Here is a 72,089-nt window from a genome sequence, read left to right as displayed (position 1 = left end):
TTGACATTAATTGTAAATAAAAGCCAAATGGCATTCTTTTTCACTTCTTACTTCAGTTCACATATTAATGAGAAATAGTATTAATTTCTTTATGTAAAACAATCTTGGTTGGTGTGACATATTCTTTCCTGGTTTGCTTCACATTTTGTAATGCACCAGTTTGGACATCTGAGTATTTGATTTGATGTATGGAAATGTAGATAGTACAACACAAAATTTGCTCCAGTCATACCTTGTAAATTTTATCAAACTACTTTGTTCAAAAGCCCTCAACAATGTGAATAAGTATTTGAGCAACAGAATATATTAAGATATATCAGCTGAAAATCTGCCCCCTTCATTTCTTCTGACAAAGACAACTGTGTTGCTCTTCCTGCCCCCATCTCCTTTGAGCTGGACTGCAGCCATGCAGAGTGAATAATGACACATAAGCACATTGTTTATTTAAATAGATTTGTGTAGTTAAGTACATGACCTGTGATCTAGACCTGAGAAAAAAAGAATTAAACATTGATTTCTAAGTGCTCTGTGAGATAAATCAGCCATCACTCCAGGACTCAGCCAACACAGATACTTTTATTTGTACTTATCACTTCAGTTTGTTTGAGTATTGTGTTAATAGTTTAGATTAGTTTTTGATGTCTGTGCACTGTTAGCATTTTCACAAAATGAGAAATGATGAAGTTATGCACTCTCTGTTATGTAGCTGCAGTTTTCACTTAAAGCAATGAAGTGCTACTTACCATAACAGATACACGCTATAGATCTAATTCTCTTGTCACTGGCAACTGAGTTTCACACCAAGGTGAATTCCCTCCCTTCATAAGTTTTCTCAATAGTTTATGTTACTGTTACGACTCAGTCCTCCTGGTGCTTCTGAACACAAGTATGTTTACACAAAACATTCTCACAGATCTCATCAGGTCTCCCTACCTTCACATGCAGAGATACTCAGAAGCAAAAATCTTTTGCCGAATCAGTCTTTGAAAAGCAAACAGCATTCTCTTTTTGTTACATTAAATGTGTTTATGGCAGTGTGGTCACAAGCTGGCAAGGTCTTATACACTTAAACGTAACTCATGGATTTTACTTTTATCCTGTAGACAGGATAATCAAAGCTGTTAGCCCCACATGATTTTCAAGCTCTTAATGTTAACTTTAGAATAATTTAACCATTTGTCTTTTAGAGTATTTTAATATGGAAATGCAGATGTAAAAGGTAAGCTAAAGAGGCTTTTATTATTTATGTTCCATATAGCACACATTTTCTTCCATAATTTCAAAAAGTGAATTGTTGTGATACAATAATTTAAGAAGACAAATGTCAACATGCTGACACACTGACTATAAATTTAATAAATTTTAATGAATTTTAAATAATTTTATTTAGAAAAATATTTTAGAAATAACAGGGAAGCTTTCTTTTTGTTGAAAAGCTTGCAGATTAAAATATGGAAGTAGACTCCATCTTTCAAAATAGAGTGGTTTTTAGCACTTTGCACTTTTTAAAAAATTCAAAAACAGGGTGCAACTTTATTATTATTGCTAAATCAAGATTTCTGTGGATTTTTTAAAATTTGTTTTGGAGTTTTATTTTTGTCTTTTTCCTGTTCTTTTTGCTGTCTCTGATTAGAAAAAGATTGATTAGAAAATTCATTTTATATCCATCCTGGGAATTTCCATTGGAAGTACAAAAGTGCCTTTTTATGATGATTTGTACAATGGTGAGATAATCCTCATTTTTAATATGTTGCATCAAGAAATAAGGTAAAACTAAACATGTAACCTTGTTGATGTTAACAACCTCTTGATCTAATTTTAAAATCTGTATTTGTGCATTTCACACATCAGTGCCTACGTGATAGGATGTCTAAGAGTAATGCATGTATATTGATGACTAACAGTTTGGCTGTAAATACACACTGACTCAAAGCTTGGAGCTGGTAACCACCAATGACGCCTTAAGTTTTAGCTTTCATATTTTCAGATTTTGTGCTGCCCAGGGGTGTAGTTCTGAGCCTCATATTAAGTGCCAGTAAGCTCTCTTCACAGAGCAAGTAGACAAAGCAAATCCTTTACCTGCTGAGAACCAAGGACAACTTTCAGCCCAACAGCATAAACAATGGTGGACTAAAGAGAGAATACAAGAAGGATGAGACCTCACACCCTGAAGTGTAACTGAACAAATAAACTCCAATATGCAAATGCACCAAAACATATAAAAATCTTAGATCTCATGACTGGTCATTCATTTTATGACCATTCTTGGTCCATCCTGGGTGTAGCCCTGGTTAGGCTCCTGTCCTGCCCAAGGTGGATTCTGGAGGCCTTTTAATAAATATCTACTTAATTTTTTAGCTCTGTCCGGTCTCTGTTTCAGGTCAGCCTTCCCAAGGCATCACCAAGATTTTGGTCTATGTATTTGTAACCTAGGTAATGCTGAATCTGCAGTGGACTCTCCAGCTCTTTCACCTAAAAACTAGGTTAACAGGGCACATGGTTTCACTCCCTCCTGTCTTTCTTAAAATGTGTCTGATGTACACAGCCTGACAGGTCTTTGATTCCTCCTACAGCCTATACTGTGCCTGAGCTTTATGTGGAAGACAGTTACCTTACAGTGGCCAAAACCTTGCTTAACCTATTGAGTGCCAATATACACTCAATATGGTATTTTCGGTATAGGTGTAACCTCTGCTCCCAACAACGTATGACTGTAGAGAGAAAAGTATGATAAATGGGGGAGAAGTCTGCATACCCAGCAAAGTGTAACAGACATCTGAAATATAAAATGCATATGTGAAGAAGAGGCAAATACAATGCCATTGTAAAGCTGATGAAGATATTAGCGGACCTAAAATAATCTAAAAAGGATTACAGGCAGGTTGGTGAGAGCAAGTGGAATCCATCACTGGATACATAGTAGACTATAAACTATTAAGATCCTAGATCAGAGAAATCAGTGGCACAGTTACCTAGTCTATTTTGACCAAGAAAAATGGAACAGCTGTTCAGTCCTGCCTGGAATTTAAAAAAGCCCCTCAAAACCAAGAACCCGCCCCACAAAGAAACTAACAAAAAATATATATATAAAGATTTTTTATATTTGACTGAAATTCCAAGTCAAGTTTAATACCATTAAAAATAGCCATCTAACCCTAAATAAGAACCAGTAATATTTAAAGCAAATGGGCAAGTACAAACTCTTGCATACTGAACTGCTTTCTTAAAAAAAAAAAAATTCCATTTAATTTTTAAATCTAAAAATAAAACATGTCTCTCATACATGTGTGTTCAAGACCAGAAATACAAAACATTAAAACTTAAAAATAAAATAGCAAAGCCAATCTTAAAATGAGAAAAGTATCTTTTTCTTCTTATATTAAAACATAATACCCTTGGTAGCTTGTTTCCAGCAATCTGACAAGGGCTTCTATCATCAAATACTTTCAGAGTTTTAGTTTAGAACATTAAATTAATTTAATTTCTTGTTTCCTACTTGCCTGTCCACTGCAAAATAAAGATAAATGTTCCTGAAAGAGAATGTGGCAGAAAGAAATGGAGAGGACCTGATTATTTGGAGTTTTCTTTACCCAGTTAATTTTCATTGGGTTCCTGTGAGTGCTTGAATTAAATCTAAGAGATTAGGAAGGTGTTTTCCGTAATTTATAATTTTTTATATTTAGCTTATTGTATTGGTGCACAGGTCATTCAAGGAAGAAAACAGGAAAACCTTGGACACACCATTTCCTTTTACAGCTACATACATAGATTTGTTTCATTTCCATTCCTTGTCAGTAAAGGTGAAAGACATTCAGCAGTACTGCAACGACTGGAGAGAAAAACAGGTCTGACCTTTAAAGAGCAATGCATGACTCCTTTGTAATTACTATTAAACACAGGCAAACTCATGTTAATATTAACAGTCCAGCTGGGGAGTGGCACCAGCTGTGGCCTGCAGAACCCCCAGTGTCACCCTGAGGAGGGCTGGCTGCAGCCGCGCGGTCTCGGACAGCTTCTGTACCACACCACTAAATCGTATCAGCACAATCCACGGATCAGTTCGGGACTTGCCAAATGTCTGGCCTCCATGCAGGCAGCTCCTCTGGCTGCTGTGGAGGTGTTACGGGCTTATAACGAAAATGGAGCAGGGTCTATCACTGCTCAAAGCAGGGAATAAGTAATTATTTCTGCCAACGACTCCATAAAGATTCAGCACATATTAAGATTAAGCTTTTTAACCTCACCCACAGTAGAATGTATGTACACAAAATATCAGAATAGTGACAGAACTGATAAAAGAAAGGTATTGATTTCTAAACTGGGTGTCAGATTTTGTGGGTGATTATAAAATCATTGGCACTTTGACAAGTATGTGTGCATAAAACATGTATCTATAACAAGTAGGTAACATTTTCTTTGATTATTTTTTAGGTTACATCATTTTTTACTGTATTATATTTGATTATAAATGAAAATTACATTCAAATACTACTCTCTTCTTAAGGGAGGCACTGGAGCTTCTACAGATTGGGATTTTACAAAAGACATCTATATTAAAAATAAAATCTAAACTTGTAAAGATACAGTTGTAAACTTGTCTCAACTCTCTTGCATCTGGCCACAATATAGTTGTAATTCATGTTAGAATCAGTATCACAGTATTTTCATAGATTGCACTGAAAATTTTGGTCTGGGTTGATTTTCTGTCTTAACTGACTGCATAGAACAAATAACATGAAAGCAGATAACCTTGGCTACTACATTTGTTGTCTAGTGGTATTAGCATATTTCCATTTAATTTTCTCCTGTAGTATCTCAAAAAATAAGAATTAGGTACTTGTAAGTTCTATGTGGGATTTTTTACAATTCTATTTCCCTACTAATATGAATTCTATTGAAATAGTCTGACATTTAGCACAATCAGGAAATGGGAAGGTAAATTTGAGATGTCAAGATCTTTCTAAACTGTACTTTTTTTTCTGAAAAACAACTCTATAGTAATTTCAATCCTTTTTTAAGGAAAGAAACAAAACAAAACAACTTGGCAGCAATTGCAAAGGGTATTTTGGTTTGCTAGATTTTTATTCCAATAGAAGGTGAAAGGATATTTCAAAGATAGAATTTTCTATGGAAAGGAAATTTCAGAATAATTTTTACAGAGCTGAAATACAAATGAACTCGTTTTCAAGTTACTTTACTCTCTAAATGTATAAAGCCTACTCATGTCATTAATGTATTTTTCTAATTTAGTTTTTAATGCATTTACTGATTTACTTCTTCCATTGTTACTCATCTATTTCAGATATGAGAAGCATGTCTCTACATTCTGTCACTATTCTGTCACTAATCAAGTTCTGCAAGTTCTTGCAGTGAAATAATTAATAATGCTGAGTCTTTTTAAATTTATGTCGATGAATAAGTGAGATGAAGGCAAATGTTATTGCTTGTGAACACTTTTCCAGGTCAGAAGTTTGCACCTTCTATGGAAATGCTGCTCCAATAGCATTTACTTGTTTAAATAAACAAAGGATTATCTGCACTCAAAAGTAAGAGGTTGTTTACATGGTAAGATAGGTGGAAAATTTGGACATCTAAGCTAGGCAGCACCACCTGATGTTGCACCTCTTGAAGAATGTGGTAATAAAGTCTGACATGGATCTTTTCTTTGTGATGTTCAAAGGCTGGTGCAGCAAGGTGATTAACAGCCACAGCAGATGTGTGTGAGTAGGTGCACACATAAAGATCTCTGTGTGAAAATGGATACAGAAGACTTGATCCCAATGAACACTGAAGAGACTGGTCTGAATTTCCAGATGTGGCTTATTTATTGTCCTCACTGTGAAATAGCCTAGGATTCCATGCTATGGTAAGGATGTTGGTCTCAAAAATAGACTTGCAAAGTTTCTGGCCAATGTGATTTAAAATGGCTTTTAAGCCAGATACCGTGCAGAAAATTGGATTCATAATGGAACCATACAGATATTTGCTGGTTTTTGGAAATGTAATGAAGTGCAGGTGATGTTAAAATAATGGATTATTTAAGGTGAAAGGCAGTAGATATTTCTCAAAGCATAGACAAATGCTGACAGGACTTTGGGCTTCTCCTTAGTTACTTCATATTATTGGATCCATTCTCAATAAAAGATATCATTCATATAACCTGAGGTCTATGATTTCACAGTGGAGGCCAAACGGATATCACTTTCATAGTCTCCAACCATACCTCATGGTGAATTAGTGGCAGTAATTCTATTATTTCATTAGCATACGTTTCGACTGAAATTCCTTAGATATTTTTCTGCATTCATGAAAACATCATCACTTTGCTACCATAAACATAACAAGTTACACAATTTCTTCTTCTATTCATGCAGTCTTTTACACAGAACTCCTTTCCACATATAATTAAAATATCACTTATCTAAAGGCTCCTTATTCCTTGTCCTTCACCATGTTCCAAATATAATGGACCATGGTTGGGTTGCATGAAATGGGAAATAGGGGTTTCCTTCTTTTTCTGTTTCTGTTTTGCCTAAGAATCTTTTTTAATTAATTCCACATGGATAATATCAATGTTCATCTCTCCTTTAACTTCAGATTTCATAAACAATTTAATTCATGATGACTTTTTCTTTAAGAAGTCCTCCCAAAGAAATTTAAGAAGAACCAATTTTAGACTCCTAGATGAAATTTTGATGCAAATTTATTTATTTAAATTTTATTTAAATATATATAATAATTATATATTGTATATATAATATATTAAAATTTTATTTAAATTTATTTAAATATTATAATATTTATTATTAAGCAATTCTATGTTTTATTATATTTCTTGAAGAAGATATCAAAAGAAAATGAAATAAAATACTGATCAAAAACTTCTTCATATAACTTCTGCCTGAAACATTTCCTTCTTGTGTCTTTTTTTTACATGCAGTTTATCTGCATCTGAATTTCTGATTTTAAAAGGCAGACATCATTTCTCAGACTTAGAACATGAGATTTAATGGACATTCTTTAGACATACCATGTGCTGGTCTTCCAAAATGTTACATGGCTATTTTACTTGTAGTCAAAAGTAACTTTTTCTTTGTACTTTTAATTCAAAGGTAAATTAATTTAAAAAACAATGTTTATAGGAAATCATCTGCATGAAATGTACCAGAAAGACAGTGGTGCTTTCTCAAAGGTTATTTCATAGAACATAGATGTGTGGTTTTGGTTTATCAAAGATCATATGGAAAAAAAAATCCTCACATATTAGGACTTATGAGAGGGAATAATTCGTTTCAGTGCCTGTGTCTGATACGTCCCTGGAAACATTTAAAGAACTCAAGCAGAAGGCAAGTAGACATGGAAAATTCCTAAGCAGACTTTTGCCACTTCCAGAAATGCACAATAAAGGTTTCCTGAGAGCGAGTATTGCATTCACAATGAACCACTTATCCATTTATACTTCTTTGTTGTCATCCAGAGTCTGTAAGTTCCACACTCATGAGAAAGGCTATTATTATGCGTTTAGTAAACAGTGTTTGAATATTTCATTTGGTTTCCTTTTTGGTTCTTTGTTGACAGAAGTTTTGGGCAAATATTTCTTATTCAACCTTTTGAATATTTAATGATTTTATGTTCATCTTTTACATACCATCTTTGATCATCCTTGTCACAATGCTCTCTACCGTTTTTTAATATGTCCTGTTAGAGAGGAGGTGATCAGAACTACAGCTGGTATTCAAGACAGAAGCAAAGTGACATAGATAACAGCAGTTTGCTGATACCATTTTTTATTACGAGGGTTTTTTCCCCAAACCATTTCTATAATCTCTTTTGCCTTTAATCTGTTTTAAGCATTGAGTTGGCATATTTAGAGACTTCACAGTAGCTCTGGTGTCTTTTTTCCTGGGCATTTCTAAGTAATTTAGAGATCCCCAAGATTTTTTGTGATTTAGTTCTCATTACAAATTCTAAATTTAGAATTTTCTTCCCTTCCTACTTTTTCTCCAGAATTAAATTAATGCAATGACACTTAAATTTATGCAGAATCACAGAGGATTGTATCTCTTTGTTGGCTCAATCTATTTGGAAAATGTCTTCTATTTCTTTAAATAACCTTCTAATTGAATTTGTTTAACTATTTATATGTCTTAAATCAGAGTATGGGGTTTTTTTTTTGAATAACAGACTGTAATGTTATATACATTTCTATATTTTTCCTTCATGTTTGCCAAAATAATCTTCACACTGAACTAAATCTTAAAGGTAGAGCAGCTGTGGGATATATTAAATGGTTACTAATGCCAGTGTAAAACACTGTATTAGAATTTTAAAGTGAAAAATAAGTATATATTTGTATGCACACCAATATGTATGTATATACATACACATATATATATGTCATAAATAGATAAATGAATTGTGGTTATATTTGCACAGTTTGCAGTTAAGTCTAGACTAATTTCTGAATATAAAATTATCTATAAGCAAGAGTAAGATGTATAGGAAAAATGCCAGGCTGACAAACAGCTAGGATTTTCTTCCGTTTGAATCATTTGTTCAAATTCTAAAATGTTATTCATAAAAGTATATAATGAAATTTATTGTTTTTTAGCAAAAGAACAGGGCCTGGTGGTCAGAATAGGAGCTTTCAGGAAAAGGAAAACCCATATTTGTTGTGTCTGATACCCACGATTGTGTTCACAGATGCCTTGAAATGATTGCTGTCAGAGTTTTGATTTAACACTTCATGCACAGATACATCACATGCATCATACATTTGATACTGACCAGTTCTATTTATTTTCTCAGTATAACTTATAATACACTAAATTCTAAATGAACGTGAACAGTAGAAAGCAATACATAAGAACAGGATATGAGGTGTGCACAGAGGATATGAGGCACGCACAGTCTTTTATTTGTGTTTCAGGTCAATAAAATGTTGCATTAACATTTTTAATCAAAGCAATAGGTAAAGGCAAGATGTTTTCCAAATGCATGTGTGACTACATCAATATACCTTTAAAATTCAGAGATACTCCACACAGTTTTAGTCAGTTCCATGATTAGGTATTTGTCCTGGATACTAAGTCAGAGTCACAAGTCAGAAGACTGTGTTATTTTTGGTATTTTTAAATTATGGGGAAAGCGAGACATTTTTATATCCTTTGAGAGATTTTCTACCCTTTGAGAGATTTGTAATGATAAATGACTGGATAAACTTTTATAAAGAAAACTAGTGTTAAGATTCTGGGATGTTTAGCAAAATCAGATTGAAATTATGGTAGGAAAATGACATAAAAGAAGGAAAATTTTGACTAAATCTGAGACAAAATAATAATTAATTTTAATTTTTAGTTTTTATAACATTTTTACCAAGGTAAAAATTATTATAAAAATATTTTAACCATTATTATATGGAAAAAAATTATACCAATATAAAAATATATTATATTATTTAAATATAAAAATTGTACCAATTATATGGTAAAAAACTATACCAATATTATTTTTTACCATTAAAGGCCAAAAGAAAATGCCATATTTGAAGATATTACAATATAAAGCTCAGTAGATCTCTAATAAAATTCCCATAAGGATTCTCTTTATTGAAATTAAAATTTATTCTTAAACTGTTTCTGGGAAAGCTATAGCTTTAAGAAACTAAATTCTTCACAAATCGTAAAAATCATACATCATAGCCTGCATTTAAATAAATGGTCCTCTATGGAAAATATGTGATATATACAGAGAATAATAAAATGGATCATGATCATGTTCTACCTATCCCAGATGGTAAATGGCATAACATAATCTGAATTCATCTGATCAAGATGGCTTCAGCAAAGCCTGCCCTGAGTTATGACTGGAAATTTTCTAAGACTACTAGTGTGTTGTAGTCTAAAATTCTGGGAGCAATCATGTTGACATTATAAATGGTATTGATGCTACCCTATTGATTATTTCAATTCACTGGTGTGCACATAGCTGCAATAGTCTCAAGAGATGTCAGTATATTAGAGTTACAGTTGAAAATACCTATCTGATAAGTGAGAAAATAATGTCTTATCAAAAAATCCTGGAATTTTTCTGTGGGCTTCATTTAGGTCAGAATTTGCCATAATCAGAGATTAAGATCCACCTCTTTTGAATATACATTATGCTATATACAGCTATATATAATGTATTACTATATAGATACCATATATTTTCCCCTAAAGATTTCATCTGGGGGCAACAGTAGAGGGAGGGGATTCGTAACCTCTTACCAAAGACATGCACATCCTCAACTTCCCTTTTGTGGGGAGCATGAGGTCTGATCAGTTCACAAAATGTAAGAGTTTTGCAAACATCAGATCACAAGATAAAAGAAATTACAAGGGTCACATAACAAGAGAGACAGCTAGAACCACATCTTGAACTTTTCTTCCACCAAATACCTCTCAAAATACACAAATAAATATGACTATGAGAGTATTAAACATCTAGGTATTTTCTTTAAAGAGATTAACTAGTCCTTATTTTGATTCAGTAAAGAAGGAAATAATAGCATTTACTCATACTTAGCTTAAGATGTTTAGCTTAAGCACACACCAAATATTTATTAACATTGAGTTATCCATTATTTGGGTTGCTGTCATGTTTCTGGGCAAAGGAAATAATTTTGAAATATTTTTCAGCGCCTTTCAATTTTAAAATATTTGATAAAATGGAAGTAGAGTAACTTGATTACTCTAGCACATTGATACTATTCTGAGTTTGAATTGCAGGGAAATAAGTAATGTATTAGTTGAAAATTCCCTCTACCTGTCACCCTTGATAGTAGGTATGAGGGGCCTGGTTTAAACCGAGATCACCTTGCAAATCTTACATAGGATGCATTGTGTAGCTTCACAGCCAGACGACGCCAAAGCCACACACCCTGACATGCTGATAACAGTCTTTCAAATAGACACACACACACACAAAGAGAGTTTAAAAGCATCTCCCCCACCACGCTCTGACACAGAAACATTTTTCTAAAAACAGACTTTGACTAGCAGCAACTTTGGTCAAAAACTGTGAGATGTAAAAATATAAAAAACAATGTTGACAGGCTTATGACTTCCTCCTATGCAACAGCACAGAATTATATAGATATTGCACCTTCAACCAAGGTGTCTATTTCAGTTGGTCTTCCTCCTACAAGAGCACATATTTTAATCAGCTTAGATTTTTTTCCCTCTTTCCATTCACAATTCCTGATACTAAAGTGGAAGCTGGGTCATGTTAAAATTACTTGGATTGCTTAAGCGTTCCCATTATTTTAATGTCGTGAGTCCAGATTTTCTGATTGCTTTCACAAACTGAAAACAATTGATTAGTGCCTGAAGGGCTTGATGTATTTTGGTTGTAACACAATGGCAGGTATAATGTTTCGAGAAGCTCTGTGACACATCTCTCAAAAAGAATTCAGGCCGAAAGGAAGAAGATTAAGATAAAAGACAAGGAGAAATTCTGATGACCTGCTCCACTTTCACCTTCCATTTTTTTCCATGTTACCTATGGTGACAAAATACAGAGCCAAAGTGGAAATCAGACAACCAGCTTCTGCAAGTGATTCTACGGTCAGTCTAATAGTCTAAACAGCCACAGAATTATTCAAAGGCCTTTCCTCAGTAAACCAGGGGGCATCATTCAGATGATGCCAGGACAGTATGAGCCATTAACCCTGCGCACAAGTGGGAGGTAATGCAGGAATGGAAGGGTTGTGTCAATCTGCTTCTTCCACTTCTATTTGCTTTATGCTAGGGGAGCCTTTTACCCACCCAAGAATCATTTTTTGATGGTCCAAGATCTGACTAAATCCCAAATGTGGGACTGGATTGCTTGCCTGTGGTAATTTGCAGCTGTTGGTACCTGTCTTCTCCACAGGAGTCTTTAAAAGCCAAAAGTCTTTTCAAGTTTCCTTGACAGCTGTTTTAAAAATCTTTTGAGACTAATTAGGCATAGTCATCTTATGCATTGGATTCAGACAGCACATTGCCAGTCATACTTGCTGAAATCCTGCTTGCTTACAGCAAAGGACAAATTAAATGAGTTACTGCTCCAAGTTTGAATATTTTCCATGTGCCATTGGAATCAACATAGAATACTAGGAAAAAATTCACTACTCGGTTTGGGCTGAGAGGAATAAAACTTCATTTTTCAAGTTTAGGATTAACATCCTGATGTGTGCTTGGAACTTAAGGGACTCTGTTCAGGAAACGTCTAGACTACATAGTCCAGTTGAAACATTAGTAGTATTGCAAACATTTATCAGGGATAGTATTGCTAGAAAAATATTTAGCTGTTGTGTAGACATAAAATAGGTTGAGATAAAACATCTAATATAAACATAGGTGATAATTTATTTTTTTGGTTACAAAAAGTTGTCATGGTTCTGTATAATTTTCTCTCATTGCTTATTCTAAAATGAAGCCAAGTTCCAAAAAGTATGTGAATGACATGTAAGAAAATGGAATTTTTCATTGTGTTACAGAGGAAAAAATAATTGTTAACTAGAAGCAATATTTAAGATTTTGAGGACTCTTTTGTCTCAATCACCTGGAATATTGTTCACCCACATGGTAGCTGCAGGATTTACTATATTACCTGAAATTTTTATTTTTGGTCTAAATTATTATATTGAACTGTATGACAGAACAAGAATCTAAAATGATAAGCATTACTTTGGTGCATTCTTTTTCACATTTCATTTCTCAGGTTAGTGTCCTCATCATTTCCTTCCCCTCCCTACGCAGCTGCAATCTGCTAGCATGACTTTCCTTTCTGCTAAAAATGCTCCTTTAATTAGTGACATTATTTGATTTCAGAATTGGCATTATCTAAGCAGTGGAGTATGGGAAGTGAGAATTTGATTCCTGTTGTGTATGTCTGCATTGAACTGTGCAGTTCTGTGGAGATACCTGAGCTACTCTGACAGAACCCAAGCAATGTAGCAATGTCAGTGTGTTGCTGTGCCAAGGCTAATTAGCTTCACTGCTTGTAAGGATTAGGTACAACAGCTGTGTAGTGTATGCAATTCCTTTTAATACATGGAAATGGATACCACCCTCTTTGAAGGCTAGAACCTCATTCAAAATATCGTATTTTATGGTGATGTTTAAAGAATGAACATTTACAGAGTGATAGAATAGTTTGAGTTGTAAGGGATCTTAAGGAGTATCTAGTTCCAAGCCCCCTGTCATGGACAGGGACACCTTCCACTAGGCCAACTGACTAAAAGCCCCATATTACTGGTCTTGAACACATCCAGTCCAGCAGCATCCGCAGCTTCTCTGGGCAATCTGTTTCAGTGCCTCATCAACCTCACTGTGAAGAATGTCCTCTTTGGATCTGATCTAAAAGTACCCCCTTTCATTTTAAAGCTATTCCTCCTTGTCCTATCACTACGTGTCCATGTGAAAAGTCCCTCCCCTAATCTCTTGTAAGACCCATTTGGGTGCTGGAAGGCTGCAATTAGGCCTCTCTGGAGCCTTTTCTCCAAACTGAACAGCCTCAACTCTTTCAGCCCATCTTCATAGGAGATACCTCAAGGCACTCCTCTGGACTTCCTCCAACAAGTACATATTCCTTATACTGAGGGCCTCAGAGCAGGATTCAATGCTTCAGATGAGACCTCAAGAGAGTTGAATACAGGAGCAGAATCAAATCCCTCAACATTCTTGTAATTCTGTTTCTGATACATCTCAGGGTATAGCTGTCTTTGTGAGCTGTCAGCACACAGTACTGGGTCCCATGACTCTTCCCAACAACTCATATTCCTAAGTCCTTCTCCTCAGAGCTGCTCTCAATTCATTCTGTGCCCAGCCTGTGTCTGTGGTTGGAATTAGCCTGAACAACATGCAAGACCTTGCACTTGGTCTTGATAAATTTCATGAAGTTCATATGAACCCACTTGTAGAGCCTGTCAAGGTCCCTCTGGATGGCATCTTTCCCTTCTTTATGTTGATCACGCCACACAGCTTGGAGTCATGGGCAAACTCGCTGAGAATGCATCAAATCTCACTGTATATGCTGCTAACAAAGATGCCAACAATGCTAGAAACAACTCCATCCCCTGAGGGACACCACTGATTATTGGTCTCTTCTTGAACATCGAGCTCTTGACTTCAATGCTTTGAGTGTCAATTCTTTATCCACTGAGTGGTCCATCCAATCCACGCCTTAGAGACAGAGATGTTGTCCAGGAAAGTGCCAAATGCTTTCCGCAAATCCAGGTAGATGACATCTGTTACTCTTCCCTCATCCAACAAGTCTGTAAGCTTGTCATAGAAAGCCACCGAATTTGTTGGACACAAACTGCCGTTAGAGAGGCCATGTCAGCTGTCATGAATCACCTCCTTATTTTCCAGGTGACTTAGTTTAAATTCCAGGAGGTTCTGCTCTATGATCTTGCCTGCACCAAGGTGAGACTGACTGATCTGTTGTTCCTGACTGCTTTGTTTTTTCTCTTATTAAAAAATGAGGTAATGTTTCCCTTTTTCCCCTCTGTGTGAACTTCACCTGACCTCCACAACATCTCACTATAATGGACAGTGGCTTAGCATCTTCAGCCACCAGTTTTCTCAAGACCCAAGGATGAGTCTCATCAGGTCTCAAGGACTTGTGTACCTCTGGGGTCCTGAGATATTCTAGAACTTTATCTTCTCCTACAGTTGGCCATTCTTCATTCTCCCAGTTACTACCTTTTCTTTATGCAACTTGAATGGTGTGGCTGCTGCACTTCCTAGTAAAGACCTAAAGAAAAAAAATCACTGAGTATCTCATCCTTTCCATGTCTCAGGTAACTAGGTATTTTGTTGTGTTCTGGAGAGGGCTCTGCCTCAGTAAATATAGTGTTATCTATATATGTGATGGATCTATAAACTAGTATCGTAACGTGACCCTGAATAATTCACTACACCTATAACCAACAACCTAGGACTTACATGGGCATCACTAACACAGAATGAGTCTTCACAATATAAACAGCCCTTGAAAGACTCTCTGTTATAACTGAAAAGAAGATGGATGTGTCTTCTCAGAGTGGGGTGGCAAGTTCACGTTGGATCTGAGAGAGCATAACACCTGTAAAGTGTCTCCAATTCTGTGTCTTAGATGAAATGTGCTACCCATTTTCAAAACATTTAGAATCAAAGTAAACAGCTGTGGAAAATTACTGATTTTACTGAATTACTGATACTCTTTTTAACCAGATGGCTAAAGCACCTCCCTCTCTCATTTTCTGTAAGTGATACTTAGATTAACAAGATATTTATTATGAAACAAATTTTCCTTCCTGAAAAATCATTACAGAAGATGTATAATAGCATTTTGAATTAATTCTCTATCACCAAGGGTGTTATCATTTTCCACATATTAAAAGATACAGTGTTAATGTTACTCTTTTTCCTTTAAGTATATTTATTTACTTACCATTTTTTCTCTTTTGTTTTTTTCTTCATGTCTCTTTGCTTTTGAAAATAGAAGACTGATCTTATTTTCCTCAATACTGGAATTTAGAATTCAAAATAATTTATAGTGTTTTACAACTAAATTTACAGGACTGTTGGAAACAATCATCATCAAGTGTTGTGTAAAGCTACTTAGGAATGGCAACTTGATTTTAGAAGCATAAAGTATTCATATTGACTTCTCAATATGAAGTTGGGTGGACTTTGGATTGATATGACCATTAAGTACCCCAAGAAAGGGTATTTAGCCCTATTTTGCCCATTTCAGAAGCTGTTGAAATTAGTCTAGGGACTCTCCTCACTCTCTCCATGCACTTGCTCCTGCTCATGCATGCGTGTATGAGCAGGAACAGCAGCCTTTTAATGATTATTTTTCCTTCGTTGCCTATATTAGCTACACAGAAAAATAAAGTGTTTTCACTCTCTGTTCTTGCTAGACAGCAGGAAAAATGCATATGAATCCAGATAGAAGCAGTGAGTCCTAAGATTATATTAGTTTCCTATTTCTTCACCAAATGCCATGGTTTCTTTACTATTAGACAACCAACTGGTTTATGTTGGCTCCCCATTGCACTCAGAAATTATTTTTGCCATTTACATTATATAAAAAGACTATATTATGAACTTGTGCAGAAGTCTATACAACTGTGATACAAAAAATATACCCTAACAAGTGTCTGTAGGAATTTTTGTGTGACTATGAGTAATACTTCTTCTTCCCACTACATTCTTTAAAGGAAATGCCACAACAATTTTTCATTATATGTGTTATAACTAATGATAATTTATTATCAGCAACTACTTAAATATGGAGAAATTTATAACAAAGATTGGGTCATTCATCCATGTCTATGTGTGCACACAGAAATTACCTACACAATTATAAATCCAAATATATGGTATAAAGTTAGAAAATACAAAATCAGCTCAGTTGGTATCATCCATAGATGCATCACATGGATTCATATAGATATGTTATCCATACAAGCTATATTTTACTGGTTCACACCTGCTGTTATAGTAGGTTTTCCCAAGATTTAATTTAGGTTGTTCTTTTATAATGGGAAAGTCAATTTTATCTTATGCTAAGTATTTCCTATAAAAGGCTATTCAAATTATTCTTTGCTGTCCTTACTCAGTGCTTGTAGGCATATTGACTTTACTGTTAGTAGGATAAGTGGAACTTCATCTAGCATATTTTGGATTTCTAACATAATGGGTTTTCCCCCTAATACTTGTTCTTTGGTTTTCCTACCTAACCTACTTATTCAGTTCTGAAAGGAGAGAATCTGTTTAGTTTACTGTATATGATGCAGAAGAACTTATTCTTAAATCAGGAAATAATCAGCTATTATTATAGATGAGTCACTTCATTAATTTAAAATAAAGAAGGTAAGGTACATATTTACTATTTTTAAGATCTTAAAATATTTTGATGTGGGACTTCTTTTTTTATTATTTTTATGGAAACAACTTTGAAGAGAAGAGAGATGAAAGCATCTCAAATTATTCAGGAAAATTAAATGGCTTAGGAGTTACAAAGTGTTATGCCAACACCTTCACTACATGTTCTCAAATTGAGAGCCAAGCAGAGAGAGCATCAAATATGAAAAAGAACTGAGCAAAAGGTAACAGTGTCACATTTGAAAGCATTCTAGTGTAGAACTGTGACTGCTCAAAGATAATTCAGGTGATCCATCTTTTTGTCCTCTTTATGAGCAAACAGCTTATTAACTTATGAATAAGGCACTGGTCTCACTTCTCTCTCTCTCTCTGTTATCTTCCCTGATCCCAGCAGTGTTTAAAGGTAGCCTATGAAGACACATACGTAGGATTAACTGGTCCCCAGTTAAGATATTTTCAAGGCCCTGAGAAAAGATAATAAGGATATTTATCTAAACTATCCTTAGTATTCCAGAAAGGGAAACAAAAAGAATAGTAGCCTAGACTCCTCCACATCTCACTGTGAAGCTATGTCAAATACTAATGTGTGGTTCAGAGCAAATGTTAAATGTAAAGTTCATAAAGAAGCTGTCATAAAATTACTTTGTTATACTGGTGCTTTATGCCAGCACTTAGATCAAAGGTGTTGAAAAGTCAGAAATAACCAGGATAGGACTTCAGAGAAACTACAGATTCTACACAAAGTATTTGGTGTCAAAAGACAAGAAAAACCAGAAACTGATGTGTCTTCAGAAAGAAACAATCATTTCTTTTGAAAGGAGAGTCCAAGCTCATGCAAAAATGCAGATGCGAAAATGTAAAGCAAAGTAAACATAAAACAAAACAATCAGAGAAACAAACAATAATTGGAAAAAGAATTATATGGATTTTCCATGCAAACACTGCAGGCAGCCTATCAAAATATTTTAAATGCAAAAAATGTCTGCATCAACACAAAGAGAAAGCACATACTCTCTGTCTATGAAGATGGGTGCCATAACAGATCCCCTATCCATATGGTTTATACTCTTTTTCATTCCAGAAAATGAAGTAATTATTCATATGGTGTTAATAACAGCCTTGACCTATGTCGCCCCTCTACACCTGAGTTTGCTTGAGAGGATGCTTCTTGCTCTAGTAGGGAGTATGTATTAAGAGGCATTTGAGCAACAAAGCAGTCTGATATTTTGTGCGAACCAGTCTTCAGACCTGTTCAGTTTATTAGTATAAATATAGTTAAAAGGACCACTGCCATCTTTCAAGTAACCATAAAAAATTATATTTTAACCCTTCAGCATTTTCCCCCAGAGATATACAATTTCTTTTTTGAGTCTTCAGAACTTCTTGAGTCTTCAGCAGAAAAGTAATATAGATGTTGTATCAGGAATGAAGTAGAAGCAGAATGTATCAGAGTTTTGCTGCTATAGAAGATGCATATGGGTCCTCATGAGTCAATTGCTACTCAAACATTTTTTAATTGTGTTAGAATGAAATAGATCTAATTAGTGTGAGCTGGAAAAAGCTTTCTGAAGCCAGACTTTTTCTTCTGGTGAAAGACAAAAAAAAAAAAAAGAGAGAGATAAAAGAACAGAAAATGGATTGTGATCACAAATGTAAATTAAAAGCTTATGCCAGTAGCATTACTAAACAAGATTTTATTATTTTTTCCACAAAGAAGATAATTTTCTACATGATGATACCAGGTAAAAATTCTTAAAAGTTATAGATGTATCAACACTATAAGATAACAACTTAAAATTTATAGATGTATCTTAAGGACTGTTCTGACTTCCTTAATATTTAGGAAGAGAAGTGACAGTTGAACAAGACAATGTAAAATAAAATATGTAACAGACATATTCACCTCTTTAAAGTATTATATCAAACATTGGACTCTAATCATACATTTTCTAGGGAATATGGCAATTTAAAAGAGATTTATGCTATTCTACAGGATAATGAAACAAAGCAGAGCAAAAAACAAACAAAAAAAAAAACCCAAAACAAACAATCCCTCCAAAAAACCTGAAAAACCCCACAAAAACCCCACAAAACCAACCAACCAACTAACTAACTAAAAAACAAACCCAACAAAAAAACCCCCACCAAAATCCCACACCATAGTTTCCTTCAAAGCTTTATGTGAAAAAAGGAAGTTACTGTGAGTGTATGTAAAAAAATTAAAATTTCCAGAGTAGTCTTATTTTTTGAGCATTTGACATCATCTTGATAATATTTTTCATATTTCCATGTTTATTTAATTTATCTTTATTTTTTGTGATAACTCAGTAGAATAATACTGAAATTCAGCTATACTGAAATTCAACAGAAATAAAAATCTAAGAGAACAGAAAACTTCTTTTGTAGAACAAAATAGTATAAATATCATCTATCATAATTACTTTATTTTGGTTTTAAATAAATCCTTTTCATATAATGCTTGGGATTCTGAATATGTTATTTCACAGTACTAACATCTGCAGTGGGAAGACAAGCTGTGTTTTTCCTGAAAAGAAAAGGGCAATTTTGAAGATGAGAAATGAATTTTGATTAATATTTTTTTTAAGTACTGTCCTAGCTACAGAGGCCAGGGGACATTTCTAGTGTTTTTCAAAAATTTTTGAAAAATATATGACCCATGGAATTTATCATCAAAGGGCTAAACCATGACTGTTCTAGATAGTCAAGGTGAAGGAATGGTGTTAACTGATTTTCACAGAGGAAATGTAATATTGTACCTCTCCAAGGCTGAAGGGGTTTTGAAAAGAAAATCTTTTTAGTGATGCAGAGTTCTGTCTTTGCAATGTGAATCTTATATTTCTTCTGACAGAAATAAAAGTATCATCTTTTTCAGGTTCCATGTAGACAGTACTTCTAGAAGTTAGAATTCCTTGCTAGATCATAGAAATTGTAAGCCATTTCATCTTTTACACATATAAGCATTTTTGTTCACAATCAAATTAAGATCACATTTTCTCCTTCAGCAAAAAATATGCCTTAAAAGAAAAGGATTATTTTACTAAGTGTAGTTACTGAAAAAACACAAATATTAGAAACATAGAATCGTAAAGGTGGAAAAGATCTCTGAGATCATTAAGACCAACTTTTTACTGTTGTCTTAATATCACCATGCTAAATAAACCATAGTACAGAGTTCCCCATCCAGTCACTTGAACAGTTCCAGGGATGGTGACTCCACCACTTCCCTGAACAGTCCATTCAAATGTCTAACTACTATTTTAGTGAGGAAGTTCTTCCTGATTTCCAACCTGAACGTCGTCTGGCACAACTTGAGACCATTTCCTCTGGTCTTGTTGCTTGTTACCTGGGAGGAGAGGATGACCTCTTTCTTGGCTACAGCTTCCTTTCAGGTGGTTGCAGAGAGTGTAGCTCACCCTTGAGACTCCTTTTCTCCAGTGCCTCAGTTCCCTCAGTCATCTGACTTAGCTTCTAGAACCTTATGTAGCTCCACTGCCCTTCTCTGGACACACTCCAGCACCTCTGTGTCTTTCTTATCATGAAGGGCTCAAAACCAAGCACAGGATTTGAGGTGTGGCCTCAGCAGTGCCAAGTACACGGGGACAATCCCTGCCCTGGTGCTGCTGGCCACACTACTGCTGGCACAGGCCAGGATGCCACCGGCCTTCTTGGCCACCTGGGCACATGTCCAGCAGCTGCTGCCCATCACCCCCATGTCCTTTTCTGCTGGGCAGTTTCCCAGCCTCTCTGCCCCCAGCCTCTCGTGCTACATGGGGTTATTGTGACCCAGCTGCTGGAGCTGGCACTTCAACTTACTGAACCTCATACCGTCAGCCTTGGCCCATTGATCCAGCCTGTTCAGATCCCTCCTCAGGGCCTTTCTACCCACTAGAAGGTCAGCCTCCTCCCCTAACTGAGCGTCATCTGTGAACTGTAACAGTTTTTTCTTTAAAATCTACTTTTTAATGAAATATAAATCATAGAATTACTCCCTAAGGTGTTTAAAAAATGGAAAATTCCTCAGTGGAGCACCCTTGTCCTATGGCTGAGTAATTGCCCCAAACACAACTAAAAATCTGGTTTTTTGAAGTCAATGTGCAATGACTGTCTTTCACCAGTGCATAAATGAAATTGTCCTATACAATCCAATTTCATTTATGTCATCTCTTGTTCAGTTCAAGCTGATTAGTACTAACCGAATGAAGGTTAATCAACCTTAAAAATACATACTTCTGTTTTCCCCACTCCGAAAGCAGGACAGAGTTTTAAATTGTATATATTTTCATGGTCTGTTTCTAGGATGTCTCCTAGAAAATTGATTCAGAAAGCAGCTGCAGTCCAAAAGTCCAAAAGCAAACGATGAAACATCTGAGAGATACCTCTTCCAGATGTTCATTTAATGTTTTTCTTTTCTTACTGTTGAAAACCACAGTTTTCTCTCGCAAACAAACTGTGATCAAAAATTTGTTCTGAAAAGGGAAGGCTCTGAATCTACTGAAGGTTCTGAAGGCTCTGAATCTACTTTCATTAAAACACAAAAAACAAAATCATATTATTTCCAAAGCAAGTGATACTGTTCTTTCAAATAAGTTTTGGTATCACTTCACATTTAAACACTTACTAAAATCTATAATTTTAAGATGTCATTGCCATTCATTAAAACTTGAAATCTCATTGAACATTTATGCTTTACAAAAATTTAGCCTTTAACCTTTGTGACAATAAATTCTTAAGTATTGTTCCTCCAACTAAAAAAAAAGTTCTGTAACGATTTTTTTGAATTAAAAATTATATATGCAGTTTATTTTTGAAATTTCACTATTCATAAGTAGTTGAATAATCACTGAATATAATGAAATAGACTTGAATCCTAAAAGTATTCTTTTATTTAGTGGAATTATAATGCCTGTGTAATTGTCATGCCTGTGTAAAGCATTTCTGATTTGTTATTTCTTAGGCATTGATCATTTTCTGCTTAAAATATTTTTTATCATTTAAGAGATCAGTGGTATTTATTTAAACAAGTAGTCTTAAATATAATACATAAGCATGCTGAACCTTCTGGAGTTCTATATACAGAAATTATTTTTCTCAATGATTTGATTTAAATTGACAAAATTTAATACAGCCAGTGAAATCGCAATCAATCTGTGAACACTATTTACACAGAAAAGGATGATAAATATTTCAATATGCTGTTGAAAGAGAAAATTCAATTTATCTAGACAATGTTGTAAACTCTTAATCAAAGAAGCACTTTTCAATCTGAGAGTTCTACTAGAGTACACTGTCCAGTTAATGCACGATTACGCTTTGCTTTACTTTTTCCAATTTTAATGAAGTACAAACATAGTACACCACTTACTCTTGGGAGAATATTACTGTTGATCTTGACATTTCCTAATAGTAGCACTTCTTTTCTCCTTCTGCAAGAAATAATTTCTCATTGTTTCTGGTACTTAAGATCTTTGTAAATCATGCTAGAAAATGTGATTTTTTTTTCTTTCATTTTGATCAGCATTTAAACTTCTGAAATGAACAAATAAGGCCTGGAGTTCTGGTGAAATGTTCAGCAGAGCACTAAGGTAAGCTGTAGACCACATTTTACTATGAATGAAATTTATCTTCTTGGAAGTTTTCCTCATTTTGAAGCAGTAAACACAGAAGGATAATCCATTAAACTGTCTTATTTGATTACAATCTTAGCAACACATGAAAGTTTGTAACCAAAAAAATAAGAAAATTCCATTAAAACATAGATAAATACACATGTACATATTTAAATCCTGATGATTTGTGCTTAGGGTGGATTCATAAATAGAATTATGAAATAATATGTTTAGATGACTCTTAGACATAAGGTGGTTTATTTTGTGAATTAGAAAGAAAAAGTGTAAAAAAGTTAAACCAATATTATCAGATTTTTTTTCAGTATTTATTACACACTTCATATTGTTTTTATGATACACACTTTGTATCAACTAAAGGGAATAAAAACCTGTAACATCTTGTTTTATTACCTTCCAGGAAGCCTGGAACTGTAATTCTTAAATAAATGGTGACTGAAATATTAAGATATTAACAGGAAGAATAAACACACATTCTTCTTGTTAGTAATAATCAAGGTGATTTAAATAACATTTTCCGGAAAATAAATTTAATTTTAATATCTAAGCACAAATGTAAACAAAGTTTTATCCAAGTGCAATGAAAGAATGCAGTGCTGAGGCAGCTCTATGGGTATACTATGGCATATAATTTGAACAGTACAGCTGCCTGGGTCTATTTCCTTAGCGTATGGTGAAAATGAAGTTATATAGTCTGTGTTTTAAGACAAGTTGAGGATAATTTGAATTTGATATGGTGTAGGTATTCACACAGCTACTGAACTCCTCAGAAACATAAAGTGGTAATTTGATTTATTTATTTAATGCAGAGTTACTGTAGATTATAAAAATGTTCTTTAATAGTAGTAGCTTCACTACACCTCTTCCTTATCTATTCCAATAAATCTTTCTTCCTATGTCTCTGGAGGTATATAAAGGTAATGGCTTCTTTAAGGAGCTTTAAATTAATAAATTTATTTTACTTGGTGTTGACCACTAATGTGAGAAAATTTAGCAGTTATGGTTGGGAAATCTTGACTATTAATAGAAAGAGAGTATGAAATTCACTAACTATATATGACTGAATTTTTCAATGATTGGTCACTGAATATGCAAAATATAGATAAATAAACACATTTCATAAAATTTAACATATCCATGAAATGTCTCCTGGAATTCAGTCTCTCAAGTCTGTTATTGGTTTCTGCATGACATTCATGTACTTGGTTTACACTTCATTTCTGCATTCTCTAGAAATGTTCATGTCCAGCTGCCATTATATTATAGTTCAGAAATGGCACTTGACAAGCACTTTTCCATTTTAAGAGACATTTGAATATTAAATTCATAGTGATGAGTCAGAAAAGAATTGAGTCAAGATATGATCAAACTCCTCCACAGAGGAAGAGCTTTCTGTGACTTCCAAAAGATCTGTTTCTGACTTTGTCTTAGCTATGGACAATGGTGAAGCTCACTTTGTCTCTGACATCAGCTGTCAAGCTCATCCACAGGGTCCAAAGTTTATGATATCATACAAGAAATTATCCTACCTAGCATGGTTAGTGCATGGTTATATTGAGTATTCAAGCATCAAACACCTGAGACCCAAAGATTCTTCTGAAAACAACATACTGAAAATTTATATTTGTAACTTCATAGATGTACTTACAAACACCAGAACTCTGTCCTTTTAAAACCTTCATGAAGTGGATGCATTTTTGTTCATATGCCCATATTTTGGGGAAAATTGTGTTTTTATTGTTATACCTGTTGTCATCTGAAGAGAAAACTGGTATTGTCAATAGGAAAGGCTTACAAAATAAGCAAGATAAAATGCATCGAGAAAAGAGCATGTGGGTCTGAGTGAAAACACGACCAGTGTTTCTTTATCTGTTTTATGAAGCTAGAATAACAACATTTGGTGACCTATGATATTTTTGAATTTCCTCATTGTATTCTCTTGTGAAATTCTTGTCAGTTACTGGAAGCTACACTTATACTGCTGTACATATACCTCTGTTTAGAACAGCTCTGGATGGAAGTACAGTCAAATACAAATGTAAAATACTGCCTGCAGAATATAAGGTAGGAGGAATAGACTCTATTATTACCTTCAAACAGTAGTCTATGTGCTGGTGTATAAGTAAACCCCAAGTGAACTGAACAATGTACTCCATGTCAAGATTTCCAGGGACCTTCTATATTTCTTCTGCATGAAACAAAGGGGTTTTATTCTGTTCATAATGTAAACTTTATATTTCAGATTTTATTTGCATAACAATGAATTGTTATCCTATCTGCTCATTGAAAATTGCTTTTTTGTTTGTAACTTTCTCTTCAGTAGGAAGAAGTATCAATTCATTATTCATGAAATAAAGACTCATTTAAAAAAAGAAAAAAAAAAGAGAAAAGAAACCAACTATGTTGTGTCTTTAATTTAAAACCTGCTTGAGGGCCCTATGGGGTATATTAAATCTGTCTCATTGCCATATATCTTAGTGTACATTTTGCTTGAAACCAGGTGTTTTGTATATTGAACTTTTTAACACTGCAGGGAGGTAAGTATTCACAGCTGGAGTTTTATGCTTCACACATTTTCATGTTTCAGAACAAGGAGCAACCCCTTGGAAAAACTCCTCCAGCATGAAAAGAGGCAGAACAAAGCGTGTCTGTATCTGGTGGCAGGACATGGATATGATGAAGTCACAGATCTAGGACTTGCATATAAAATAGATGCTGATGTAACTGAGACAAAAAATTGCAAGCAATTGAAATGTATAGACTGCAGATCAATCACAATATACGAGGTTGTTAGTGTGGAAAAGAGGTGCAAAACAGATTCAAAGAAGGATGAACAGTTTTTGGAACAGACAAAAGTTAAGAAGACTTTTACTTTTAAACAACATTTGAAGGCTGTCATGTTTACTGAGTTACCAGTTTAACATTTATACTTTGTGTATATTATTACTCCAAAATTTCCAAATCAGTCTTTCTACAGTGAGACTATTTTGAAAATTGTGACACATAAAATATGAAATTAATAAATTCATCTTTCTGAAGTAGTAGTTTGGGGGATTAGCACTTCTCTTTCTCTCATGCAGACAAGGAATAACATTGCTTTAGTTCTCCAAGTGATTTAAGTTTATCAAAGGAGAAAGAAAACTCCAACATATTGGGGCAGCTAGTCTTGTGAAATCACTTTAGCAAAACAAAAGTGGACTTCCAGAAGAAAAAAGTTTTATATGCCATTAACATGCAAGTTTGAAGTTGTTTATTTGATAATTGAATTTCAGTTTTTAGTTTACTGGAAATTAATTTCAAAAGACACAGAAACTGGCTTGTCAATATAAGAAATATGCAGGGTTTGGGGCTTAGACAGAGCATAAGACATTTCCACACCTGTATTTTGATCACTTAACAAGTTTATAGTCCTTTACCTTAATCAGATGATAGAAAGATTAATTTTCTGCAAAGATTAAGAAGGAAAATGTTTTTTTCTGTGGCCTTTGTAGTAACAGTTTCTGGTAACAGAAATCAAGCTACAGCCACAGGGTGACATTGCACTGGTTAACTCGAAGGTTATCCCTGAAATGATAAAAAAGAGACAGAGAAATAACATTGTATGAATACTTGAAACAGCTGAACAGCACAGAATAATCTATGTTAACACTAAAAAGCTACTTCTTTTTCATCTTTCTAATCTTTCTTCTATACCAAATGTCAATATTCAAACTTACAGTCTGATTGAGTTTGCTATAATTTTCTTAAAAAAATTACATCCTTCTCAAACTGTTACACTGATCTGAAAGAAAGTGTAATTAATGGTACCTTTAAAAATTCAAAATACACAAAATAGTGAGTGCATATTGATAAATTAAATTATTAAAGTAATGGTGAGTCTGATCCTTTGGCCTCTTCCTGAGGTCAGGCATGTTCACGTTTTAGTGCAAAACTACATTTTAAAGTCTTGGGTTGCTTTGTCTGTCTGTCTGTTTGTTTGTTTGTTTGTTTGTTTGTTTGTTTGTTGTAGTGCTGTGCTTTTACCCCTCCTTCAGGCCTAAACCAAAGACTACTGAAATTTGTAAGATTGACACCTTGTCAATCCTGTCTCTCCAGACATACTACTGTTTTGTCACTCGCATTTGTGACATTACATCTGTGCCAGTTCCTCTGTGGAAATCCCTCTGTTGACAGTAATACATAGCTTTTCTTCTCTCCGTGGGTGTTGCAGGCACAGTGGGGAGCATATGCAGGGCAGGGAGAGAGCAAGCACAATGATAAACATAATGATAAATGGTTATGTGTGGTCAATATTATTACTGCTTCTGCCACAAATGATTTATTGCGTGCAATATTCTATACAAATGGAACTCTTAAAAAGAGAAGGGGAGAGTGGACAATAAACAAAATTATAATCTTATGCAATAATAGAAAGGCAAACAAGGTAAAAAAATTAATCTTGACTCATTGTAATACTGGAGACAAATTTTGTTCCAGACACAAATACTCTTTTGAAGTGCCTTGCTGTAGACTTACAGTTCATAAAAAAACCCAGTAAAGTGATGAATTAGATGACATCTTTGAACAACACTTTTAAAATAATAAAGATAAATTAAAGAACTTCCTCAGTGTTTTCATTGTTTGAAGGTTTTTTATGATGCATGTTTTATATGAGCTTTCCTTCCATTTTTTCTATGAGAGGATCTTATATTAGGTTTTAAAAAAATGTAACTTGTTAATAAAACCCACTCCACTGCTAGATTTTCTATTCTACTTACAGTAAACATCTGTCTTACAGGGAGTCTTAAGGTTTTGGCCAAAACTTGGGGATTTGTGCGTTATTGTAACTCATTTTCAGAAATCTCATTACTGTCTCTTTGCCTGTCTCTGGTTTTAAAAATGGTTATTTTGCTTTCAAGCCTCAGAGGTGGTCCTTGAGCAAAGCCTGTGTCCTCAGGTTGTTGCAGGAGCTCATGTGCTTATACCTGCATATGTGGGTTTGTGTTTGTATGGGTGCATTGGGGAGTGTCAGAGGAAATGGATTTCATCTAGAATTAAGTAATTTATGTGATAATAATCTAGTACTTTAATAATCTATAATTTTTTCTCCAAGTAAAATACTTTTGTACATTTACCTTAATATATGTTTGTCTGAAAGAGTGCATGAGCAAACCCTGCTTAATTTAGGGAGAGAACTGAATCTCTGTGTGCTTGCAGATATATAGATTTAAACCTAAAATAATTGTATTGGCTTCAGAAAATTTATTCTTGATTGACACTACTAAAAGTGAGGGCAGCATCGAGTCTCAAAATTTTTGATAGTAATTTATTACTCCAAAGTTACTTATCTTACAGTGATTGTCCTTTCAAAAATACCTTTATTTTGATCTATCACCCTTTAAAAATCATTCTTGGGATCTATATTCTCAATGCAGATTTCAGTAAATTGTGAGGAAGTATTAATGAGCTCAAATCTACTTGAAACTGTGGTGCATTATATTTGACTGATTCATGTAAACTAGCCTCTTGGAGCAAAAATTACCCACTGATGGGTACTTAAAATGATTCATAGCAGTAAATAAAACTGCTCCTTTCTGACACAGGTTCAGCTCATTAAATCTCCAGTGGTCATGTTTCTGTGGCAGAAGTGATATTCTATGTAACAATTACCAATTACTTTGGTAAATATAGTTGGTCTGTACAAGAGGACAGCCTCATCTACATAAGACAATGAAGTATTTCCCTGGCATCTGACCCAGAGTGCTTTGCATGTGGTTTTCCTAAAAAACAAATGGCTGAACAGTACAAGTAGAACCATTTATTAAACACTACACATTCTCTGTTAAAATCTTGGAACATAAGAACTGCTGTCAATCATCTTCCACTGAGTAAGATCTTACACAGATAAAATGTCTAGAGTGCTAAAATCTTTTTCAACTACTTTTGCACATGGAAAGATGATTCCAGATCTGTCTGTATGAATGTTGGATAGTTGCCACACTTATGTAGCTACTGTAACTGCCAACATTTAATTTTCTTTTAGCTTTATACAGAAAAAAACAAGGGTGGGGATCTATGGAAAATGAGAGATCTGAATGTTTTGTAAGATAAATATATTTAAAAATTCAAAGATGGTGCTAATTATAAAAAAAATTATAATCTGTTTTGGCAACAGCATGCTTGTTCCTCTAACCATTTTTGTCATCTCAGTCAAAGATAGTTTAAATTTTAACTGCAGTTTCTTTGTTTAACTGTATTTTTTATGCCTACTTCATTTTCCGGGGAAGAAAAAGTGACATACATAGTTCAGAGGGAGACCCTGACCCCTTTGTATCATTGTTTTCCAGGAATTTAGGATTTCCATTTCTGAATAAGGAATATTTCACCCCTGGTGAAATCACTGTAGCTGAATGACATTGCTTGATAAAGGCCAGAAAGACAGACTTTTAATAAGCACTGAACTGCAGCTCTAAAATAACTTAGTGTGAAGTTTTACATATGTTTACAATGCTCATTACCCTACATACAAATTTCAAAGCAAGACAGACTGTTTACAATGCCTATAATCAGCTTGGTGTCTTGTAGCTGGAGTACTCCAAGGAATGAAACAATGAAAGCACCCAACAGAAGGGCCCTTCAACATAATCTGTTAACTACAGTTTGTACCAGACCTTGGTAGGAATGGGAGGCCCCTGGCTGATCTTTTTACTTGGCTAAGTGGTTCTAGGCACAGAGTTCACAATAAAATAATAAAAGCTCAAGGGCCCCTTCAAAACAGCATATATGCAGTGCTGAGTCTCCTTATTAAAGAGTGAAGGTCAACACTAGATTGTAATGTTCTGATGTTTGCATACAACGATTTTTTTTCTTTTAATGCATTTGTCAGTGAGGCAGTTAAGGTTTTTATTTCACCATTTTATAATGATGGTATTTATAAGATACATATTGATTTTGTATCATTACATTTTGTAGTGAAAATTTAATCTAAAAAGATTAGATTTATTTTTGGATATTCAGACATGCAAAAAGATCTTAATAGATTAAATTTTATGTACTTTTTCTGCATAATCCTGATGCTGACTATGTTTTTAATGTCATTTTATCTCGTGGTGGTTGGAAATATAAAACCGCAATTTTAAATTTTTGATAATCCCTTTAGTTTTATCATAGACACTCAATACAGTATGTATGGAGATGGCTGAAATTTTCATGTGTACCTTTCTAATCTGAAAAATAATAATGTGAAAACACCTTTCATATACTCCTCCTTTCTTATAATTATAAAACCCTTGCTTGTGAAGATCAGCCTACATATGCTGATGTCAATGGAACTCTATTGATTTATGCTGGCTGGTGATTTGTGTGTCTCTTACACCCATAGCTGCAATATGCTTTGCTGTAATCATAACAGGCAGTATTTGACCAATTAAGCCAACATCTGGTGTAATGCAAAAACTAGGAGTAGTAGTTCAGCCTTTTTTCTATTTTTTAATTTTTTTTTAGTCTGTGTTAGAATGTTTTGTTTCTTAAAAATACAAGGTGATATTGCTATAAATGCAACCTACTTTTTTTTGACACATTCTAGTTAAAATGGAAGTGTTCTCCATATTTGCTTGCTTTGTCTTGCAGACACCATTAGGACCATTCTACTCAAGAGGTTTAGGTTGAGTCAACCTGCCCAGAGAGTAACAGGAGCACTGCTGAGAGAGAACATCTACCCAGAAGTACCATCTCCCTCTCTTCACACAGGTGAGCTGTGAAGCTACTTGTTGTGCTCAAAGGCAAATGCAATAGTCTTTCCTAAGAGGAAAGCCATCCCAATCACTAAATCTTGATGCCTCAAAAATGAGGGAAGAGCGAGAGTGTGTAGTTTTTCTGTGATCTATTGAAAGGGCATGAAGACTAATAAAATGACTAACTAAATAAAACACCAATAAATATAACAAAATCACGATGTTTTTGAATTAAGGATATTATTTGGTTGTGTATTTTTTGTTTCTCTGATAGCTAGATATATAGTTTTGTCATGAAATGGTTGTCTTGTATAGAAAATAGTTTTAAGAAACATGAAGGGAACAGCAATGAAAAGCAATTTATTACTGGAAGGATTAACACTAACTTTAAAAGCATTCCATGTGGAATATAGATTAATATGTAGAATATGTTTTATTAACTTTATTATAATACTTTCTAGAAAGTAAAAATATAAATGCATTTTTTGATGTTAGTACAGAATAAAAATTAAGGATGAAAATGAATGATTCAGAGGATGTCAATTTCTTTCATTTGCATGAAGAGCAGTTCACTAAAAAGTAGTGATCTTCAAGAATAAAAGGACAGAGAGAAATAATTAATTTGCTTTCTAAATCCTCATGTTCCAAAGTCTGTCAATATCCCAAATAATTAGTCCAAATGTATGTGCTCCATGGTCATGCTTTAGTAACTTATTTCCATGTAAAATGTAGTTAAGGAAAGCCAAGTTTTGTCTTTTTGTGAGACAAAAATCTCTACATATCTAAAACAGAGGTGTCCACTTATTTTTCAGCAGCCTGTACTGTACATTATCAGCTGTTGCAATAAAAATCAGACATTTTTCCATTTATTGCTTAAATGCAGTTCATGGCTTATGAATTTCTATTGAGTTGCAGTGGTTCTGGAAGCTGAGAAATTATCATTCTCGCAGAGACATTGACACTGTTAATTGAGATGTGCATGAAATTATCTTTATTGGTGTGACTACTTTACTAAGGCAGAATGCAAGAGCACAAGAGTGCCATTGTCTCACTAGGGTGTTTTTTTTGTTTGTTTGGTTGGTTGTTTTTTTTTTTTCCTTTTTTTTTCATTGAAAGATCTCAAAATGAAATAAACCTACCATCATTAGATACCTCTGCATGTATGTCAAAAATTACACTCGTTACATGCAGGAACAGTCTTATTAAGAGCAACAACATAGGCTGTAAAATGCATGGAATGAAAGCCAGTGGAATTTGAGCAATCCAACAGAAAAGTAGACAAGGTGGGCGACATCCAGAGAACTTGGGCAAAAAATATACAGCGTAGGACTGTATTCTCTTTTTCAGGCCTCCTACACTTGCAGCTGTTGCACCAAAGAACTGATGTCAGTAGAAATTTAATTGCCTTTCAAATACCCTGTGTCTTTTTTTAAAGAATGGAAAACACTTTCCATTTTGTGAAAATATAGTTCACATTACCTTAATAAAGAAACAATCACAGAACAGCTGCCACCTAATTTTCCTTTCAGAACAGAGCAGGTAGAAGAAACACTACTAAATAAGAAGTGTCATCGTCTAAATATTAGAGTATTTAAAGACATATTTAAAGGCCCTTAAAGACCATTTTTATTATTAAACTTGAATGCAAAATTGAAATATAAATAGCCCTTCTGAGACTGTTACATCCAAGAGAAAGTGTAACTTTTAATTTCAAATACAACTTTTTCTAGATTAGACGATTTTCTTGTCTCCATGAACTGAATTCTTTCAATTGCATTTTACCATTCTGTCTTTCCTAATGCTTTTCCTCTAATATACTTTTCTTTCTTTCAGAACTATTTCATGGGTATTCCTTTCCTATTTCCCTTTTAGCATCACAGGAACTCGTAGTTCACTTGCTAAAATTTTAGCATTCAAATGTCCCTCTGAAATCCTTTGAGCCTTGAGGGATTATTTTCCCCTCATATTCCTCCTAATTAACATCTCAATATCCTGCTGGCTTTTCTTCCAACTACAGCCATGATGACATTTCTATAACCAGAGTAAAAACAGCAGAAGAAACATTTTGCTTTTATTTCTGGCATTCAACACAAAATCAATTCAGTAAACAAGTCAACTGTACACCATCTAGTGCTGGTTGGAGCATAGTTCAAGAAATCAGAATACAACTGAAGTACATTGTTTCAAGTGACTTTTTTTTTTTTTGTTCAAAGAAGTAAATTTTCTGTTTACGAATAACAGGTATGCTCTTTGCATTTCTGTATTGTTTTTCCTATAGCAAGAATTCAGTACAACTTTTAAATCTGCACAGCGTATATCATTAGAGAAAAGCTTCACGAGTATATGCTACAACAGGGCAGAACAGAAAATTTGTATCTCTAGACCATATAAGGCCATTCAAAAAGCATTAGACTGAAAGATTCACCAGGGAGGAGAGGTAGATTGTCCCTAGAAGAGAAATTTCTGTCTCTCATAGTTTTATCTCCTAAAAGGTGTCAATTTATGAGCCGTAAATTATACAGATTTTTTTCACTAGTATGTTTTAATGGTTTTGTGCTCTTACATCACTACAAATCAAGACATTCTTTCAGCAAAGTTTGTCATGTTTTGTACTTTGATGAAAACTGAAAAGTAAATGAATCCAATGCAATATAAGGAGTCCAGATATTCGTTACATATTTATGCAATATTTTATAACTCTTTTAAAAAGTTCATAAGAGATCTATTTCTTATAAATTGAAGGGTTATCCATTTTTCATGTATTTAGAAGTTGTGACTGTGAGTTCATAGGATGATGCAATACCAAAACAATAAAATAACAGACAGAGTCTCCCTTTAAAAGTTATCCATGTCACAGAGTCTGGAATCAATCAGGCATCCCATCTGGTAAGGTCACAGAGAGAAAGAGAAATTCATTTTTGGAAAAAAAAAGTTCTTTTTAAAACAACAACATAAGAGAGTGTAGGACATCCCTCTTTGAGAAGCTAATAAAAGTTTTTAATTTCTATTTCTCACCTGTAACAGAGAATAAAAGATGAAATTTGCTGTTGCTCCTGAAAAATTTTATTCTTTATGAACAGCTCCTCATACAGTAAGTTGTTACTAGAGCACCATGGTTTTGTGCTAAATGGTGGTATCTCAGGATGTCTTTGTTTGCTAGGCACCCTGTCTGCACTTCAAAGAGGCCAGCTGCACTTTTCAAGAGTGTTTCAGGTTGACAGGTCTAGCTCCCAGGCTCACAGTCTTTCTCTGTTACTATTTTTCAGCAAAAAATTTTCCCCTTCTAACCAGGCCACACTTATGACTGGTCACATCACCATAGCCAACTTTTTATTTGCTGATGGAATATATTTCAGAGGTATTCAAACCTCCAACAGTCTATTTAACCCCAGAAATATTACTTCACTGAATTTTCTTCAATGTTAGTTTTTGTTGCAATACAAAAAAAAGGACTTTCCTGAAACTCTTATTTAAGCAGAAGAATTTCTATAGGGATGAATGCAATAAAAGTATGCTGAAGCAATTTTTTTTACCTAATTAAATACTGCATCTGGTGCTGCACAAATTTTTGCTGAATCTCTAATGTTTCCCATACTGCATAGTTCAGTAAACATTAGCAACTTATGTTCGTGATGTCTGCCTTTCATTGAGAGAAACACAGGACAAAGATGAGGATGATGGGATTTTTGTCTGTCATAGCATCTCACAAGGTGTTTGCAGATAATACAGCATCACTGAATGAGAATACTTGAAAAACTTAGTTTCAAATGAGAAAAAAAAAGTTATTTTTTCTTGAGGATGCGGGTTTAAGGCAAGTTGCAGACCAAGGTTCACAGAGCACTTTCCATGTAAAAGAATTTCAGTGAAAATTAGATATTCTTTTAACATGGCTTTTTGAAGAAGCCCTTACTCTCTGTGGCTCTTGGACCCTTAAAGAGCCCCAAAAAAGGAAGAAATCAAGTCTGTTGAATGCTTCTCTTTCTATAAAGAACCTGACATAGAGGTAAGAAAATTGTAACATTTTATTACATTTGTCACCTCCCTTTCCCAGGAAAGGCTACTACTTTGTGGAAGAACTAGGTTACGCTTGCCAGATGCTAGGAAAAGCTGTCTCTTATATCCACAAGCATAAATACAGGAGAAGATGTGAGGAAAGCTTTAGAAAACTGTCATTCTGTCAGGAGATTGAATCCTACAAGAAGGAGTATGCCCTCCTTGTAAGTGGCAGATTCTCAAGGAAAAAAAAAATATATATTCATACTTTCATACTTTAATTCCTAAAATATAATTAAATTGGAGCTACTTGTTTATTAAATGGATCAATACTCTATAAATCCAAATGAAGTTGTTTGTACACCATTCTTTACAACTACACAGCATTTAATCTGTACTGAATAGATGGCAGGCTATAACCTATGATTTAGGTTCATCCTTTTCGCAGGTTAGACATGATCTAAATTTGGTTGGCTTCTCTCTGACACCTTTTGATGTATTACAACTGAATAAGTCCAGGTTCATGTCCCTTATTTCCTTCATTATCTGTATACCTACAAAAGAAGTAACTTTAAAAGGAAAGCAGTCCTATTTTCAGAGCAGATTTATAGTTTTGGTAGTTAAGGTGGATAACTAGTTGCAAAAAACAAGTGTATGAAGTATGCCACAAAAACCAGATCATTATCTCTCTGAGAATTAACTGTAATAGAAAATGTAAATGAACATGTTCTGTAAAGAATATCAAAGGACTCTCTACACAGAAGCAAACCCTCAGAAGCCTCCATGAGTAACCCTCAGTAAAAGTCCTTGTTGCAGATAGTGTGTAAAAATGGGTTGAGTGAGACAGATATTGACACTGATGATTCAGGGAAAACAGTACAATTTCTCAGAATTTCTCCAGTAATATTGACACTCAGTTTTCTTTTAGGAGTATATATATTTTTTTTCATTTGGATGAATTCGATAGGTAACTATTCTGCTATTTAACTTACCTTAAGAGACAAATGGAGGGGCAAAAAACACCTTCCAAAATTTTGGTAAGTTTGGCCTGTATAAGGTGCTTTAAATTTTCATTTAGAATTGTTTTGAAGAAGAAATTACTGAAAGAAATAAATTATATATTTAGGCCTCTAACTGATTATTAGTTACTTGCATAAATGATCAGTAAAGTGATTATTTTTATGCAAAAATTATCACTGGAAATTATACTGCATCTGAGAGAACATCTCATTTCTGAACTGCTGTGCATTATAAGATCAGAATACCATCAGGTCCCCAGGTAATAAGTCATACAGCCATGTTACAGCATTGCCATATCTGTGATGATCTTTTCTGTTCTCAGGAACTCATCTTATGGGATGATTATTTTTTCTCAGGATATTATTATTATTATTATTATTATTATTATTATTATTATTATTATTATTATTATTATTATTATTATTATTATTATTATTTTATATGTGTCATAGATTTTTTAATTGGTAGACAGATTTTTCTAAACAAAGATATTTGTCAAACATTCGATTGCCTCCAATTCTACAATGCTGCAATCACTTGAATGAACATTTAAGTTGCTTTGCAATTGCATTCCCTTTAGATACTAAAAACTACTTTTTGATCATCTGCTAGTACCTTAAAAAAAGACAATTGACCATAAATTTCCAATGTAAACCTTATTGATCAGGTCAGGTTTTCTAAAGTAAGTTGACATTTTTAAAGCCATACTCTCAAAGTATGTATGTGACACCAATTTATCTTAATCCTGTAATAAAGTGGTTAAAACTGGAACTTTCTTTCACAAATAATATAATCTCAGAGTTACTTAATGGAATTTGGATAACAGTAATAGAAGTTTGTAACTCAGCTTAGGAAGCAAAGAGCACAAAAGACAGCCAAAAACTAGTTCTAGATAGCGAGTTGCTGTATTTATAATTGTGAGTCATTTTCCCATTAAAATTCTTTTCATTAGTTTTTGTATTTAGAAACAATATTGATTGTTTACTTTTTATTTGTCCTCTGCCAAAAGTACATGTTTATTTGACCTTCTCATTCATTATTCCTGGCTATAAGAGAAGGATGACACATCCAGAAAGATATAGCACAGCTGTTCCAGCTTCAATAAGAATTTTAAAAAAGAATTATTGTTATCTGTGAAACAATTCAGAAAATAATATTGAAATATGTCTATAAAGAAATAAACCTTACCACTCAGCTTCTTCAGGAAAACTGAAAATACCTTTGCAATAGAGAATAATGAGTACCCAAGAATTTATTAACACCATATAAAATTAGTTTCAAAAATATTTGTCACTCTAGTAAACATTTTTACAAAATATTGAACAGAATACATCTATTTGAACAATTTATTGTAGAGTTCTGTGAGGTAAGGATTTAAATTTATAAACAGATTGTTTCAAACAGAAATTAGGGCATTTAAAAATAACAGTAAGAGTGTGCACATGCCTATTTGTATTTCTGGATTTAAGAATTTATTCAAGTGGCAACATTGCTGAAGGCCTTTTCACCCTTTATATGTCTATTAATTTCAATGAAATTATTGGTAGGAAAAGCATGCAGGGTACCTTAAGGTCATGGATGTAAAAAGAAAAAGTCCTTTAGAAATGTAAAATGTTTGAAATAAATTTTTAAAACAATAAAATCATGTACATCAAAATAATAATTTATTCACAAACGAGTTAAATAAATTACTTTTCAGGGCATAATTTATTATGCCATTTTAATTTAAAAATTCATGTCAGGGAAAAACTCAAGAAATTATGCACAGTATAATAGAAAACAAAGAATTCTTTCAAAGACCAGTTAGTGTTATGGAATGAAATTCATTCCAGAAGAAAGGGTTAGGACCTTGGTTGAGCAAGGAATGCTCTCAATATGTACCAATGTTTTGTACACAAGAATTAGAAGTTTCATGCTAAGATTCTTGGGAAATATAGCTGAAAGATGAAAAGTAAATGCAAATAAAATGCAGCTCATAAAACTTATATGTTTTTAAACTGCCTATAACCTTTTATTTTGTCTTTTATTTTTTTATTAATTTTTCTGAACATTTTGAGATCATTTTGTGTGCAGTCATCATTACTCCCACAGTTTCACTATTTCTGCTCTTTAAGGACTCTCATACAAGAACCTTTTATGACATTGTCATCTTTCCTTTCTCCCATAGTGAATCTCTCTTCATGAGGTATTTGCCTAATATTGCCATTTCTAATAAGAATGATTTAATGTAAAAAGGTTAATTAGATTAGCGATGCATATCGTGATCATTAGTCCTCTACCCCCTTACAGTTCTTGACTTGGTTAGCCTTTTCTGATCAGTGTGTCTTCAGTCATTCCAACTCCCATACAGGTAATTTCCTGGATTTCACTATAAGTGCCTCATGTTTTATTGCCCCTCAGACTATCATGCAGCCTCACTGTTTTCCCAAAAAAAGAAAAAAAAGAAATCCATTATATAATTAATCTGGTATGTATTTTCTGAGTTTTTATCTTCCTTTAGAGTCCTCCAGGCAGTGACTTAAAGAACTGTCTTGTCTACTGCTTCCCCTCATTAAAACTGAAATGAATTCCTGATTACAAATGCCCTCCCGTGGTTTACCTTATGTATTCCTACACAGTCAAATTTGTTTCAAATTTATTTGAAAAAGCCTTTCTTCACTGGGAATATTTTTTTTCCTCCATAATATGTATTCCTCCAATTTATCTTCCATTTCTTTATATATATAGATAGACAGATAGAGATATAGATATAGATATAGAGATATAGAGATCTATAGATATATAAATATATGTATATGTATATTTTCATTGACCTTTTTTTCTTTCTAAAGTTGTGAAGAATCACCATTAAATTTTGTACTCAAGGCAAAATTTTGCATCACATTTTACACAAACTGTTGAGTGTCTCTGGGTCTTTCAGGATGTAAGAGGACATGTCATTTCTCAAATGAGTCTGAAAGAATTTTTAATCCATTGAAAGAAGTAAGACAACTATTTACAACAGTCACATACGTTGAATTGCTCTACAACTAAGGAGTAAGCGTACTTAAATACTTTCCAGTGGAAATGTCTTGCTTAAAGATACCATTTACTGTTCCATTTCTATATTCATTTCCAGTTAAGAATTGTACATATATGCATGCTGTAATACAGCAGGGGATTTTTTCTTCTTATAGTTCATATCAATCTTTATTGACATATAGTACTTAATTCCCACTTAAATTTTTTAAGAAATGTTTCATGCCTGTGGCAATACAAAAAATCCAGGAAGGAGCAATTTTTTCATTCCATCTATGGGATATATCTCAGTGATAAACTTCCAAATGAATGGAAAAGTTATTTTTACGACTTGTTATTTTTAATAGTCTTTACTGATTTTTAAGATACTATCTTCATTGAAAGGGTTTTCAAGGAATCAAAAGGCTGTCCAGGGAAAGACTGAGTCACTGTATCTGGAGGCATTTAAAAGATGTGTAGACATGACATTCATTTAGTGACACAATTTAGTGTTGGACTTGGTGTGAGGTTAACAGCTGGACTCAGTGCTGAAGGTCTTTTGCAACGTAAACATTTCTATCATTCTATTAATATACACAATGATTTAGTGTTTATTTTATTAAATGAACTTATGAGAGTTGCCTTTTTTGAAAACCTGCGTTTCATGAACCTGATATCTGTCACTAAGTTTTGTATTTGCATATTTCAATTTGCTATTTCATATCACCTTAAGACTTTTTATTATTTTCTGCATTATAGTATATTCTGAAATCTACAGTAGCTGCTAGCTAGTGTACCTATGATAGAATATTTTATGGAAACATTTAGTTATATACAGTAAATGCACTCTAATAATAAGCTTTACCTGTAAGAAGTTTAAGTCCCATTCTTGAGGGAGGCTTGGCCAATTGGAAAGACAGTTTCTATGAAAGCAGAAAGTATCATTTTTGGTGTAAAACTAAAAATTGATTTTTACCTCACTAGACTGTGTATGCAGTGGATATTGAATCTTAAGTGTTTAATGAGATGATCCAAAGCAAACACCAAAGTAAGTAGTGGTCCACCTACATGCTTGAGACAGAAAGAAAGATCTCTGCAACTTGTAGAGAGATTTTTCCAGATGACAAAAATATATAACATTGTCCTGATTGTATTTGTAAAATGTTGAAGTTTTGGTTTTTAATTCTTTTTCTTTTTTGTAAATCTATTTCCCTTAATTATCCAGTAACTTCATGCACATAATTTCTTGTCAGTTTGGAGTAAATATAAACCTATTATCTGTGTCCTTCCAAGTAGACTGTCCTTCCAAGTAGACTTCACTCTTTCTTATTGCGCCAGGATCCCAGCAGGGCTCCTTTATCTTGTTCCTATTTCACATAACACTTCTGGAACACCAGCAACTGACCTGTCCATAGAGTTCCAAGTGGAGTCCAAACAATGGCATTGAGTAAGGATTTTTTTTTACCTATTTCTCTGAGGAAATAGAGTAGAAATTCTCTCTCTCGTATGATATCATCATACTGTGGGGTTCAGTTGATCATCTCACCAACATACTTTGTCTTCAAGTCACATTGTCTATAAATTATTTCAAGAAGGCATCTTATGCATCTGCTCCCTCTGACAAAAAGCAGATATTGTTGTAAGGTATTTTCTCCAAAATTGCAAAACCACCTCTTCTTCAATCTGTTCTATCACATCATTACTTAAACACTAGAAAGTGATTCACAGTTCAATACTGAAGTTTCTGATTTTTATTCAGTGTAAGTTCAACACCAAGTCTTATCTTTTGTGGATTCAAAGGAAGAAGTATTTCCTTTTGCCTTTCAGAAATACTTCATATTTGTTTGAAGTCTGTGTGACCTTGTCTTAGCCTTCTACTTTTTAGGAAAACAAACTTCAGTTTGCTCTCTCTATTATTTGTTTTGCATTCCTCTAGACCATTTCTAGACTGAACTTTTTAACACAACATCTCAGCCCTTGGTGTAATAAAGCACACAGACATCCAGCTCCAGGTTTAACTATGCTAAGACATGACTTGCCTTTTACAACAATATGCAGGTTCCTCATTTTTTTTTTCACCTCATCCCAATCTCATTTTTTCAACAGATCTGCTGTATTCACTTGTCTTGGGATAAGAAGAATAGTCATCCTAAGATCCTTTGTGCATTATTGGATTGTCGTGAAACAGAGACAGGTTACTTAAATTTGAATGTCTAAGTTTAAGACATGCAAATTTGACTATATGTATTCTACTTCATATGATGAGAGTTGCATTTTTACCCCTGGTTATCAGCAGTCAGAGGAACCCAAGCAAAGGCAGCACAGGAATGGAGCAAACTTTCCCCAAATGTTCTTAATATCTCCCCAATTTCCTTTTGAGTTCAAAATAATTGTATTGAAAACAACAAATATAGTGAAATCAAACAAGGTCTTAAATATGAATATTTCCTCAAACTTAGAACATGTAATAACCTTCAATACAGTCTAACAACACTTTGTTATATTTAATGTAGATTATTTTAATTTTTTTCACTGCTTGAGTGATTTGACAACTGGTGATGTGAAAAGTGGGTAAAAGATTCAAAACTGGGTCCTAGGCAGGGTGACAGAAATTTTTTAACAAACAGAAAGTTTTTAAAAGCATAGAAGTTAAGTACCTGGAGTAAACTGGTGGTAGGATGGTGTGTTCAAGTACTTTTATGTTGCAAACCTTATTTAAGAGGTGAATAGATTTTAGGAAGCAGATGGACCATGTTCCATTTAAATATATTTAGAATCAGACAGTTCTTTCCTTCTAGGCTCTGCTTTGTGATTTTTCTTTTAATCTTCTTTCTTATATGTTTCATTATTCTCTTCCTAAACCTAGGAACTTTTGCACTGGTTCCACATGGTTCTATCCACTGGTACTATTCAGTTTTCATCTGCTTGGGGAAGAATGGAATAGTCATTATGGTTAAGATTACTTTTTTTTTTCTTTTCTGTGAATAAACTTTAATGAACCATGTTTTCCATGTTTTCTTTGCTAGGAGAATATTTATAACCAGCGAGTAAAGATGGCAGTATAATACGAAGTACTTTGCTAAATTCACGTTGCAACATGCTCTATTCGCCATTTCCTTTGCTGTCTTCATCATGTATTTCAACAATTGCTCTAAAAGATAAATAAAACCCATATCAGGTTAATGATCCTTCAGTTTTCTAAATCACATCTCCATCAAGTATATATTGATATTCCATTTTCTATTACTTCTTGATAAAGACAGGTTCATTAAAATACCTTGATTCTGGATCTATAATTTCCTATACCAGTTTTTCCAATTTTCCTGCACTAAATATCATAGGATACCCTTTACTCTGAGATGTTAAAGCTTTACTTTTACCAAAGAGGTAATTATATTTTTTTTCACCTATTAATTCCGTGAGTTAACCTGCCTTTTGCTTGGTATGCCATACCTTCAGTCTTACTGAAAAGTGAGATAGGCATTCTTTTAAGTTTTTGATACTACACAGATTAATTTTAATCTCTGCTACATTTTGGCCTCATCTGCCTGGTGCTTGTTCTCTTTTTATTTATATAGCAAAGGACTTTTATTATTTCTATTAATTTTCCCTTTGTGGCTGAATCATCTTGATTTTCTAGCAATACTCATTTTGTTCCTATGCTTCCTGATGTCTAGGACTCCCAATTCTGGTTTTCTGGTCAGTGTTGCATTCTATTTCACGCGAGCTTTTTATTTGGTCTTTATACCACATCTAACTGCTGGGCTGACCCTGCCTGGATGCCAGATGCCCACCTGTCATATTCCAATGTGGGGAACTGCAAGGAGTTCTTTTAAGAATGGATGGTTGGGAACGAAACTAAGCCAAACGGGCAAACATTATATCTGAGAACCGTTTATTGGTAATTAAAAGAAAAAATAAAAGGAGTTACTCTACTAAAGAGGGCTATTTCCTTTCCTAGAGGAAGGAAAATGGGTGGGAGAGAGAGAGGGAGGAGAGAGGGAAAAATGGCTTTACTACTGGAGGTCAGGGAGTGCCCTTGATGTCCTGAGGCGGGGCCGTGCACTCTGCACGGCTCCTGTGGTGGCAGGGACCGGACACGAGGGCAGGGGGTCGGGCAGGAGGCCCGGGAGCCTGCACAGGCCGTGGCCAGGATGACGGCGGTGGCAGCTCGGATGAGGGCAAGGTGGGACACAGGTGCCTGAGGAGGAACGCACGGACGGAGCAGGCAGGGACACAGGGAGGCAGGACAGACGAGGGCGAGTAAGGGCTCCAAAAACAAGCTCAAAAAGCCCCAAATATTGTCAAAAGGCAAAGGACAGAACAGCCCCCGCAGCTTGGGGTGCAGTTACTTTTTATGCCCCCCGCTTCTCCCCAGGTTCACCTGCTGACAGGAGACCTTTGGCCCAGCCCAGTGTCCCAGTGCAGTCCACTGCTGGAGAGCTTTCACCATCTCACTGGAGAGTGTCTGTGGGGTGCAGTGTCCTTGGTGCTCCCCCGCTGCCTGCCTGTCCCATGTCAGAATGGACTGGTGGCCAGGCAGAGTCTCCCCAGAAACAAGGTTTTGCCACATCTTCTCCTGGCTGCCTCCTGGACATGGCACACGTGCAACCCCTTCCCCATGTGCCTCTGACAGCCATCGTTTAGGCATAACAAAACTGAACTGGCTCCTCACACCACCATAACCATTCCATCACTCCCCTCTTCGGCTGGACAAGGGAAAGAAAATACAACAAAACATAATAAATATGAAAACTGGGTTGAGATAACGACAGGGAGAGATTGTGCACTGGTTACTGTTGCAGGCAAGTCAGGCGACAAAATTAGTTTATTACCACTCATTTCAGAGCAGGATAATAAGAAATAAAATCCAAATCCAAAAAATATCTTCCCCCCTGCTTCCTCCCAGACTTAATTTCATGGCCTGTATTTTCTACCTCCATCCTCCAGTGCAGGAATCTGGCAGTGGGGAATGGGGGCTGTAGTCAGTTCATTTCATGTTGTCTCTGTTGATCCTTTCTTCTCAAGGAAAGGATCCCTCATACTCTTCCCTTCTCCAGCACAGGTTCCATTCCATGGGAAACAGTCCTTTGTGAATTTCTCCAACTTGAGTTCTTTGCACAGGCTGCAGCTCTTCAAAATCTCCTCCAGATTTTGGTCCCTCTCATGGGATGCAGTCTTTCAGGAACAGACTACTCCAGTGTGGGTCTTCCATGGGGTCATATGTTCTGCCAGGAGCCTTTTCCATTGTGGGCTCCCTGCTCTGTGGGTCCACAGTTCCTGTCAGGGGCCTGTTCCAGTGTGGGCTTCCCAAAGGACCACAGCCTCCTAAGGCACCCACCTGCTCCCTTGTGGGGTCCTCCCCAGGCTGCAGGTGGATATTGGCTAAGCAGTGAACCTCCATGGGCTGGGGGTGGCACACCTGTCTGCATTACAGGCTGCTGGGGAATATCTGCTCTGTCACCTGGACCATCCACTCCCTCTCCTTCCTCACTGGCCCTGGAGTCTGCAGAGCTGTTTCTCTCACATATTCTCTCTCCTCTCTCTGACTGCAGTTGCTGTTGCACAGTAAATCCCTGCTGCCCACCTGTTTTCCAGCTGCTTCTTATATCTGCTCTCCCTGAAGTGCTGCCACCATCATATTAGGCTCAGTCTTGGCCAGTGGCAGGTCTGTCTTGGAGCTGCCTAGCACTGGCTTTTTGTTGGACATGGGGGAAACTTCTATCAGCTACTCATGGAAGTCATCCCTGTCACCCTCCTCCATCAGAACACTGCCACACAATCCCAATACTGAGTGGTTATTAATATTTGCTTGCTTCTCCTGCAATACTGTCTTAAAACTATTTTAATTCTATATACTTAATCTCATTTTTAATTAAAATATCAAGGGCAAAATTAAGTTTAATTATGTTTAAGCAGTAAGGCTCAGGAAGTGGACTCCTAAAACCGAGGCAATGCAAATGTGGTGGAAAGTTTAATTTGATAGTTTCCTGTATCTGTTTCTTGCAACCATCAACTAAAAGAGAAAAGCACTGAAACTTCTGTCCGTACAATCTTAGTTTACACTGCTGTGTATCCTGGGCCTTCTATTACCAATAGTTTGCATTGAATCTGTCACCCTAGACAAGGCAGCTGGAATAAAACCAGCTCGGCAATAAAGGGGTTCCTGTGGTATGCACTTGTTCCATGAAACTTAATGGTTCATAGAGATGAAAAATAAATATAGGCTATAGTCCTCAGGGATGAAAAGTTCATCATTCTCCTACCACTAAAATAGTTCTAACAAAATCAAACTGATAAAGACCAAACACAGATTTCAGAATGGCAGGGAGTTACATTTTTTCTCCCAAAAGGTGTAGTTCTTGCAGAATCATATTATGAGCATACTGATTAGAAATTGAATGAAATGTAAGTTGCTATCTGTTAAATTTTGTTTATAAGGGTCATCTTTTGTGTTCATCAGCTTCCTCATTGCTGTTATTTACCTTTATGAGAAAGGAAAGAGAATATCTTCTTCCTCCATTGTGCCTCCCTTAGTTAATAATTACCTCCCATAACTCACAATAAATAAATTTCATGGGAAAGAGCAGCCTTCTTAGGAATGCAAGAAATGTTTTTCTTGTATTAACCTAGGTCTGGCTGATTACCTGGCTCAGTTATCACAATGAACGTATAGCAATAACCTAGAATATTTATTTCTGGAGTTGCCTGTAACTGCACTTCTTACTGCAGTAGTTAATGTGGGTAATTTTACAAATAATTAATTCTAGTAAGAACAAGATAAAAAATGCAGGTGAATTCTGGAGCAGTAATTGCTATCTGAACATAACAATATAATATCTATTCTTATTTTTTGACATTCTAGGAGAGGTAGTTTTATTGAAAGTGGGGAAGAGAAAAACAGATCTCATTCAAATTATTGAAACTGAGTATTCTTGTTTTCTGGGTTCAGTTGGACATTTTATTTGCATCCTGACTGACTATTGGCAGGAAACTTGACAACTTTGTTAATGTACTGCACACACATAAACAAACAAATTCATGTTTCTCCATGCTCATATTTTCACTAAAGCAACTTTAAGTGTACAATAAATGACAAAGCTCAGGTAATGTTCAATCTTGATGAACAGGTGAAACAACATGGAGTGTTAACATACAGTACCCCTTCCTCAGAGTGGAAACAAGGCCAAAGCTCATAGATCTGCACGTTGGGACACAGGGACGAGTAAAGTCTTGAAATTTTGCAATTGTGATGACAATTATTAAATCTGAGGTTCTTGATTCAAGATAATGGTCGAATCAGATTTAACCTTATTTGAGTACTTGGGGGAATAGATATTCTGTTATAAAGTCTGGGGGGGGTTCTCTCAAATTTTTGTAATTTTACTCTGAAATTAGTATTCACTTGGTAATTTTCTTTGTGACAGCACACACACTGTGGAAATGCTAATAGCTCTTAAAATTAATCATAAATGTTTTAATAGCGAGTACTGAAAATAACCATAAAATAGAGCTACATTCTTTGCATTTAAATTAACTGACATTTTCTTTAAAAGCACAGGGATTTTTATTTATAAATATGCCCTCAATATCTCTTTGTTCTAAAATATTCAGAAGATGTTTCTTTACAAACATTAAACCATTAAATATTTGGTCTTTGGGGACATGTTTGTAGCTTGACAAAATCATTCTTAATTTACACAATTTTGAATGCATAATTTAATTTAGCATGACATTTTTGATTAAATTCTTGGTTGTGAAAAAAAAATAAATGAATATTTCCCATATCCCTCTTTAAAAAGTAGATAATTATTTTATTTTTTTATTTTTTATTTTCCTCATTTAAATCTAAGTCATTATTGTTCTCCCATTAATCCTTAGTAGCTAAAAGTTTGGATTTTTTTTTCCTTTATTCATAAGGTAATACACTTTGAAGGGATAGTGAAATACAATACTGTTGCCCCCCAGGCAAGATTATAAACAAAATGGAAGAGCTCAATTACTTTGTCTCAGCCATTTTTCTTAAGGTGCTAATTTGCCAAAGCATTATATGAATTATTTCATAAACTTTGAGTATTGTATTCTGGTATTGGATAAGCTTTTATAAAGAGCTTTAAATATATCACTAGTAAATGTTTACTCAGTGTTTTGTGTTTGATCTTTTTTGTACAGTCCTTATACCAAAGCTGGAATTTATTTTGAATGACTACATATAAATGCAACACACGCTCTGTGTCCTAACAGATGCCATCTGTAAAAGCATTTACTTTAAATTAGTGGAATAAGTAATCAAAAGGGCTTTGTACTTAATGCAGAACTTTTGGTGACTATTAAATACTCATTAGGGGGTGTTTTTGCTGTATGACTGTCAAAATCAGCAGGACGTTTATGTTAGATTTCCTGAGTGGGTCAAGATTGAATATGATTTTACAACTTAAATAACATAAATGAATGCAGGTTATTTCAGAATCTCCAGATGTTCCTTAAACTCCCTGCCCCTAAGCAAAACTTACAGCCAATTTAAATTTTGCAGCAACATTGAAGTGCAGATTTTTGCTTCAAACACTTAACAACTCTCTTGTTACATTCTGCTCATTTATGCCTTAACCATCACAAATGAAAAAGATGAATGCTATTATATTGGGAGTTTCTCTCTTTAAAATATGTATTAATAAATTGTTCAGATCAGTCTATCAAAAAAAGCCTTTTTGTGGGACAAAAGTTCTTTTCAAAAGTTTCTTACAAAATTTTCATAAATGTTCCTTACAAAATTGAGTTGTCTGTCCATATTTCAGATGTCTTGACTAGTCTTAACTGAAACTAATTTAAAAACTAGGAAACTGCTGAAAGCATGTTCTAAAGGTAAATAGAAGCTTGTAAGTTAGCTGTACAGGCATATGAATTTTCAATATTGTAATAAAGACTTGCACATTCTGATATAAAATTTATAATACAATGATTTCTTTTTCAGTAAAAGGTACATCTACTTGTTAGTTGTTGGGTTTTTTTACATTGTAGATACTAATCCTAATTTTAACCTTTGAAGATGGCAACATCTGTTAGTACAAAAGCAATAAATATGGATCAAGAATCAACTTAGAACGTGTAGCAAAACCTGCTTAAAAGCCTTTAAACAAGACACTTTTATAGCCAAACTTTCACTGGGAAAAAACCCAATTCAGATATTTTGCAATGATAAGATAAAATGGCCGGATCAAAATTTTTTGAATACCCAAGCTCCAGTATAAAAACTTCAAAACATTAGAGCTTTAAAAAAAAAAAAAAAAGAGCAAGAGAGAGAATACCATAGACCATTAACCCTGGTCCCTATGCCAGTTGCAGGTGTTGGGTCCCAGATCAGGACCTGCAGGAATAGCTCTCACAATCTTCATCAAAGTATTTGAGATAAGTAAGAAGTTTTACAACTAGATATTCAAGAAATTCAATTGTTAAGTTAAAATATGGTTTCTTTTAACTAGTGAATACTGAGAATAATTAACTCAGAGGAAATGATGAAGACAAGTCAGTTCACTGTGACTTGTCTTCATTAATTTCTGTCTACATATTTTGGTGTAGTCAATGTCCACATTTTCATTCTCTTCATTAGGAACCTATGATAATTTAGTTTGGAGCCAGCCTCTTGCTAATAGCATGGTAAGGCCAGATCTTGAGGACTTTAGCTAGTTCTGAAAATATCTAAGGACAGAATCAATATGACCTCTCCAGGAAATGTGTCTTTTTCTTAACTGTTCTTGTGAAAAAAGCTTGTCCTATCCAGCCTGAAGCTCTTTGGTTTAAATTTATGCCTGTTGTCCCTCATCCTGTCACACTGAACCTCTATGAGGAGTGAAAGTGTGCTCACAGTCACCTTCTTGCTTCAGGGGATTGGCTGTGAGGTACTCCAAAGCCATTGATGCACCAGACTGTACAAACCTCACTCTCCCAGCCTCTCCTTCTGGGGAATCTTAATCCAGTCTTATCATCTTGCTCTTTTTCCACTAAACTTACTACAGTGTGTTGATGTCTTCCTGTACTGGGGGTTCCAAACTGGATATAGCATGTGTAAGTGCTAGATGAGGCAGATAAAAATTTTCTTTGCTCTCCTAATGATGCTCCTGCTGATGCAGATCCAGATGTTTTTCCTGCCAGGGCTTGCTGAAGGTTCATGTGTGGCTCACAGTACCCAGTGCCCATTCCCCAGATCTGTGCTCTCAGTCCGTCCCAATCCTGATATTTTTTCAAAGCTCTGTGAGTTCTGATTTAAACAATCAAAAATATCCCAGTATTCCTCCAGAAGAATCCAAACCAAATCGAAATAATGTTACACACCTAATGCTAAACCATAGACCGATACATTCTTCTATTCTAGAAAAATCCATATTTGATTCTAACCAGGCTATCCAGCTCACCAGAAATAGAGAACATGTAAAACTCATTTTAAGGCACTCAAACTGATCCCTACCTTTAAAAAAAGAGTCCTAGGGGCACTGGATTATTTTTACTTGTGTTTCCATGACCTTTGTTACTAAAGGACTAAACTTTGCAGCTAAGTTTTTCTGTTTAAAAGGTAATGAAGGAATTTATGAGAAATCAAATAAGAAGTTTGTCCCAGGAGTAGACTCGGTGTGTGTCTCTAAAACTACAATCACAAAAGTTCATTTAATTTCATTTAGCTACTTCAAGTTGCTCAGATTTCAGCCATGTACTACTACTGTACATATATCTACTGCTGAACAAACTATCACCAACAAAGCAAACACCTTTAATCAAATAAAAATATTTTTAATATAATTAAAAGAAAATGAAGCAAGAATCAGTTTCAATTAGTCTCAGTTGTAGGAGATTTTATACCAGCTCCTAACTTCATTCTAAATGTCTGTCCTAACTGTCCTATGTTATAGGATATTATGTAGAAAACATGTGAAAACCACAATATCCATCCTGGATACTGATACTGACTGAGTAATTGAAACAGGTTGTGGAAGATTATAATTTTTTCATTCCCTGTGAAACACATACTTGTAATGAAGAGTAAAGTCATCTTGTTGCTGTATTTTTTTTTCTTCTATTCCTCCAACAGTCCTTTCTGGCCTCTCAATATTTTGTAAAAAATAAAAAGAACCAACAAGAAATCACTTCCTTAAATGTTTATGATTGCTTAGGCCACATATTAAGCCATTTCAACTCAAAGGTAATTCTTTCCCTCACTCATGAGGCTGTTAAGTAGACTCTATTTCTTTGGTTTTACTATTAATGCTTGAGTCTGAAGTAAAACCATCCTCATTGAACCAAGACAATTGCAAATAATTGACTTTGAAGTCGCTGCTCAGTGCATGGACAGATCAGACTTAAAGTACGTCATTGAAGTATCCTTTAGAAAACAGAAAGAATATCTCCATAAACATAGGGACAGGAGCTCTCTGTGAAATACACATGGAAATATTACATAATCAGATTTAAAAGGACCTTTTATGAAAAGTGGGAGTTTTAATTCCTTTAAGTTCATCTGGGACTCAAACCTGACTAGCCCTAGATACATTTAAAGCTTGAAACACAAGACAAAAATAGTTATCAGTGGTACATAAAACCCAAGTTTCGTGGTGGTAGTGGTGGTTTTGATTTTTTATCTTTTTTTTTTTTTTCCAATTACAATTACTTCTAAAATCCAATTTTTTTGCAGTCAATATATAACAGTCAATACTGTTAAAAAAGACCAGCTTTTAAAATTATTTTTCAAGAGTCTACTGCTAAGTGGATAGCAGTAATTTAAAATTTTTTAATAATCCCCATTCTAACATATTTAGATTCCTCTTCAAATAAAATGTTGTTTCAAAATATGGAGAAATAACGAAAATTAATTTGTTTTATCCAAGAACTGTAATTACCTGTCTTGTTGAACAGAGTTTTCAGTCTTACATTAGTTAAAACCAAGTTTGTCTGTGCACTAACTAGTACCTGTTTACCTGAAGATTTCAACTGATATTTTAAAAATACTACAGCTACTTGTATATTCATGTTTATTTCAATGTAAGAGCGATTTGTTGAAAGGAATGTTATTTGAGGTCCTGTAAAGAAGGGTCATAAGAAACTGAAATAAGTTTTGAAATGGAAGACACCTTTCTGTACAGATTTTAGCACCAATTACTATGATTGACATATTTATTTGTGTGTAGATAATGCCTTTCAAAATGGCAAAATGCAAATATTTTGCACTAAGTAAATATTGTTTCATTTGAGGATAGAAGAAACATACACTCAACAAGAAAACATACTGGATGTAAAGAAATAAGGGAAAACTGAAAGAAAACACTTTTTTTTGCATAAATTTTCTCCATATTAAGTCCATTAAATTATTTTGGCTTGTTTGTTTTTTCCCCTTCTTCAGAGCTGGCATTTAAGTCTGAGTAAATGTTTTTGGGCTGTGTGTCAGAGAACATTATCTGAATGAGAACTTTGAAAGAAAAACAGCTTTTATATTTCTAAATTGCCCACATGTGGGTTGTTTTTTGTTGTTGTTGTTGTTTTGGTTTTGGTTTTTTTACTAATTAGTGTAGTTTTTTACCTGTTTTAATACTATTAGAGAGGTTATTTTCTGAAATATAAATGATGTCCTAATCAATTTGTGCTGCTTCAGCAAATGTATGTCACTACAAAATTGAGCCCTAATATAGTCTGAATATTTTGTCAAATATAGGGTACAGGTGGCCTACAGGTGGCCAGTCTACACATATTTTTCAGAAGTAGACCAGGTCACTTCTGTGCAGGGCAAGTGTTTGTAGAAAGCATTTCCTTTTCCTGAAAGTGACATTTAAGTGCTAGTTGTCAAAAGTATCATTGCCAGATGAAAAACAACTTCAATAACCACCTTCCAGCTTCCCTCATCTACATTTTTTTAATGTTAAAATTTGTATTCCAGGATAATGATGAGAAAGCACATGGAAATGCCATGCTTGGATAGTATAAATAGAACTTCATATTTCTTTCAGTTGCAGTTTTTAGTTCTAAGACTCCACTGAGTCCACCTATTAGAGCAAGGAAATCTACACACACACAAAAAAATGAGGGGTTTTGTGGTTATTTTTGTTTGTTTGTTTGTTTGTTTTTGTTTTGTTTTGGTTTTTTTTGTTTTTGTTTGTGGTTTTATTTTGGTTTTGTGTTTTTGTTTTGGTTTGGTTTTTTTGTGGCTTTCGAAGATAGATGATGATGGTGATGACAATAATGATTGTTTGTATCCTGTTTCAAGAATGCTGTTGAGCTTTGTTTTCAAGGTTTAGTAAGTACTATACACTCAGATGGTAGACACAATGAGGGCAGAAATGAAATTTCTCCTTATGTATTTAGGTCCTCTTCTCTGTCTACTGTGTCTACTTCAATTTTATTCATTCTCAGATAATTCTTCAGAAAACATATAATCTCTATTTTTTAATATTTTCGTTGAATACTAAAGGGAAAGAAAGAAAGATTTTTAAAGGTCATTCAAACAGTTTTAGTCAAATGTTGCCTCATAATTTAGTGACTTATAGCTAGACTTCACCATCAGTTTGCAAAATGCCCTTAGATGGGTAGAATTGGCATAACTATATCCAAATCCCTCAGGGATAAAGTTAAATAAAAAGATTAGGCAGGAGATATCAAGCCACAGACAAGCAACAGAACACTAGGGTACAGGTCTGACCAAAGGTGAAAAATACCATTTAAATAATTCAGTTTGAAAAATTGATTTATAAAATTCTCTATATAAAGGTTCAGTAGCCTCCTGTATCAGTAAACCAACTTGACTAACCAAGTACAGGCTTACATATAAACACTTTTTTTTTTCCTTCCTAAAGCCAAAGGGTTTCCTGGGCTATTCTTAGTTAAATCCAAGAGAACTATTAAATGAAATTCAAGCGAATTTTTTTATTTGATGGAATTAATTTATTAGTTCATTAGTTCTTTTATTAAGATGTTCCCTTTTTAAAAGAGACTCCTTGTAAAATTTAGAAGGTAAGTAGAAAAATGAAAAGATATTAACTTTTCATTGCATCAGATCTTGATTATTTGGGGCACTACAGTCTTCCTAAACTTTTGTTTTATGTATAATAATTGTGTCATACATACATATACGTATATTTAACCAAGTTAATCAATGAACTTTTATCATCAAAGTGTGGTTAAGACACAATTACTTAATAAGTAGGATTTATTTTAGCTCCTCTGGTTTTACTTTTTCTTAAACTTTTTCAAGAATAAGAAATAGAGAAGTCAAAAGGAAAAAAAAATCTTGGATTGTATAATGATAAAGATCCACAAAGTGTTCCTTCATGTGTAGCTGTCATAGAACCATAGAATCATAGAATCATTAAGGTTATTTAAGGTTAGAAAAGATCTTCAAAACTGAGTCCAAATATTAACCTGACACTGCCAAGTCCAGAACTAAACCATATCCCCAAATGCCACATCTACACATCTCTTCAGTACCTCCAGGGATTCCATCTCATTCTTGGGTAGTCTTTTCAGTGTTGTCAGGGCTTGGCAATCCATTTGGTAAATAATTTTTCCCTAATATCCAATCTAAACCTTGTCTAGTGCTACTTGAGATCATTTATTCTTGTCCTTTCACTTGTTACTTGAGAGAAGAGACTAATCCCCAGGTGGTTACATTTTCCTTTAAGGTAATTGTAGAGAGCAATAGTTTCCCCTGAGCCTCCTTTTCTCCAGGGCAAACAACTCCAGCTCCTTCAGCCACTCCTCATAAGGCTTGTTCTTGGTAAGACAAAAAGTCATAGCCTCAGAAGTCCCCCCATCCTCCTTCTTCCCTTCTCCTCATGTGATGACCATGGTGCCTTATGGTATGAAATATCCCTCTGGTCAGCTGGGGTCAGCTATCCTGGCTCTGTCCCTACCCAACCCCTTGTGCACCCCCAGCCTGATCTCTGGTGGGATGAGAGACAGAAAAAAACCTTGATCTGTGCAAGTGCTGCTCAACAAAACTAAAACAGGTTTAACAACACTGTTTTCATCACATATCCAAAACATGGCTCCTACCACATACTATGAAGAAAATTAACTTTACCCCACCCAAGATCAGTACACTTGATCTTATCCCATTTTATTAGTCTCCAGGAAAAGAAAAGTGACATATGCAACAGATATAAGTTATACTGAAGTATGGTATAGATGATAGTCGCATATTTGTATGATGTATTGAACTTTCGATCTCTTTTTTGATTAACATAACTTCTGAATTCCAGAGTAGATATTCACACTTGATAATTTTATATTCACTTTCTAAAAGTGCTCCTTTGCATTAGGCTAAAATTTAATGTATTTTATTTTCTTTGAGTTTATGTAAATTAATTGGTTCATTATGCTTTTCCTGAAGAGTAAATAACAAATGGATGCCAATAAAAAAAGCAATAAGCATTCTTTCATAATTAAGATCAAAATCCAAAAATATGTCATTCTTGAACTACTCTCCCTAGACTCTAAATATTTTCCCTGTGGCTCAGAAAAATTAATAGTCCTAAGTCAAAAACCAGTTTTGTCATGAAGACAAAATAAGTAAGTGTTTAGACCTTCTGTATTTCTCTATATTTTATGTAAAGACTATTTTCAGCCTAATGTTATTGGTGAGATAAAATTTTCTTCCTTTAAAAGATTTTATATGGCTACCACAACTGCTCACCTATAATTCTATTTCCTGCTTGATTTTTAATGGATTTGATTAAATATCTGGTTTAAATCAGTTTTACTTCAAGTTCCTTAGATTATATTGCCATGTGACTTATACTTGAAGTCAGTAGTAAAGGTTCACTGCAACAATGACAGGCATTACAGAAAAATAAATGTCAGTTTTATAATAAAGTTGGTTTTAAATGAATGATTAAGGTATTGTACTTAAAAAAACTTCAGGTCCAAAACTGAAGACTATATAAACGATCAATCAAATTGGCTAATCCTCAGTTGAGTGTTGAATGGCCACAGTGTATATGAAATATCATCATATCTTCCACTTCTTTCGGTAGAACAACATTCAGTTCTTCTCCCAGTAAATGATACATCTGCCCAATAAGCCAATTGGTAGAGCTACGAAATTCTCTGATATGATTCAAGTAACATACCATTTTCTATTTTTTGTTCAAAACTACTCCATTCAGGAACAGATGGGTTATCACTTTTTTTAAGTCATTACTATAGCATCAGCAAATTATTAATAGTATAATAATTGGTCTGTCATCAGAAGGCTTAACCTTCTTAAGTTGATGGTGAAACAGATGTCTAGGATCATTAAAACAAAACTTTTTTTTTTTAATAAACTGTCTGAATATATTACTAAGGCCTAACCCAGGTGTAGATTTTAACATACAGTGACAAAAAAAGAAAGAAAACAACAATGGCTATCATATAAATCTGCATTATCTTATATTTGTTTAGCTGTTGATTGATTTCTTAAAGCAAACAACCAACTATTTCCTTCCAATTGACCAGGCAGAATATTTATGCTTCAAAAGCTGTAGCTTCATTTAGAATTTCTTTCTAAACAAAGATTTCTAAGTGTGTGTTTCAGCAGCTGTCTTGTCAGGTTTCTGAAAGAGAAAAATTAAACCTCTACTATATTTATTCCATTTCTTCTCAGTGAGTGATCTAATATGAGATTTAATTTCATTTTCTGTTTATCAGGAATAAGGCTTATCAAAGACGCCGTATGTAAGTAATTATGAGAAACTGTCACACAGATGGTGGATAATAATGTGTAGCTGGGGAGGATAATTTCTTCCTTTTGACAAGCAAAGAGAAATGGCATTTGACTTCTCTTCAGAAATGATAACACTCAGTTCTTGACAGAGATAGTCTGCTTCCATTTTCCTAGGCAATGGAGGTCTAATGTTGATAATAGTCTGCTTCCATTTACCTAAGGAAAGGAGACCTAATATTGGTAATCAACATGTCTTTCAGAGAGCTGTTCATTGCCCTTCTTCACTTTAATATTTTCTTAGATTTCAAATTCCTAAGTGGTTACTCTACCTTTGGGATTGTGGAGTTGAGCTTGGCAGGGAGGAAATGGGCACTGAACTACATTACATTGTTTACATTGAGAGGAATTAGAGAATGAATATAGCTAAACTTATCTTTCTTTACTACTGTTCAGATGTCTTTCTTATATACATTCCATTCTGGAATATCTGTACAACTTGCAGATCTTTTGGGATATTTGAGCATGTTGGTATTTTCTGGACTTTACTGATAAAGTTTAATAAAAGTGAAATTGTAGTCAGCGTGTACGGTCACATGTTCAAATTACTTTTTTTTGATGGGGAGCTTGTCTAGTGTCCCTGGGAAGGGCATTAATATCTCCTATGGTGAAAGTTGAGACAAATCTTTCAGTGACTATTTTATTCTCACTGACCCAAAGGTGTCTGCTCTTGCCGAGCCAAAAACAAGCCTCCTGAAAGTCAACAAGCAGATTTTAAACAGGACTGGAATCTTCTCTAAGGAATTTTTGTAATGTGAATCAGAAAAGGCACTTTGGGGGATAGAGATTCCAGAAGTTGTACTGGTAACTTGAGCATTTTGTCTAAGATTTTTTTATGGTGCTACTATTTTGAATCTCTGATTGACTTCGTGTTCCAGATGAGCAGGTGATTCTAGTTTGGAAATGTATGTCCAACTTGTTGTGAAGAATTAATTTTCAGTGTTTGCTTTAACTTAAATAAAGCTATACAGACTTTCTAAATATTTCCAGATTCAGGATGACTGATACCTAGAGATGATTTTACCAACTCTATGATTCCCATTTTCAATTCCCATAATCTTAAATGACTCTATGAAATCACTAACCTACTATTTTTGTTTCATAGTTTCATGTATAAATACAGACTTTAGCATGTATGTTGTCAATGTGGTTTTAAGCATTTCTGGTTAAAAAGAAAATTGACCTATGTGGAAGATAGAGCCACAAAGCAGTACATGTAAGGAAGAGTAAGTGAAAGTCAGACACACTGGCCCTCCATGTCCAATAGAAGCCTAAAGGACATTTAAGAATACAAAACCTCAAGAACACTTACACTACCCCTTCTTTCTGCTCAGTCAATTGTATCAGGGATTCAGGACCTCACATTGCATTCCGGAGACTTCTTCCAGTATCAGTTTTGTTAACTTAATTTTCTCCAGGAAGTTCCATCTTCCCACTTCTAAAGTGCTTGGTGTTCAAAAGGAAGAGAGATAGCTGGAAGAGATAAAACAAGATGGATTTTTGCAATTCATTAAGTATGTATTTATATTTTATTATGTCATGGTCACTTCTCTTATAATGGTTGAGAGAAAAATATTTGAAAGAGAATTACAACATTTTCAAAACTTCTAAAGTTTACATAAATCAGCCTTGTTGCTGTGGTGAATGCTTATTCAATCAAAGGCAGTAAATCAAATGGATGACAAAGGTGAGAATAAGAGTTAAAAAGTGTTTTGGGTCTCAAGCTGTGTGTAGTTCCGTGTAAGTTCACTGGCAAGCAGAAATTGTTAAATACGGGAAGTAGTAGAAGGAAAAGGTTATCATCAATGAATGGTGAACATTACACATTTAAATGTCAGCCTGGGCTTCAGTGAAGCTTTTGTACTCAGCGAGAGGGTTAACAAATCCCTAAAAAATACTGCTAAAAGCATGAGATAAGGTGTCACTTGAGAAAAATAGAAAAGTAGTTTTCTTACCAAGAAGTTAGATGGGGAACATTCAAGTGATAACACTTTATTGAGAAAGAAAAAACTGTCCTTCTTCATAATCTTGTTTTTCTTTGTGTTGTCTGTCTACTTTCTCGCAACAAGAAATCCATGTTTTGCTAAGTCACTTCATTAATCTTTTGAGAGCAAGAATAGAAAGCTCAAAGGGCACATGTTGTTTCAGAATTTCTCAGGTGTGTTGATAAGACCCCAAGCTAGTGTTTATTCTTGATTCTCCAAAACTTGATACAATCCTTGCAACTGTCAAAAAACTGAGTTATGGAAGGACTTCACTATCCACAATACAGTAACATGAATTATATTGCAGATTTCTGTAGATACAAACTACTCCATCATCATATGTAGATGTGTCTTATGACAGTTGAACTCTGGCCTTCTAAAAATTGTCATAGTGTAATTAACAAACAGAATATCCCAAAAGACATGCGCTATATATAAAATCAGATATTCTTGGATCTAAGTTTAAATAAGTTAAGGCATTCTAGTATGTGCTATAGCAGAAATTATAGAATCACAGAATATCCTGAGTTGGAAGAGGCCTATAAGGATCATAGAATTAGAGATTTAATGAGGTTGGAAAAGACCTCTGAGATTATCAAATCCAACCTATGACAGAACACAACCTTGTCAACTAGACCATGGAGTGCTACATTCAGTCTATCCTTAAACCTTTCCAGGGACGTGACTCCACCACCTCCCTGAGCAGCCCATTCCAATATCTAATCACCCTTTCTGTGAAGAAATTTTTCCTAATGTCCAGCCTAAACCTGCCTTGTCACAGATAAGTACTATGTCCTCTCAAGCTATTGCTTGTTGCCTGGGAGAGGAGGCTAACCCCCACCTGGCTAAAACCTGCTTTCAAGGAGTTGTAGAGTGTGATAAGGCCACCCCTGAACCTCTTTTTCTCATGGCTAAACAAATCAATCTCCCTCAGCTGCTCCTTGTAGGACTTCTGCTCCAGACCCTTCACCATCTCTATTGCCCTTTTCTGGGTTCCCTCCAACACCTCAATGTCCTTCCTGGACTGAGCCACCCAGAGCTGGACACAGGGCTCATGCTGTGGCCCCACTAGTGCTGAGTACAAGGGGATAATCCCAGCCCTGGTCCTGCTGCCTACACTATTGCTGGTACAGGCCAGGATGCCACTAGCCTTCTTGGCTACCTGTGCACACTGACTCATGTTCAGTGGCTGTCAATCAGCACCCCCAGATCCCTCTCTGCTGAGTAACTTTCCAGCCACTCTCTCCTCAGTCTATCGTACTGTATGGGGTTATTGTAGCCAAAGTGCAGGACCTGGAGCTTTTTCTTTTTAAACCTCATACCCCTGGTCTCAGTCCATCAATCCAGCTGGTGCAAATCCCTCTGCAGAGCCCTCCTACTCTTCAACAGATTGACATTCCCACACAGTTTCTTGTCATACACAAATTTACTAAGAGCAGAATCAATCTTCTCATCCAGCTCATCAATAAAGACATTGAATAGGACTGGGCCCAATAATGATCCCTAGGGAACACCACTAGTGACCAGACACAAAATGGATTCCATTCACTACCACTTATCCAGACAGCCATTTCTCTACTTACTGAAGAGTGAACTTGTCCAAGCCTTGGGCTGCCAGCTTTTCCAGGAGTATGCCATAAAATATGGTGCCAATTGCTTTGCTGAAGTCCAGGCAGACTGAGTCCAGCTCCTTGGTATTTACAGCACAACCCAAAAATCACCATGTCCCTGAGAACACTGTCCAAGTACCTGACAGGCTTGGTGCCATGACCACCTCCCTGGAGAACCTGTTCCATTGTTCCAGTGCGCAAGCACCTTCTAGGTGAAGGACCTTCTCCTGATATCCAATCTAAACTTCCCCTGACACAGCTTCATGCCATTTCCTTGGGTCCTGTCACAGATCACTGCAGAGAAGAGATCAGTGCCTGCCCCTCCACTCCTCCTCACAAGGAAGTTGCAGACTGCAGTGAGGTCTCCCCTCAGTTTCCTGGTCTCTGAGCTGAACAAGCCAAGTGACCTCAGCTGCTCCTCATAAACTTCCCTCTAGATCCTTTATGATCTTCATGCCCCTTCTTCAGATGCTCTCTAGTTGCATCAGATCCTTCTTATATTGTGGCACACAAAACTGCATATGATCCAGAGAGTTATTTCTGGAAATGCTTTAATGGCCATCTTTTGCTTAGTCACTAACTTTAATGCAATCATCTTATAAACAGTTATTAGTAAAAGGAAACACTTCTGAAAATTTTTGAAAAAAGGGTAGTGCTCATGAGTAATAATAAACAGTGGATATGGAATCTGGACTTCAAATAAAGCCTAAGCCTATGGATTCCACATATAGCCACATAAAGGCTAAGGAATTTTGTTTCTATTTCCTTCTAATTATACTGTTTTGCAGTAAATGTGAAAAAAAGTACAGACAATGTCATAGACACATAACAAACCATGAATAAAAACTCTGAAGGCAAAAATCTCATAACACTGTAGAAGTTTTTCTTAATAATATAAATAGAGGAAGTCACTCAAATATAGCCAAAAGAACAAGCTTAACATGTTTCTCACAAAGAGTAGCTAGACTCAGTAAAAAAGCCAAGTAGATCCTTTGAGCGTATTGTTTTCCAAGCAGAAGCAAGACTAAAATTCAGCTAGAAATATCAAGAAGTTTTAAATAAAATGGATGAACTCCTGCCTACCAAAGGAAAAACTACTCATAAAATAAACAAGTTACCAGAGCAGAAATTAACAGAATAACAATTAATTGTGGGAACAACACTGCATGGAAGTGAAACATGAGTTTCCTTGGTTTTTCTACCACAAATTTAGCTGGTGAACATGAGGATTGTTACTTGTTACATTCAGAGATGAATGAATAATTAAAAGACAAAACCAACAATGAATAATTTATTCAATGAATTTGGCTGGGTTATTTTTTTCTACAGCCTAATTATCACAACTTTCTTAAACGTATTCATTATGCAAATTAATTCAACTAATAGTCATTTACATTCTTAAGAGATTGGATTTAATTATCCAAAGGGTATGTTGCTTCTAGTGTTTTTGACTGGTCAAAAAAAGTCAAACAAAATTGCTTATATCACCTGATTGGGTAAATAAATAACCAGTTAGTGAAACTATACAGCAGTATAATTATCATCATGTATAGCCAAATACAAGCTTTGAAATACACCTTTTTAACAGTTATGCTGATGTGTCAACCCTCAGACATTTTCCTTCAAGAAGCAAAAGGAATTAGTTCAAAACTTGAAATAAAATATATTTCCTTAGCTCAAACTCTCCATCTACTTTTTGCAAGCACACAGGACTTTTTAAGGAAATTAACCTATTTACCCTGTCACATCACTAGGAAACTGTTGCTGACCACTCTTACAAGCATAACTCTTAAGTAGAGAGACCATTGGTATGACCCAGGACAGTTCTAACATTTCTATTTCTAACTATTTCAAGACTTCTCTGTCAATGATTTGCCTTCAGAGCTACCTCTGCTTTTCATCAAAGTGCATCTCTTAAGCATAGTCTGCTATGTTGCTACTCATGACTGGCAACACTTCATTAGGTGACTACCTTAAAAAGATCTACGCCATTCATTTGCTCAAATTTTGAGTTTGAGCTTTAACAGTAATGTCTCAGAAACAATTTTTTGGCTCACCCATTGCCAGAAACAAGAAGCCTCTCTTTGAGTCTTATAGTTCCCATGACAATTAACGCTTACCTGTGAAAAAAGTCAGAACGTAAACAAAATATTCAAAAAATAACCTAATGTTTTGATCTGCTTGATTTTATGTTTCTTCCCTGTAAGTAGAATTATTTGTTGGTAGTATTGTCATAGTTGCTTGGAGACATTTAACATTTTTAAAGCATACAGAAACATAAACAATTTTTAAGTTTAAGTTTATCTACCACAGCTAGTGGCAGATCCTTTCATAATTCAAAACTCATTCATAGTGACCTGCATCCGATCTCAAAAAAACTAAGTAACAAGTTCATTAAAAAAACCCCAACTAATAAAATTTCTGCTAGAGGATAAAGTGAGAAACAAAAAACTGATTTCCTGTAATATCAAGTTTTCCTGATTTTCAGTGGTCTAGAGAATTTGGAATTCTTAGTTCTGGATGTCACTTGCAGTTAAAGGTGTTGTGAGGAAAGACAAAGAATGCCACAGCTGAAAGCTTGAGCTCCTTTGAGCTGGTTAAGTCTTATTTAAAGGCAAAACTGTTAAACTGAAGCAGAAAATATTTTACTGCTTTTCACAGTAAAAGCAGATTCTTATTTGATCTCTGAAGTCTTTTTGAGTCTGGGCTAAGAATTAAGCTATGTGGTTAGTAGGAAACTAGTCCATGTTGCTGTGGTGTAGATCACATGTAGTTTTCTAAGTGTTCTAAACTCTTCAGAAATTTTGATTCAAATTACCAATATGTTTCTAGAAAATGGCCTGAAGGCATCTTATTAACCCAGTATTGGTCATGTCTCATAAATGCAGTGGCTGATAAAACCCAGAATATGAGAAAGCAGACACAAGGATCTGTCATTAATACCTCTGAAGAACTTGTGTTAAGCCAAGATTTCTCCACTAATGTGTGCTTTTGTTTTGCTTTCGTACAATGCTTGTGAATTTCAAAAGATGTATATGTCACTTGTAGGGTTAATGTTCTCTTAGTCTCTGCCTGGTACTAACAAGTACGGCAACCAGTTTTTAAGTTCTCTTTCAAGTTGTTTTCTATTTAACTGTATAGCATGTACAGAGTCATGTGCAAACTACTTACAACCAAAAAAGAGGACTGAGTTTTGGCCAAATAATAACATCAGAATCCCATAACAGGACCTAACACTGACCTTAAAAATTCAATGAGCCAGGCAGACTTTACATGCCTGTTTGCCACAGACAGTGTAAGATGAAAGAAATTAATTTAAAGCATATTCAAGTGTAAGGCTTTACGCTTTTTGGTTTTGATCCTATTTTTAAATGATGCAGAGCAATAGAGAAATCAATAACATATGGACTTACCTGATTGACTCCTTGGCAAACAGCCCCTTGTTTTTAGATATGTTTTTATAGAAATAAATGAGGATGTCTTACAAATGTGCAGTTTACTATTTTAATACACAATTTACGAGATTTATTATTTCAGTTTCCAAAAGTAGTTTGTAGGATATAAGGCAGCATTATTTATTCAAAATGTGTGTCATTACTCACAATAAATTCAATAAAAGTAATAAAATATGTAGTTTGCTTTTTACACTTCAACAGTCTTTTCTGTCCTTAAAATAAAAGGCTTAAAAAGTGAGAAAGAATCATTTAGACAACACCAGAGTAGTCTGAAACAGGCCAGTGGATGGATAGTTCAGATTGTCAGCAGTTATGGTGGAAAACACATTAACTTCCAACAACAGAATAATGTGACCGTATATTTGTAGAGAAAGTTTCATCTTAAAAGGTATTATAGTATCCTAAAAGATATTATAGAGAGTTACTAAGTACATAATTTTGTTTGCTGAGAAATGGACTCGACATCTAATGGAAAACATTGTCATTTAATGAATGGGCCAGCAGATCAGAAGCCAGAAAACTTCAGTTCAGTTGTGGATTTTGACAATGGCCTCCTGAATGTTTTTTGACAAGTTGTAGATCTCCTGTGGTTTTCCCCTGATCCCTTGTATTTCTGGTCTCCTTATAAGATTCTTATTGCAGAGACTGGATATTTTGATACTGTATACAGCAAGTAGTCAAAGAGACAGGATTCAGCTTATTCAGGTCCCCTGTTCCTCCCCAAAAAAAGTGCTGTGAAAAGCAGAGTAAGCTAACACACTGAATTTTATATGTGTATGTGTCTCATTTCTGCAGAAAGTCCTAACAGTTCTTGATTTAACTAGTGTTTCTGCACATTGCTACTGGAGTCAATAGTATGGTGAAATATATTCTAAAAAAAAATTTCTTATGTAAGAAATTTAAACTTAGTAAAGATCTAAATGTACAAGCTCCTATAGCTGGAGAAAAAAATCAACACATCATATCTCAGATAAAAAACTTTTTAATTTTATATTTTTGTATTACTGAAAAGGGCAAAATTCATACGATCATTGAGAGAAAATCACCATTAGAATATCCAGGCAAAAGAAGTCTGCTAAGAGGGACTTTTTCACTTTTAATTGTCCAAGTATAATATTTTTGGATGCATTTAAGGCATTTTCAACTATGAATGCCTTCTAAGTTATAAGGCTTCCCAGAAGACAAAGAAGTTTCTCACTGAAGCTGTTATTACCTTGTGCTCTATGTACTAGATGATTTCTTAACAGTTTAAGAGGTGCATTTGGCACATGGGAGGAAATTATAAGGTATCGTTAGAGTAATATATATAATTTATATTTGTTATTATTATGTATTACGATTTCTTTAGAACAATATAAAATGTCAGATAGAGTCTGAAGTGGTTGCAGATTATTCAGAAACATCCTCAGATTTGAAAGATATAGATTACGTCAATAGGTGTATCTTGGCTCTGCTTTCCCCCAGAACGATGCTGTATCATAGGAAAGGCTATGTTACTTCAGATCCATTGTTATTGCCAGGGCCTGAATATGAGACATTTCATTTATTGTTTAATATTATTAGATGAGATGTAAAATATTTCTGTAACTGGAGAAGAAGAAGAGTAAGGTAACTCCTTGCTCTTAAAAAATTACAATACATGGAAAACAAGCCCAAATGAATACAAATCACAGAGTATACTGCATAAACAATGATAAAATGCTATAGTTCCACCTGGTTTATTATAAAGTACTTGGATGGGAAAAAAAACCCCAAAACAAACCAAAACCAAAAAATAAAAAGAAACCAAACACAAAACCAGCAATAAATGGAAACACATATTAAGTTCTGACAAAGTAATTGGGTAGATGAAAGACAAAAAGGATTGCAAGACTTTTATTTAGTGATTATATATTTGTTTGGGTTTGGCTTTTATAGCTATGTATTTTAACTACAATACCATCTTTTGACAAAAATTAGGAATTACATTATCTTATTTCAAAATTCATACAGATATTTATATTAGAGTTATACTTTAATTGAGGTAATTAATTTAATCATCATCTTCAATTAATTAATTTTCTCATGATCTGTAGGAAATACAGTATACTCAAATTGAATTTTATATATAGGGCGCTTGCATTATGTAGATTAGAGGAAAAGATTTTTTTTCCTGGGGAGAAATGTTTAATTATTGTGTTTTAGAGATCAGTAGGAGGAAAAGTGTAACCATTAAATTCATTAATTTAAGCAAATTTAAACAGAATTTAAAGCAATTGGGGAGACACAGAAAACTGAGAAGTGGAAGTTGCAGCAGTAATGCCTAAAGCTGTATCTAGGGATAAGCTTCCAGCTGGTTAAGATCAGGATTAGTAGGTTAAACAATACATGTGACACTGCTATACATTTCTGATAATGGAGAATTAAATGACAGCTTCTTCAGACAATCAGAAGAAAACTCACATTTACAGGCCTGGCTCCTTGTGGGGGACTGCAACCACCCCACAATGCACAGGATGGACAACACAGCAGGGCACAAATATCCAGGAGGATTCACAAGTGATAAAGGAGCCAACAAGGAGAAGTGTTCTTCTGGACCTCCTACTTATATAAATATAGTGAAATATTGTGATGGTTTACATTACACTCACTTTCCTACTTTCCCCTGCTGATACATTAAGCCAAAAATTTTTATTTCATGAGCAACACAACATCTGTACAGTACCTGCAAAATATTGTTATGGATATAAATAGCAAAATTTCCCAGATACAGAGGGGGTTTTTTTCTGTAATAAATAAATTAAAAATAATTTTCACCTTGGAAAATAGCATTATTATAGGTAATAGTTGTTGTGAATTTGAAAATATACCGGATTTTTTTCCTACTAGGCTTGAATTTTACACATAAATTTTTAACAATTGGGCTCATGGATTGTAAATGTCCCATCTTCTAATAATTTTTGACAAAACATGTAAAAAAGAAAAAAGTTACACTCATTTACTAACACAAACATTTATAAACAAAGATGTATGAATTAATTAATGTCTTAAAATTGGACCCTGAAGAAATAAATGTCTGGTTAGTTAAGCAATATACACAAGCTTGTTCAGGGTATGTTTTAGTACTTCATTAGTGCTCTGATTACTGTTCCTACTCTCTTTGGCAGCACACTTTCTTATTTATTTTTTATACTGCAGTAGCTTCCACATCTCTCATACAGCCCTCTTTAAACTGTCAGCTATGACAGACAGTTTAGTCTAGTGAATAGGACATGGGAACATGCCTAAAAACTCCTTGACTAGTGTTTTGGCAGCTGAATATAGGTTTATGGGTCTATGTGCAAAAGGGAGTGGAAGAATATATTCCCAAGGTACTTCCCACAAGTTGATCAAGTTGATCAGTGATTGCTAAACTTTTTTTATTGCAGCCACTTAGCTGGGGTACTCCATGAGTATCCCATGCAGTAACTTTAACTACAATCAAAGTAATATAGCAGGCATTACACAACCAGTAGTAAGGTATCCCAAAATGGATCTAAGATGATTAAGTGTTGTACAATGATGTCCATGTGGTAGTCTGTATATATTCTTAGAGAGAAAAACTTTGACAGACATCTCCCTGATCCCTGCTAAAAGGATGTGGTTTATATTTATTAGAAGTGGCAAACATGAATGGGGCAGGAGGGGGAAGTGTATATATTTTAAATTTCCTATTGAAACTAGGGAGTGAATAATGCCTCAAAAATTTTTTTATGAAAAATCTGTGACTTGAGAGTGCAAATTTAATTTTGATTTTAATTTTTCTTTCAATTTTCATATAAGCCATGGAAAATTCCTTCAGGAAATCAAAACTACTAATAAAGAAGAGATAGAAAGTACCTTATCCTGACTATAGTACAGGAGACCCCACATACGCATATCTGTGAGCACTCATCTCACTGGTGACAGAGACAAAGCCTTGTAAAGCTCCTGTAATGTCAACTGAAGTTGCAACTACCTGCACATTTTCCGCAGGCAAAAGATTATGTGAGTGCTTTGTAATTTGTTTTAGGTAAAATGAGACATATTGAATCAGGTCACAAGTTGAACTTTTTGAACCACCTCAGCAGACTAAATATCACTCAAACCACTCCCACACCAGTTTTAACCACTTCAATCCCTTTGCAGCATCATCCTCAGTTATTTAACTAGGCTTACCAGAAAGCAAAGGAACTTTGATCTTTGGAGTTACCTTTTTTTACTTTCCTTTGCATCTTTCCTTCAGGTTGAATGTGAGGAAATATCTTCTTTGGTACAGAAGCTTACTCACATAACTTAATGCTGACATCCAGTGAACAGTTGACAATACCACTTAATACCAGCTAACATCTTTAGAAATTCTGGGCTGGACTGAAATGGTATTTCATGATAATAGTTCTATTTGAATATGCTAATAAAGATATATGATGTAGGAGCTACCCAGAACTGAGGCAGATAGGCAGCCTTTGAGATTTCCTTTCAAAAAGCCAATACAAATTGACAGCAATGCTCCTGATTATATAGTGCTTTCTGAAGGATATCTGACCCAGGCATTCTTCATCCATGTCATGTATGAAATAACTGTAGTCAAACTGACTGGGTAATACAGTACTAGGAAAAGGTTAGAGACATATTTCAGGGAGTATTAAAAAACTCCGAAGTTATTTGTCTCAAAAGTAATTGTGTTACCTTTAACAGTGATCCTCCTTTCCCTATGGACAACTGTGATTTCTTTCCCTGACCATTTTCTTTCCCTTGTGAAGTTAATCTCCCTTGGAACAGCCGACTTGAGAAGGCAATTGAATACAGAATAGAGATACTAAACATTATTCTTATGAATTGCATTAAAGTGTATGCATCTGTCTTTTTTATAAAACTCCTGCCTGCACAGAATAGCTGTAATCTGAATTAGTAGATGGCTGTTGATATGGTGAGAATGAACAAGAGAGAAGTATTTAAACCAAGTATAGACATAAGAAGCTATTGTTGGATTGCACAGTGGGTTTCAGTTTTTGGTCATGTGCCATGAATAATTTTAGCAAAATATATTGAATCAATTTACTTAACTTTTTTACTGAATGAAACTATCAGTATGAAAAGAACTAATTTTAAATCAGATTCATAAAGTTAATAGAAGACCAACGTAGCTCTTCTGTAAGGACAAAAACTGGAGTGATATCTTGTTCTATTAATAAATACAAGGTCTCAGGGATTAAAGAGATGCACTGACCATATATATATTTTCAAGAAAATAATGGAATTCTTTTATTTCTCTTAAAAAATGATATAGCAATATTGATGCTATTTCACATAGTGGTGTTCTAAATTATTCCTAATTACACTAGGTTTAGGATGCTGTGATGTCAGGCACCACTAGTGCTACCCTTGTCATCATTAAAGATAGCTTCCAAGTTGCATTTGCAGATCTAAACACATAAACAGATATGATTCTTTTTAGAATAGAGAATGGATAGGCTAAGGATAAATTTGTAAACACTTACTTTCCCAACTCTGATATTTTTTATTCCTATCCTTGTATTCATATACTTTCAAAACATTTAACTGTTTACAATCTTAGTCATGACTATACAAAAGACAATATATCTGTCTCCAATCTTAAAACATTATATCAAACTAATAATTTCTACTGAAAACATCAATTTTTGTCAGAGTACTTATGTCCAAAAGGACCTTATTATCATTGTGCCACTCTAACAATTTTCTTAGATCAGAAGAATTTTTTTTCTGTACAAGGCAAAATTTGCCTATTACCTTATCTTTAAGATAGACCTTTTGATATGAAGTTTTGTTCATATATTTTGTTTATTTGACCTCTTCTACTTGCACTTTTTCCCTTAAAAATAAGTCACAAATAATGGGATTGGGCATTTCAGACTATCTTTATGTGGTATGCCTGGTTTTCAAATTGTATCTTACTTATCTTTCAAACTGTTATTTAAACAAAACAAAGTGCAAGAAAGTAAGTAATTTTTTTCCTTATTCAACAGAGAAAATAATGTTGTGGTCTCTAAGTCTGCCTTATTCAGACCTTATAGCAAAATCAAACAAGCAAACAACTACCAACAAAACCCCCAAACCAAAGCAAGTAACCAATCATTAATTTTAGCTTTGGTTTATATTTTCTCAACATCATGAACACAAATATTCTCTAGCTGTATCTATAACCTGTGTGAGGTAAAATCAACTTTGAAGAATTTAAAACAAGACTGAAATATTTTAGTAATAATTTAGTAAAACATATTTATTCCAAATGGGTTTTTTAGCAGTAGCTAAAATACAGTAAAACCAAAGTGGGAAACATCTCATTCATATTGTAGTTTCAGTATGATTCCATCAAAATTCAGAAGTTACATACATTGAGTATGCATATTTATTTCTGATGCTATTTGCACACTTTCAGGCTGTGTTAGTTAAATCCTTAGTACATAATTTTATTAAAATTTGGGGTTTTACATCAAATACGTCCTGTTACATATGCCTCTCTCCTCCTTTCTTCCTTCCTTGCCTCCAATGCCCCTAAAAACCTAAGGAAACAAAATAAACTTGAACCCTGCTAAGATTACCTTCTACAACTTGATTAAATAAGCATTTAGTTGTTGATACAACTGACTGGTTGACGATTGACACTCTAAGTCTCCTCTGTTAAAAGTTTGTTATCATAAGCATTGTAACCAATTAGTGTCAAGCCTTCTTTGGCCAAGATTAATCTTCCAATATCTGAAGTTCAGAATCAGTTTTTCCTGAATTTAATAAGAACACTTGGAGTACTTTAACTAAGTATTTAGCTTTGAAGCTAAATCCTCTGGCAAGTAAATAATGTTGGTGGGCTTTGGGTTTTTTCTGGTTTAAGTATGCATTTAGAAATAGCTTAGTCTGTATGAGCTAAAAATATGGAAAAGTAATTCAATGTTCTGTACATATCAACTTATTTTCTAGAAAAGTTTTTCAAAAATTTTAATAATTTTTAATTTAAAGGATAGAAATATGGTCAGCAGTTCACCAATGGAAAGAAAATTATGGAAGTCAATATCAGTTATGTCCATCCTCATTATTCTAACTACATTGAAATAGGTAATTTTTAATTAGTTTCAGATGAACAGTTTGGCTCATTATTAGACTCTAGCAATGAATGTTCAGTTCTTAAAGTACAAAAATCTTTATATTGCAACAACTATTTTTAAGAAGACAAGGTTGATTTTTTTTTGGTTACTTGTTAGATTTTTAATTGAAAATGTTAATGCATTGAAGCCAACAAATTCAGTTTCACCAAAAAAAAGTCAGTTTCGAGTTTAGTAAAACTGCCATTTTTTGAGCTGTTTAATCCATTCAAAGAGAGTTTAGAACAGCCTAGCTGAGTAAACTTCAACTTCTTTTTACATCATATACAAAACAGGCATCTGAATCTAGTATTCTATTATGTCTGATAAGAAAAGAAAACTGATTCACCACATAAGAAAAGAAAATTAACTCACATTACAGGATAAGGATGCATTAACCATTTGTGACTATTTGGCTATTTGGAATCGGGAGCAGTGTCTAGCTTAACAGGTAAGTGGAATGTGTTTGTGTGTGTGCATATATATATATCATATGTATTTATTTATATATATATTTCTATATGTGTTTGTGTGTGTGCTAATAATGCATATGCATGCAAAATATAATTTAGGACTTGACTGCAATACAAAGAAAATAAAATGCATGCTTATACACACCCATCCCCACACACACTCTCCTCCCTTGAAATGCCATTTAGCTTTTGGCCTGATGCACAGTTTAATTGTTGTCTAAAGTTAGATCAGTCAATAAAGTGTCATGACTAAAGATGTTACTTACTGTAATAACCATGACTATTATTTTGACATTTCTGTTATTGTTGTTATTATGAGATCAACAGAATATGTTATTATATGGCACATTATGTAGTTACAGCAATGGAGTATCTTTTCAGTTTGGTCAATGGTTTATGATTTCATATGAATAGTTCAGGCCTGGCCTCAGCCAATCTTAGTCAACAGGGGGACTGTGAAGAATTTCTATATGTAACAGGAGAGACATTCCTTTTCTTCCTTGATGTGAAATACAAGGGGAAAAGAATGGTTGAGGATCAAGGTGGGTGCCTATGTGTGATTGTAGGTGTCTCACACTGAGTACCACTCCAAGCCTTTCTCACTGGTGCACCAGAACTACATTGAAAGAAAGGCCTGGCCTGCACTATTGAATATGTTTTATACTGCCACAGCTCAGGCTTTTGTCTCTTTCTTCCAAAAAAAAAAAAAAAAAGAAAAAAAGAAAAAAAAAAAAAAAGTAGGAGTCAGATAAGCAGTGGATCAAAAGGAGCTATATGAGATTTAGCCATCATGAGATTTTTCTGTATCTTCAGATATATATTTTTGTGCTTACACTACTGTGATCAAAATATTTTAAAATTCAGTGAAATAAATTTCAAATATAACCTACTTGACAGCATCTAGCAGTAGCTACCAGATCACCACAATGTATAGGTAAACTTCTGAAGCATTTCAGCCACAGTATATTTACTCTACATTCAGAGACATTATCAACCATTACAATAAAAAATAAAATTATTGAGATAATTATATAATTATCTGCCTACTGTTTAGGCATCATGTCATCATATATTGTCCATATAAAATATTTAATCCAAGAAATCAAGCACTATTACTATGTTCCAAATATATTTTAGAAATATTTTCACATCTTGCATGCTAAACCCAGTTTAATTTCCCCTGCTTAATATGTCTTAAATTGGTACTTAATTACCCAATTCTGTGGTAAAAACCTGAATGGAAAATAAATGAAAATACTGTAGTCTTCTAGAGTAAAGACAAGCAAGAAATTATCTCTACAACTTCTGAGAGTAGTTAATTCCCTGTTAACATCATGTGGCATTAACATTTCATGGGTTTAACTTTCTGACATAAATATTTTGAATCAGATAATTTTTATCAGCAACAAGCAAAAGTGTAAGTAAGTGAGAAAAATGAAAAAAACCTAGAAAACTCATCTCTTTAAATGTTGAATGATTTTAGGCTTTTTTGAAGGGTGTGAATTTTAAGACTTCAATCAGTAATGACACTGATCAAGATCTCTGGAAATGTCATTGTTGTGGCTAATTGATAGCCATAATCTACTTCAGGGAAGCATATCATTTTAAATGGAAAAGGCATAGATAGAGGTCAATTACTACCATGGTAAATGAGCGATTTCAATATCAAATGCCACTCAGGGTCTTGTTATGTCATGCCCTTTCTTTTTTCTTCCTCCCTATCCTCCCAAGCCTGTTCCCACTTCAGTTTTTTGGTATAAAATATCATTATTTAAAAGATTTCTATACAATTTAAAACACACTACAGCTTAATTTCTTTAAGTTAATGAAGTAACACCAAAGATGAAGAGGAAGCAGCCTTCTAAAGAGACAGCAAAGGCCTGCAAGGCTGGTTGTGAATCCAAACACTAAACTGTTGGTGGAAGCACATGCAGTACTCAGTAAGTGACATCTGAGTGCTTAGGGCCACACTTGCTGTGTGCCTATGTGCACCCAGAGGTGTCAGCAGGCAAAGAGCTTGTGTTCCATGTGGATGCAGCCTGCACTATTTCACCTTGTGTTCTCAGGGTGTTGGGCACCACGTGACAGGTAATGGAGTTTATGAAAGGTAGCAAAGAAGAATTGACAAAACTTCTCAAACAAAACCACATTAGATAACTTTCTTTTTTGTTTCCTTTGGATGTTTGTGAGATCTCCTGTGTTTTCCAGAGTGTCCTACCGGGGACAGTGTGGTACCAGAATCCATCAGTGTGGTTCCACTTGCAGGATCAGGGCCCTATTTTATAAATATAAATTGATAATATTTATTTACTTACAAATCAACATTAAACTGATGTTACAGCAGGCACTATGCAAGTGCTTATTAAATATTAATTAATTTAAAGAGATAGATTGCAGGTTGTATAAAATAAATACATTTTAAATTATATTAAATACCTGATTTAATAA

The sequence above is a fragment of the Prinia subflava genome, chromosome 3 (genome assembly GCF_021018805.1).
Source record: "Prinia subflava isolate CZ2003 ecotype Zambia chromosome 3, Cam_Psub_1.2, whole genome shotgun sequence".
Classification (NCBI taxonomy): Eukaryota; Metazoa; Chordata; class Aves; order Passeriformes; family Cisticolidae; genus Prinia; species Prinia subflava.
The sequence above is the reverse complement of the archived record's forward strand: the minus strand, read 5'-3'. Positions refer to the sequence as shown.